We start from the raw sequence: 69,992 nt of genomic DNA, 5'->3' as shown, positions 1-69,992 counted from the left end.
AGGGAGAGAGGGTTATTGTCTGTAAGTTTGTGTGAGATCACCAACGGCGAGGCCTCGTGATGGGAATCTGGTTTTTGGATGTTGAACCAGCACGGAGAACCCCAAGACCCCTGCAGGGCCGCCCAGGCCGCCAGAGGCAAGGACCCACTCCCCAAAGCCATACCCCGTCAGGCAGCCCCTCTTGTACAGCCACAGCCGGCCCCTCCTCCTTCAGGCCTCGGGGGGCTAAAAGCTTCCCGCTGCCACCAGCTTGGAGGGCGCACCGTCCCTGTCAGCTCTCTCTGCTCTGGCCATGCCTTTGTGCCATACCTGAGTTATGTACCCCAAATTGATTTACGTACCCCAGAAAAGAACATGTTCTTATTCTATTCCTGTGGGTGTGAACCCCTTGTAGACAGGAGCTCTTGAAGACGGTGTTTTTGGTTAAGGTGTGGCCAAATCAAGATGGGTCTTAATCCTGTCACTGGAGGCCTTGTAGAGAGAAGCAGGAGGCTGGAGTCAGCCGCACCTGGAAGAGAAAGGAGAGGACGTCGCGTGACAGCAAAGCGAGGGAACCCAAGGAGGCTGGTCAGAACGTTGCCGACCCTGGGAGGAAGTAAGCTTCCAGGCTCCAAAATCCTAAGCCAATACCCTCCTGTTGATGAAGGCAACCAGCCCACTGTGTGACGTTTGTCATCGCCGCTGACAAGTTCTTCTGTCAAACTCCCTCACTTGCCCCTTAGAAATGTGCTGCCTTTCATTCCCTGCCAGAACCCTGCCAGAAACAGCCAGGTAGGAGCCTTTGGCCCGATCACATTTATTCCAAGCAGCAGTCCGGTGCTAGCTCTGGAATGCTCTTTGACATGTGTTGAGCTGTGGGTGACATCTGCAAAGTGATGGAAAGGGACTCCTTGTCCATCGCCACCATGACCCGGTGTGGGAAACAGTGCAGAGCTGTGGTCCAGCCTTTCCAGTGGCGCCTCGAGTTGTTCAGATTCTTCTCTGAGCACTTCGACTGGGCTCCTGACTAGATTGTCAGAGGAGGAGGGGGTCTTTGGTATTTGAACTCTTTAACTTCTTAAATATATTCCTGTATGACTCATATGAAAGAATGCAACCCCAAACCAGCAATGAAACACAAGTAGTAATCAGTGCAAAAGACACATTTAAGGGATGAGAAGGGTGGAAGGGATGACCCCTGGAGCCTGGCTTGTGCTTGGAGCCCAAGAGTGACATGAACGGTGGCCACGTGCCCAGACCCACGGCAGAGCAGCACGTGCCTCCTTTGGTCCTTGTAGACCCTGTGAAGTAGAAACTACTACAGTCTCCAGGCTACAGATGACTTCACTGAGACTCAGAAAGAGGCTGGGACCTGCCCAAGGTCACACAGCTAGTGGGTGTTAAGGGCAAGACTCAGCCCTGGTGTGTCTGACTTCAGAGCCTCAATCATAACTGCTGAGTCCCCACTGTCTCCTTCAGGGACACTGAGTCACAACCAGTTGGCACAGCTCTGCTCCCATCAGTCCAGGCTCTTTCCAAGACCTTGGTGGAGAGAGCACTAGTGGTCCCTGGCTCCACCCCAGGGACCCACCCTTGCTGGCCTCCCCCTTTCCAGGGACGCTGGAGTGCATGCATGGGAGTGGCGAGTGAGCACGGAGCTCCGTCTTCTCCCATCCCCTTCCTCCTCTCTTCCCTTCTGCCCCAAGCCCCTAGCTCCCAACCCGGGCTGCCTTCCTCCATCCTGGACCGTGACCTCCTCTGGCGCAGACGTACTGCCAGATCTCGCCTGCCTGCTGGTGCGAAGCCCGTTGAGGTGAGTGGCCGTTGGGGGCTCTTCCACTGGAGGGGGTTGAAGTGCGTGCCCGTTGGGATATATTCTTGTGGTCTGCATTCTGGCGAGTGAGAACGCATGGCAAACAAGACCTCTTGAGGCGGTTGCTCTAGTTGAGCTGTGGCCCCGCTGGATCACGTTGGACTTTAATCCAGATTACTAGAGTCCTTTCCAGGCAGAGGCGCGGTCACCCCTCGGGCTGAAGTGTGGTTTGCTGGCCCGGCGGGGGAGCAGCCGCGGCAGGCCAAGCCGCTGCCCCATAATAGGGTGGCTGGTCGGACTCACCGCCACCCCTGAAGGAAGCTCGGCATGGGCGCAGAGTGCCCTCGGGTCTCCCCTTCTCAGCAGCCATGCTTCCGCGGCCGCCCCTCCTCCCGGATGGCGCCACACGATGCCTGTGGGGTGGCACCCTTCTTCTTCTTTCTCCCTGCGCAGGCGCAGGGCGGAAAAATCCAGTCTGCCCCTTTTCCCCTCCCCCAACAGCAGCAACAGCCAGGCGTGGGCGGGAAACTCCAGTCTGCCCTCCACCCCAGCAACAGCAGCCACCAATCCCTAAACCCTGCCCCTTCCCCCAGCAACAGCGACAGCCAATCCCTAACCACCACCCCTCCCCTGTCCAGTACCGCCCACTGACCTTTCGCCGGCAACCAATCAGAACAGGGCGTGGCTTCGACCAATCAGCCTTCCCCAGCCCCTATAAAACTGTTGCCTCTCCCTCAATAAAGTGGACTTGCGTGTTTACCTCGTCTCCGCGGTAGTTCTTCTGCCGTGCGCCCTCCAGTCCTGAGAGCCCCCGACAAGGGCCTGGCCTCCCTTGTCCCCAGTTCGTCGCCTGCTTCTCCGGGCGACCCCTTCGTCGCCGGCTTCGCCGGGCGACCCCGTCAGCCGAACCGCGCAACCCCTTGTGAGACCGATCCCTCGTCTGCTGCCGGACCGACCCCTCGTCCCAAGCGGGACCGACCCCTCGTCCAGAGCTGGACCGACCCCTCGTCCGCAGCCAGACCCCACCTCTACCGACCGAGCAAGCCGCCGCACAGAGGGAAAGTCAGACTCAGAGAGAAGCCAGCAGAGGTGGCCAAGGGACAGAAAAGCCAAGGACCGAGGGGGGCAGCAGCCAGCCCCCGAATGCCACCACTCCTGGGAGAAGGCATTGCCTTGCTAACACCTGGATTTCAGATTTCTCCTAGCCGCATGACTGCAAGCCCGTAAACTCCTGCTGTTTAAGCCAGCCCATCACATGGTATTTATTTTAGCGGCTGGGAAACGAAAACGCCCACTTTCTTGTTGCCCCCAGCTGCCTCCCTCTGTGGGAGGCGCGAGGTGGCTTTGCCTCACGTGTGAAATCCGAGTCCAAACTCTCGCACGCTTCAACCCTCTCCCCACACCCACTGGCCAGCCAGGGGCTCTTCCAGCTCCCCTCTGTCTCAAAGTGTCCCTTCGCTGTGCTTCCTCCTCTTCCGCGGCAGGGGTGCTACCACCGCGGCCCTCGGGGCAGTCGCAAGGTGGGGCTGGGTGCAGATGGCGGGTGAGTGAGACGTGAGAGGCCAGGTGCTCACAGTGGGTATCCAAAGGTGGCTGGTCCAGGCTGGTCCCAGAGCCCCAGGAGAGAGCTGGGCACAGGCCTGTCCAGTCCTGGGGAGGGGACAGACAGGAAGGGGCACTGGACTGCCCAGGTCGGGGCATACAGAGTCCCCCAGCTGACTTGCCAGCAGGATCCAGAGCCAAGGGGAAAGCTGTGGGCAAGTCATGGAAATGTGGGAGCAATGGATGGTGGGGATGGCAGCATGAGACTGTGAGTGTATCAACAGCCCCGAATGAAGGCCCCAGCTGCTGAGGAGTTGTGACCCGGCAGGGCACGTGGCTGCCAGACCTGGGCCGAGGCGCGTGTGGGCGGGCCCCTTCCTAGCACCCCTCCACTTCCTCTCTCCATTACGCAAAGAGAGTGGGACTCCCGCTTCTGGCAAAGGTCAGCACCTCGCCCTGGCCTCTGACCCTCAGTCCACCAGCCTCTTGGGAACCTTAGACCAAGCTACCAGGAATAGGCCACTTGTTACTTTAGAACAACTTCCGGCCAGTTCCATCTGAAGCCATCTCTTCCTTTTAGGAATAGTCCTCATTGCGTTTGACTGGACGTATAACCGCCCCGATAGAGATCATGTGTCCAGTTCCCCTCACACCTGGGTGTGGCCAGGGGATTAGGGTTTGGGTGATGGGATACAAGGAAAGTGATGTTGCAACTGCTTCAAGTCCTTAAAAAATGAAGTTGCCTGCCTGCCACATCATCTCCTCTCCCTGGCCCACAGGCTGGAATGCAGATGAAGAGGGACCAGCTCCAACCAGGCACCTTACGGAAAGGCAGAACAAGGTGGAAGAAGCTGCGTCTTTGAACTACCTTCCAGGGCAGGGCAGTCCTGTCTGCTTGTGGGGTGGTCACACTTGGACCACTCATCTTTACACAGCTCGAGGAGGAAGTTGCCAGGTTCTGTTTTATTAAGGCCACTGTGTTTTGGGGGACTTCTTTGTTACAGCAGCTAAGTGCTGATTAATACATCATCACAGTTTATCAGTTTGAAGTGTGTCAGTCCAATCCCGGGCTGTTTGAAGAGATACTTGCTTCCTGGTCCAGCAGTTAGCATTTCTTTCTGCTAAATTGTGAGTACTCCTGGGCAACCTGGGGGGCTTTGTTTCTCTGGCAACTTCCTGACAAGTTAATATGGGGGCACAATGGCAGTCCCTCCACCTCCATGACCACTTTGCTACAGACTTTCTCCCTTTAAAGTTGGTGGTTTCTTGGACCACCGCCTACACATCGAGGACAAGCCAGCCACGTGTGAAGATGGCCCAGCTCTCAGCTGCTGGAGTGCAGAGAAACGAGGTCAGCGTCTCCTCTTTTAAGGGTCACTTTCACTGGAATGTTTGGGGAATAAAGGTCGGATCATGTCTTCCTACACAGCTGGTGCTCCCGTTGCTGGACCCTTAGTTCTCATCGTCCACCCTCGAGCGGAGGCCTGGGACTCGGGGCCACCATCCTCCTCTGGATGCAGCTATCAGCAAGCCTCAGGGCTAATGCCCAGGCCCCATGGTCACGGTCAAACTCGAGAGAGGTCACAAGAGGACTTCACGTGCACAAGAAAACGTCAACGGTATCAAATGTCCCCCGCTCCCACAGTCACAAGCCAAACTCCAATTTGGGAGAGGCTCGCTCATCGGCCCTCAGCTGTTGTCTGTGTTACCCCTTCCAGGTCCCCCACCCCAGACACAGAAGTCTGCCTCCAAAGTTGCATCTGGGTCTCTGTCCTTAACACGATGCAGTTTGAGTTTTCTTTTTTTTTTTAAGATTTATTTTTTCTTTTTTATCTATTTCTCTCCCATTCCCTCCCCTTCTTCCCCAGTTGTCTGCTCTCTGGGTCCATTCTCTGTGTGTTCTTCTGTGACCACTTCTATCCTTATCAGCGGCACTGGGAATCTGTGTTTCTTTTTGTTGCATCATCTTGCTGTGTCAGCTCTCCGTATATGTGGCGCCATTCCTGGGCAGGCTGCACTTTCTTTTGCGCTGGGTGGCTCTTCTTACGGGGTGCACTGCTTGCGCATGGGGCTCCCCTACACAGGGACACCCCTGTGTGGCATAGCACTCCTTGTGTGCATCAGCACTGCGCATGGGCCAGCTCCACACGGGTCAAGGAGGCCCGGCGTTTGAACCGCGGACCTTCCATGTGGTAGACGGACGCCCTAACCACTGGGCCAAGGCCGACTCCCGGAGTTTTCTTTTTAATGATGTGCAGGTCCAAGATTAAACTTGAAGGCAGAATTCAAAGTCCCAGGGTCTGGGTTTCCACCCTCCTGCATCCTTGTCGTGGGTGGGAGAGGAGGGGTGGTTGCACCATCGCTTGCTCTTCCTGGAACAAATCCTAAGACTCAAGCAAAAAGTTTGGGTCACGATAGAATTGTCAGAAAAATAGAATTGAAAAGGAAAATTATTGAACAGGACAAAGACAGCTTCCCGCCACTCCCCCGCCCTTTGTCTTGTTTTGTGAAGGGTACAATCCACGCAGATTCAGGAACAGCATGCCTCTGTTTGCACGTGGGGTGAGTGTGAAATTCCAGAAAATCTGAGGGCAAATGTGTTTTCAGCTCTAATTGATCCAGTTCATTACTCCAGCCCCTACGTGCTTTACCAACAGAGAGCCCAGTATCTCTCTCCTTTGGCTGCCCGCCCCCTCTAATGTCCGAAATCTCAAGCCATAGCCACGGGCCCCAAGAGAGGTCAGTACATTTTCCCAAGGAGCTGGGATGTTAAGGCATCCGTCAGTCCACTGCTGCTCTTTCCGCTAGCTGCCACACGATGGCGCCATGGAGAACCGTTTCCATCCAGCCTGGTGGATTCCTGGGCCAAGGCTGCCCCCTACCTGGGCTGTGAAGCCGAGTGCCCCTGTCATCCTCTGTCCAGTCATCTGTTGAGGAGTTAGGCTAAATTTCTATTAAAATCAGGAGCCTCAAACTTGTATACTCTTGAGGTGGTAAATACGTTCCAGAGTACAGTAGACCCTGTGTCAGGATATCCAAAAGAGTGCCCCATCTCAAGCGACGTTCTCCACTCACCCACTGTTGCCTCCTGGCCATGTGGGTCCGTGGGTGTCAGATCTCCCAAAGACTTAAGAGAGGCCCGGGATTCATTTTCAAACACAGGTGGTTAACTTTTAGTCATCAGTGAAATTCAAATCAAAAGCATAATGAGATACCATCTCACACCCACTGTAATGGCTGCTATTAAAACAATAACAAAAACGACAACTACAAAAACAACAACAAAAACAGAATAACAAATGCTGGAGAGGGTGCAGAGAAATAAGAACCCTTGTTTATTATTGGTGGGAAGGTAAAGCAGTACCGCTGCTGTGTAAGAGAGTTTGGAGGTTCCTCAGAAAGTTGTCTAGAATTACACATGACCTGGTATGTATTTGTGGCTAAAAGGAGAAATTTTTGTTTATATGTTGCTAGAATAAAAATTTTAAAAACCACAATTGTACAACAGTGTAGTCTAGTGTAAACTATGGACTAAAATTAATAAAATAATTATATTATTTCATCAATTGTTAACAACTAACACTAATCAAAGTGTTAATAGGGAAAATTGCATGCATGTGTGTGTGTGTAGAAGGATTAGTTGGGAATTCTGTATTTTCTGTATGGCTTTTCTGTAAACCCACAACTTACCCATTTAAAAAAATTAATAGATTTTAAAATAGATAATTAATAGATCTGTGACCCACCAGAGCATATCTATGAACCAGATCTGCCCCACTGACAAGTTTGTACATAATTTCTTTATTAAAAAATATTTCAATCATAGAGAAAATTAAAGATAATAATTCATGAATCCTGTATTTTTAAAATTAATTTTACTTATAAAAACTCCATATCCACCCAATGTATATGCCCCCTTACTGCCTTCCTCCACCCCTTGGTAACTTCTAATCTAATTTCTATCTCTTTGGATTTGCTTTTTCTAGACATCTCTTATAAGTGACATCATGAAGTATTTGTCTTTCTGTTTGGCTTATCTCACTGAGCATAATGCTTTCAAGGTTCTTCTAAGTTGCATCATGTCTCAGAACTTCTTTCTTGTGGTTGAATCATATTCCATTGTGTGTTTGGGGCACGTTTTGTGTATCAATTCATCTGTGGAGGGACACTTGGGTTACTTCCACCTTTTGGCTGTTACAATGCTGCTGTGAACACTGGTGTACAAGTACCTGTTTGAGACCCTGTTTTCACTTTCCACCTACAAGTGGAATTGCTGGGTCATATAGTAATTCTGTAGTTAACTTTCTGAGCATCCACCAAACTGGTTTCTGCAGAGGCTCCACCATTTTACATTCCCACCAACAACATATTAGAGTTCCAGTTTCTCCACATCCTCTCCAAAACTTGTTCTTTTCTGTTTGTTTTCTTTTTTTTTTTTTAATAATAGCCGTTCTTGGGTTTGAAGTGGTATCTCATTGTGGTTTTGATTTGCATTTCCCAAACGGCTAATAACATTGAACATCCTCTAGTGGCCATTTCCTTCTTTGGAGAAATGTCTATTCAAGACTTGGCCCATTTTTAAATTGGGTTGTTTGTCTTTTTGTTGTTGCATTATACATATTTTTTTCCTTTAATTAATTAATTAATAATGTTACATTAAAAAATATGAGGTCCCCATATAGCCGCCACCCCCCTCACCCCACTCCTCCCTCATCAACAACCTCTTTCATCATCATGGCACATTCATTGCATTTGGTGAATACATTTTGGAGCACTGCTGCACCACATGGATAGTGGTTTACACTGTAGTTTACACTCTCCCCCAGTCCAGCCAGTGGGCCATGGCAGGACCTACAATGTCCAGCATCTGTCCTTGCAGTACCACCCAGGACAACTCCAAGTCCTGAACATGCCCCCACATCATACCTCTTCTTCCCTCTCCCTACCCTCAGCAGCTACCGTGGCCACTTTCTCCACATTAATGCTACAATTTCTTCCATTACTAATCACAGTAGTTCCATAGTAGAATATCAGTAAGTCCACTCTAATCCATACTCTATTCCTCCATCCTGTGGACCCTGGGATGGTTATGTCCACTCCACCTCTATATTGAGAGGGGGCTTAGATTCCACATGGATGATGGATGCAATTCTCCTGCTTGCAGTTGTAGGCACTCTTGGCTCCCTGGTGTGGTGGTTGACCTTCATGAGGTTTTTTTCTGTGGTAACATATACAACTAAAAATTTCCCTTTTTATCCCTTTTAGCTACTCTTAAAAAATAAAAGTCCACCTCAATCTGCATATTAAAGTGGTGGTAAAGAGAAGAAAATCTTGACTCCATTGAAAATCTTAAGTTTTCCTAAGATAATGGAGAAAGTAGTTTTTCCTGCAGTGCTAAAATAAGATACCTGTTAATTAATGTAATCATGGTAATTGTATGTTTGCAAGAAGTTTGCTTTGAAACAGTTTCTAAAGCCATTTTGGTATGTTAAATATGGAAAATATTTAAAATGTGTTTTTATTATTAAGAAAAACAAAGTAATTTTGTCCTAAGATGAAATAACTGGTTATTAAGAATGGAAAATGTGGGATAAAACCCGAATAATTACAGAGAGTGCAAAAAGTTCTTGGAAGAAATTTTTTGTGGTTAAAGGTGAGTAAAATTTATTGGGTCTATCTATAAAGCTTTAAAAGCTGTAGTATTAAATAGTATACTGATGCAAATTAAAATTTTGTTCTTTCCCTGTTAAAAAAATTAGTACAATTATTAAAATGTGCTATGACCGATTGCAACAAATGTTCCATACCAACACAAGGTGTTGGTGGCAGGGTGGTGTACGGGAAGGCTGTATTTTATGCATGATTATTTTGTAAATCCACAATTTCTCTAATAATAATACATTAGAGTGGTACTAATACATTCACGAAGTTGTGCCTCCATCACCATCATCTGCTGCCTAAAATTTTCCATCACCCCGAACAGAAACTCTGTATCAATTAGGCAAGAGCACACCTTTTGCCTCTCCAATTCAGCCCCAAGGTAACCCATGTTCTAGTTTCTGACTTTATCAATTAGCTTATTTTGCTTATTTCATATGAGATCATACAGCATTTAACCTTTTGTGTCTGGCTTATTTCACGCAACATGAAGTCTGTAGCATGGGTCAGAACTTCATTCCTTTTAGGGCTAAATACTATTCAGTTTGGTGTACGTACCATATTTTGTTTCTACATGCATCTGTGGATGGACACTTGTGGTGCCTCTGCCTTTTGGCTATTGTGTGTAATGGTGCTATGAACACTGGTGTACGAATATTGGCCCAGGTCCCTGCTTTCAATTCCCTTGAGTATATACTGAGAAGTGGTATTACTCAGTCATGTGTAATTCTAGACTTAACTTTTTGAGCAACTGCCACACTGTCTTCCACGGTCTCACCAATTTTCAGTCCCACCAACAAAGAATGAGGGTTCCTATTTTTCTGCATTCTCTCCAATACTTATTACTTCATTGTTACTGTTTTTAATTTTTATTGTAGCCTCCCTAATGGACATGAGATGGCATCTCATTATGGTTTTGCTTTGCATATCACTGATGGCTAATGATGTTGAGTATCTTTTCATGTATTTATTGGCCATTTGCATGCCTGCTGAGAAGTTTCTGTTCAGTCTTTTCTCCACTTTTCAATTGGGTTGTTTGCCTTTTTCTTGTTGAGTTGTAGGAGTTCTTTATACATTCTGGATATTAAACCCTTATCAGATATATTGTTTCCAAATATTTTCTCCTATTCTGTAGGTTGTCTTTTTATTTTTTTGATTAAGTCCTTTGGTATACAAAAGTTTGATCTTGATTAAGTCCTATTTATCTGTTTTTCTTTAGTTGCTCATGCTTTTGATGTATGTAACATCTAAGAACCACAACCTGGGAAACAGATGTGGCTCAACTGATAGAGCATCTGTCTACCATATGGAGGGTCCAGGGTTCGATCCCCAGGGCCTCCTGACCTGTGTGGTAAGCTGGCCCACACACAGTGCTGTCGTATACAAGGAGTGCCATGCCATGCAGGGGTGCCCCCGCGTAGGGGTGCCCCATGTGCAAAGAGTGTGCCCTGCAAGGAGAACTGCCATGTGTGAAAAAAGAGTGGCACCGCACACACGGAAGCTGACGCAGCAAGATGATGCAACAAAAAAAGAGACGCAGTTTCCTGGTGCTGCTGGATAAGAACACACAGTGAATGGACACAGACAGCAGACAATTGGGGCGGGGGGAGGGGGAAGGGAAGGGAAGAGAAACAAATAAAATAAATCTTTAAAAAAAGAAAAAAGAAAAACCACAAGCTAATTCAAGGATCCTAAAGATGTTTCCCTATGTTTTCTCCTAAGACTTTTTATAGTTTTAGTTCTTATATTTAGGTCATTGACCACTTTGGGTTAATTTTTTTTTTAAGATTTATTTATTTATTTATTTCTCCCCACACCCCAGTTGTCTGTTCTTTGTGTCTATTTGCTGCGTCTTCTTTGTCCGCTTCTGTTGTTGTCAGTGGCACAGGAATCTGTGTTTCTTTTTGTTGCGTCATCTTGTTGTGTCAGCTCTCCTTGTGTGCGGCACCATTCCTGGGCAGGCTGCACTTTCTTTCGCTCTGGGTGGCTCTCCTTACGGGGCGCACTCCTTGCGCGTGGGGCTCCCCTATGTGGGGGACACCCCTGCATGGCAGGGTACTCCTTGCGCGCATCAGCACTGCGCATGGGCCAGCTCCACACGGGTCAAGGAGGCCCGGGATTTGAACTGCGGACCTCCCATGTGGTAGACAGACGCCCTAACCACTGGGCCAAGTCCACTGCCTGGGTTAATTTTTTAATATGGTGTGAGGTAGGGGTCACCTTCATTCTTTTGCATATGGCTCTACATGTGGGGAGACCATGTGGGGAAACCATGTAGGGGGGCACCCAGGAAGCCTCAACTGGTCCTGCCCTGGCTGCTTGAGCTTCTCAGCCCAGACACCAGGCGTGTGTGAGGAAGCTTCCAGGAGCCTGAGGTCCACACACAGCTGACTGCAATTGCAGGAGAGACACTGAGTGACAACTACCTGTCCGAGCCCTCTCAAGGCCCAGAACCACAGAATAATTGGCTTTGTTCTAAGCCACTAAGTTTTGGTGCAATTTGTTTTGCAGTAATACCAGGTAAAACCCCAGCACTGAGTTGGCAGAGAGTGAGAGTGAGTGGCTTGGGAAGACGGTGTGAGTCAAGGACCAAACCATGACTGATGCGACTCCTTCACCCCCCTTCCGTTCCTCGCGCCCCTGCAGTCTATGTGTTCATCTACAGCCAAGTTATTTCTCAGTCTTCATCTGGCTTGGCCCATTAGCAGCACTCACACTGCTGACCACTCATGGTTCTTCCCCTGGCTTAGTGACACCACACACTTCATCTTCTCTGGCTATGATTCTGTCCCCCACAAGCTTATCCTCTTTTCACTGATGATGAAATATTGGAATATTCTCATGCTCAGCCCAAGGCCCACTTCAGACCTTCTACATTCTCTCCTTTGGAGAGCTCATTCAGATGATTAGCTTCGATTACCATTGCTATACCTAACTACTATCTGAAGCACACACCTCACCCATCTGAAGATGATTAGATATATAAGTGGAGGGACATATCCATTTAGATGTCTCAAAGGCATCTCAGTCAATGTGACCAAGACTGAACTCATTGACTTCTACGATTGATCCACCCCCATCCAGTGGCACTTAAAGAAACTCAGGAATCACCTTTGACCCTCCCAGGCACCAATCTGTGTTGCTGTCTCCTCACCAGCTCACTCTCCAATCCATGCCCTTTCTCCAATCTCCATCGCCACCTCATTCCAAGGCGCCACCCCTCTTGCCTCTACCTGAATTACTGCCTTTGCTGGTTGCCTGGGCTATCCTCAGCTACTCTTGGCCTCTTTCACTTTGTTCTGCTCATTGCCTCCAGAAAGATGTTTCCAAAATTCAGATCTAGTCCTGCCATTTCTGTCCTTGGGCCCTTTATGGACTTTCCGGAACAGCCTGGAAGTACTGACTTCCTCTGACCCAGGTCCTGCCTCCCTAGCCTCGCCTCTCTTCACTGTGATGTTTCCAGGTGGACTTCCTTGCTGTTCCTAGTGTTCAATGATCAGGTTGCAAATGAGGAGGCAGAAACATGAGAAGTAAAGATGGCTGAGCCCTCCGCCTGGCGCCATACGCCTGCATCTTCTTGGAGTCCAGCTCACACGCCTTCAGAATCGCTGGCACCTGCCAACACCATGTAAGGATCGTCAGAAAGATCTTTTTAAAAATATTTTTATTTTTCATTTATTTCTCCCCCCGCCCCCAGTTTTCTGCTCTCTGGGTCCTTTTGCTGTGTGTTCTTTTGTGACCGCTTCTATCCTTATCAGCAGCACTGGGAATCTGTTTCTTTTTGTTGCGTCATCTTGCTGTGTCAGCTCTCCGTGTGTGCGGCTCCATTCCTGGGCAGGCTGCACTTTCTTTCGCGCTGGGCGGCCTCTCCTTACGGGGCGCACTCCTTGTGCGTGGGGCTCCCCTACGCGGGGACACCCCTGTGTGGCACAGCACTCCTTGCGCGCATCAGCACTGCACATGGGCCAGCCCCACACGGGTGAAGGAGGTCCGGGGTTTGAACCGCGGACCTCCCATGTGGTAGACGGAAGCCCTGTCTCCTGGGCCAAGTCTGCTTCCCAAGAAAGTTCTTACTCCTATTCCCTGCTGCCCCTTCCTTTTCTAGATGAGGAAACTGAGGTTCAGGGAGGGGTTGTTGCTTGCCCGGGGCCACAGAGCGGTCAGGACAGAGCCCTCCCATGGCCCTGGGTCTCCTGCAGAAGCTCTCCGTCCCCTTTGCTCCAGTTCGGGCTGAAACGCCCTTTCCTGCTTTTCATTTTAAGCCATTGTCCACAAAGCTGGCAGGGTTCTGCAGCCCAGAGAAGAGTCAGTTTAAGGGGAAACCTAAATTTAGGCTGAAGCAATTGGCCAGTCTGCCCAGAATTCAAAGTCCTGCAAAGCCATAATTAGGACACTGGCTCATCAGTCTCTGGCCCGAGGCCACATCCCACTTCACTTCCCTTTTAAAATCTCCCCTGAGCCTGCCAGCACTGGCCGCTTTGTCCAGTGCCCTCTCTCCATTGCACATTCTCTCTCCTTCCCAGTTTTTACTTCAGGTCAGTAACACAGCTGGGGCCCCGTTCAGACCTGACGGACAACTCACAGCTGGGCCTGGGAAGTTACCCCTCCCCTTAGCCCCCTCCCCTTATAGCCTAAAAGAGACTGACCTGGGGCGTGAAGGTCATGGAGGGCCCTTGCCTCAAGGGCGGCGCATCTCTGGGATGCACCTCATGCTCCAGAGCTCTGCATGCGATTGGGCTCGAGGCAGTGTTCTGCTGAGACTACAACCTTGCTTGGCCTCTTCCCCTCACTTCCTGTCTTCCAAGAGCTGTCCCTCAAAAGTTACATCTTCCTGCATCCCTTAGGGACTTGTGATGGTTTGAAGCTGGATGGACTCCAGAAAATCACGTCTTTAGAACTTATCTGTGGGAGTGAACCTATCATAGGTGGGAACTTTGATTAGATCACTTTAGCAGGGCGTGACCCAGGGTAGGTCTTAATCCTCCTATTGGCATCCTTTATGCGCAGGATGAATATGGAAAGAGACAGAGAAACAAAGCCAGAAGCTGAAACAAGGAAACTGGACGAGAAGGGAGAGCCATTTGCTGCCATTTGCTGTGACATGTGGCAGAGGAGTCCAGAGTTGCTGGCGGCCAGTCTTCATGGAGAAAGCACTGCCTGAGGATACCTTGGTTTGGACATTTTCTCAGCCTCAGGACTGTAAGCTCATAGGTTAATAAATGCCCATTGTAAAAGCCAACCCATTTCTGGTATAGTGCATCCAGCCGCCTAGCAACCTAAAACAGGACCTACCCTAACAGAAGGTGTTCTCTATGTTTGCAATCCTGGATAAAGTCCAGGACATCAGAGCAGAGGAGCGCCCGACAGGGACAGGTCTAGCTTTTTGCATTGTGTCCTCCTCTCCCCTCCTCCTGACCGCCACCCCTCCCTTCTCAGAGAATGGCCTTTTCCTGGGGATGCTCTTGGTCCCTGGCCAGGCCAGCTTCTCCATGTCCAGCCTGTGAGCCAGCCAGTTCTCATCCTTGTAGGGCCTTTGTAGGGCACCACAACGGTCCTGAGCAGGTGTGGCTGTGCCTGGTGCCCCCAACAGCTGTCAGGTGACACTAATAGTGGTGCCTTTACAACTGGGCCATTGAGGCACAGAGAGGTTGAGTCACTTGCCTGAGGCCACACAGGAGGAAATGGTAGGGCCCACACTGGGAGGCAGGCAGCCTGCCTTGGGAGCCTGTGCTGTAGACCGCCACCCTCCCCTGGGCTCAAAATTCCTGCCTGGAGATCCTGGGGCTGCAGCAGGGGCTCAAGTCAACGTCAGCCAGAAAGAGCTTTTCTACAATCAAAATGAGCTGGAGACGGCTTCTGGGCTATGTCTTCAGTTTCCAGAATCCCAGCGAGGAACGAGATCTTTGCGGTCACGGGCGTCGATGTGGGTGTTCTGGTCTGGGGACGATGGCTGAAGATGCCAGACATCCCCGGCCAGGGCTCGGGGCTCGAGGCTTCAAGGCGTTTTCTGCGCCAGCAGTGGTGATGTCACTGATTATGACCTCAGGGGATTCTGACGTCGCCATGAGACAGGGGCCTGGCCTGGCCGGGTGGGGGTGGGTGCCTGCGGCCAGAGCTCCGGTGATGGCACGGCCGCCGGGGCCATGGCCAGTGCCAGCAGTTCTGGTGTCACGTAGGCCCACGCGTGAGTAGCCTGTACCTTGCATGGGTTGTCCACTCCCTCCTTTACAGCGGGGTCTCCCCACGGCACCCTAGACCTGTGCCTCCCCCGTTTGACTGAGCTCACCAGTGACCACCAGACTGGCTTGCCTTGGCCAATTCTTCCCTCCTGCTGGGACCAGCCTTGGGGGGCCGGGTCCTCGGCCCCGCAGGGAAGCGGGTTAGCTGGGCCTCCACGGCTGAGGAGGGCAGGATGGGGGGGACGGGATGGGTGTGTGGGACCCCTGTCCACCATGGGCCCCCCTCCCCCCCCTCCACTAGCTATGTGGAAGCAGGCAAAGGAGTTAGCCCTTTGGAGCCTCAGTTACCTTATCTGAAAAATGGGGGTGATGGTAACAGTTCCCCGCCGTTAAATGAGATGGTGCATAGAGCCTAACAGATGCCTAGCCGAGGCCCCGGGGCTCAGGACACAGCCCTGGTGCCCAGCGAGGGCTCTGCAACCACCGGCCACGACAGAGCTGCCAGGCCTGCACGGGGCCCCACCTGCCGCCGTGCGGGGAAGGCAGCGGGAAAGCCAAGGCCGGGCGTCCGCGGCCCGCCCGAGTTCTGCGAGCTGGGACTTGAGCCGAGGCCGTGGCTTCAGGGCTGTGGGATTGGGCCAGGGCCAGGGCCCTCAGCAGGAGCCCCCCCGAGGCTGGACGAGAGCTGGTGGAGGTGAGGAGCCCTCTCCCTTGGGCTCCAGGAAGACTTCCAGGTGGGGCCGAGAGGGCCCGGGCTGCAGACAGGGTTGGTGGCATTTCTGGGCCCAGGTAAAGGCCCCCTGGGTCCCGGCTTTCGGGACAGGTGGCTTCCAGAGTCAGAGCTGCGCGGCTGGGAGGCTGGGAGCAGGCTGTGCTCCCGCAGCCTTCCCCAGCAGCCTTGACCTTGCTCTGGGGTGGTCTGGGCCCAGTGAGACTTTCCAGACCCCTGTTTAGGGCCTGAGGGCACCCTCCCCAGCTGTGCCGAGGGCATTTGGGGTGAACTCCCATCCCGTCATAACACACGGGGCGGGCTGCCTCCTAGCCGGCCCTCCACCCCAGCCCCAGGCAGAGACACACGCTGCCTCCTATGGCTGGTTTCTGGGAGCCCCCCTCCCTTTTTATTATTATTTTTTATTTCTCTCCTCTTCCCCCCCCCCCCCATTGTCTGCTCTCTGTGTCCATTCACTGTGTGTTCCTCTGTGTCAGCTGCCCAGGAATCTCTGTCTCCTTCTGTTGCGTCACCTTGCTGTGTCAGCTCTCCGTGTGTGCAGCGCCATTCCTGGGCAGGCTGCACTTCCTTTCGCACTGGGCGGCTCTCCTTACGGGGTGCACTCCTTGCGCGTGGGGCTCCCCTACGCGGGGGACACCCCTGCGTGGCACGGCACTCCTTGTGCACATCAGCACTGCACGTGGGCCAGCTCCACACGGGTCAAGGAGGCCCGGGGTTTGGACCGCGGACCTCCCGTGTGGTAGGTGGAAGCTCTATCCATTAGGCCAAGTCCACTTCCCTCTGGGAGCCCCCTGTAGCCCCTCTGGAGATGGGGGGAGCTTGCCGGGCTGTGGGGCAGCATGTCCATTTCTTCCTCTCTTCCTGCAGGACAGGAAGCAGAGTGACCCCTGGGGTAGCCTTGCCTTGGATCCACTGGCCCTCTGGGGTCCCCGAAAGCCCACATTTGGGAGAGGTTCTTCTTTCCAGTTTGCCCCAGGCTCTATCAGGCTAAGCAGCTACGATGTAAGGGGACAGGGACAAGAGGTGCCTTCTGGGAATGGAAGGGCCTCAGCTTGAGCAAGGCGGTGAGCCTGAACCCCAGGTCAAAGAGGGAAGAACAAGGGGCATCTGCAAAACGGGGCGAAGGAGAGAGGCCACGGGAGGGCCCTGAGCCTGTGGAGCCGACGCTGGGGGACCTGATTAGCTTCTCGTCTTCTCATCCTGGGTGCCAGCGACTGCAAACATGGAATCCCACAATTGCCGGGGAGCAGGCACGCCTTGGTTTGAGCTCCCCTAGCAGCAGACCGGGAGCTAAGACGGCAAACGCAGGGACTTGGTTTGGGAGCCCAGCCCAGGAGTGAGGGCATGAGATGGGGAGGAGCAGGAGCATCCAGGGAGGGTGCTCCGCTCTGTGGGCGACTGGAGCCCGTCCCACCGGGACCCTCTGGGCGAAGATGTGGAGCACACCCGAGAGTCATCCAGCTGCAGGGCCAGGAAGCTTCTGTTGTCGGCTGAATGCTGCTGGGAAGAGTGTCAGTTTCTGGGACCTCTGGCTTGCTCTGTGCACAGGCGGGGCACTGACAGCATCTGCAACAAAGCTCAAGTCTGAAACCAGGACCTCTGCCAGCAGGGAACAGGCCCTGCTCCTGTGGAGATCCTGCCAGAGGTGATACCAGTCAGTTCAGGGGTTCTATGCCCAATGCACGCGGAAGAGCCAATTATGTGACGCCAGGGTTTCCAAGAGAGAGTTTATTGTTAAGTGCGAAGCAAGGAGATGGGAAGTCCTGAGCCATTAGTCTGTCTCCCCGAATTGGAGGCATTTTCAGTGTTTCATATCATTCAACCAAAGTCAGGCAGGCTCAGGACACTGACGAGGTTGGAGATAGTCTAATTACTGAACATGTACAGATTGATTACGGGCTTAGTTTACCCTAAGTTTAAGGTTTAGGCTGCTAGGCATGTCAGGCAGGCCAGTTCTGATTAGAACTGCTTGGGTCTAGCAAGATAACTTAGGAATTTGGGGTGATCCCGTTCTGGGCTGACTCATGTTAATCAAAAAGAGGCTACGTGGAAGGGCACCCCACTTCAGGGTTGCAGAACAAGATAAGGGGATACAAGAGGGGCAAGTAATGAGTTTCCTGTTACTCTCCAGTTACTGGGTAAAGATTCCAGAGCTTCAAAACATAGCTCCAGCATTACAGAAACAAGACTTGTGGTTACAGTTCAGTGAGTTAAGGCAATTTATAGACATCTGCTTCTGGCTACTTGAAAAGGCTAACATAGATCAAGGCTATAATTCCATGAGCTATCACAGTTATTGGTATTTTCTTTTGGACTAAAACACATGTGTTAATTTTTCAGTGACAGAGAGAACTCAAGGGCATCTGGCAGGAAGGATATAGAATGTTTACTTGGAAGTTTCCATAGAACCCCAGGGAAGACGGGGCAGGCTGTGGAAGACGCAGCCATGTGTGGCTGCAGGGGCAGGGGCAAGCTTGGAGGCCTCCTTAGTGCCACCCTGGCCTCCCCCAGCTGCCTGTGGTGATGGGACATCAACTCTGTGCCCACCAGAATGGGGCGGTGGCCACATCCCCAGGTCCTGAGCTCTGGCTGGTGTCCTAGTTCCAGCCCCTGCAAAGCAAGCTGTGCAGTGCCACTGTCCATAGAGGGTCAGGGGGCTGCAGGGTGCCCCCCTAGGTTGGAGCACTGCCGGGGTTGGGAGAAAGCCTGGAGCAACATAGCTGGGTGCTAGTCCAGAGGAGCAACTTGTGGAGTAAGAGGGGCAGAGGAGGTCGCTGGAGGGGAATGTTAGGCTGAGGAATTGGTAAGGCAGGGGTAGGAGATTGGGTGGGTCCAACAGCACCCAAGGCCTGCTGCCTTCCATGCTGGGGGTCAGGGAGAGAGGGGAGGGTACTGATCATGGAAAGGGGCTTGGCCACACCCAGCTCTCCTGATTCCCTTCCCTAGCCCCACCCAAGACAGACACCTAGAGCCCACCTTGTTTCCTCTCTGCACAGGCTTGGGCCACAAGGCAAACTAAGAATGCGCAGCAGCCAGAAGGACCCAAGCCTTGGGGTCATCTTGACCAAAAGGCGGACCTTCCTGAGAGAGAGGACAGAACCAAGAGGCTCAGGCCAAGGACGCCAGAGGCCCAGCCTCTGAGCTCTAGTCCGGAACTGCACCTGGGTGGGACGGCAGGTCCCCCTTGCCAGAGCTGTGCTGTCCACTGCTGTAGCCACATGTAGCTGTTTAACATGAAATAGGTGCACAGGAGACAGTTACCGGACATTGTGTGTCCTCCCATGGCCCACTGGGTGGACTATGGGAGAGTGTGGGCTATGGTGTGGACCATTGACCGTGAGGTGCAGTGGTGCTCAGAGACGTATTCACCAAATGCAATGAATGTCTCATGATGATGGAGGAGGTTATGGTTTTGGGGGGAGGAGTGGGGTGAGAGGGGTGGGGGGTATATGGGGACCTCATATTTTTTTAATGTAACATTAAAAAAATAAAGACAAAAAATATATAAACACACACACACTATATATATAATATATATGTAACACAAAATTTTCCTTTTTTTTTTAGATTTTAATTTTTTAAAAATTTATTTCTCCCCCCTTCCCCACCTCCCCGCCCCCCCAGTTGTCTGCTCTCTGTGTCCATTCAATGTGTGTTCTTCTGTGTCCACTTGTATTCTTGTCAGCGGCACCGGGAATCTGTGTCTTTTTTTGTTGTATCATCTTGCTGTGTCAGCAATCTGTGTGTGCAGCACCATTCCTAGGTAGGCTGCACTTTCTTTCATGCTGGGCGGCTCTCCTTATGGGGTGCACTCCTTGCGCGTGGGGCTCCCCTACGTGGGGGACACCCCTGCGTGGCAGGGCACTCCTTGCGCACATCAGCACTGCGCATGGGCCAGCTCCACACGGGTCAAGGAGGCCCGGGGTTTGAACTCTGGACCTCCCATGTGGTAGGCGGATGCTCTATCCATTGAGCCAAATCCGCTTTCCCAAAATTTGCCATTTCAACCATTTTTAAGGGTACCCATCAGTGGCATCAATTTCATTCATGTTGGGCTACCATCACCATCATCCACTTTCATCACCTCAACAGAAACTCTACACCCATGAAGCAACGACTCCCTGCTCCCCTCACTCCTAAAACACTGGTAGCCTTTGACTTACTTTCTGTCTCTATGAAGTTCTCTATTCTAGACATTTCATTTAAGTGGAATCATACAATATTTGTCCTTTTGTGTATGACTTCTTTCACTCAACACGATGTCTTCAAGTTTCACCCCTGTTGTCGCATGTACGTCACTCCTTTTTAGGGCTGAATAACGTCCCACTGTATGGTTATACTACATTTTGCTTACCCATTCATCTGTCGATGGACATTTGGGTTCTTCCACCTTTTTGCAGCCTGTGTCAGAACTTCATTCCTTTCTATAGCCGAATAAGATTCCATTCTGTGGATAGACCACATATTGTTTATTTAGTCATTGGCTGATGGACATTTGGGCGGCTTCTCCCTTTTGGATACTGTGAATAATGCTGCTATGAACATTGGCATACAAATATTTAAATTCATTAGAATTAAATGAAAAAAAAAGTAAAACAAAAAGTTCAGCTCCTCAGTCACACTCGTTCTGTCCATAGCCATGGGTGCCTTGTAGCTACCCTACTGCAGGCACGTAGGGAGGGACTTTTCCATCACTGCAGACAGTTTCATTGGAAAGTGCTGGTCTGGAGAAAAAGGGGAAACACCTGCTTCCCACCAGGGTTCAGTCTTGAGAGCCCAGCCCTGGTGGCCATGGAAGTCCCCAGACGAGGAGCTCAGTGCTGGGGTGTCACCGGCCAGCTCAGGGTGCTGGCACCAGTTGGCGTGGTCTCAGCAAGGTAAAGCATTGACACGTGACCGCTAAGACCACAGGTGTACCTCAGAGGTGTTGTGGGTTTGCCTCCAGACCACCGCAATAAAGCGAGAATTGCAATGAAGCATGTCACACCAAGGTTTTGGTTTCCTGGTGCACACAAAAGTTATTATAGTCCATTAAGGATGCAATAGCATTATGTCTAAGAGTGTACATGCCTTAACTAAAATATGACACAGAGACACGATGCAAACCCATGATGCTGGAACAGATGGCACCGATTGACTTGCTTGATGCAGGGTTGCCACAGACCTTCAATTTGTTAAAAAAAATGTATCTGTGAAGTGCAATGAAGGGCAGTGCAGTAAAACAAGGTCTGCCTTTGCACTGAAAGCACACGAGAACAAGCGGTTGGAGAGGAAGGGCCAGGGAGTTTGATGACCAACGGACCACCAGTGGCAAGAACTTAACCCAGCCCCAACCAGGATGCACTTCCTTTTGCCTGGGGCACTTAAAAATTGCAGACTCACACAGTGGGCTGGCGGGTATGTAAAACAGCACAGCCACGCTGGCAAGTGGTTTGGCGGTTCCTCTTAAAACTAAAAATGGACTTAGCATCCAACCCAGGCAACTGCACTCTCGGGCATTTATCTCTGAGAAATGAAACCTCATTTTCATGCAGGACGTTGTTTACAAATGTTCGCAGCAGTTTCATTCATAATCACCAAAAACTAGCAGCCACCCATATGCCCTTCACTAGGTGAACGGTTAAACCAACTATGGATATAGTTGGTTTGTTGCTCCACCACTCAGCAATAAAAACGAGGCGCCACCGAGGAAGGTTCCAACTTGTGCGGATCTCAGGAAAACTATGCTGAGTGAACGAAGTCCATCTCAAAAGGATACTAGTGCATGATGTTTATTTATAGCACATTTGTGAAACAATGTAATTACAGGGACAAAAAGGGATTAAGGGCTGCCAGGGTTTAGGGCGGGCACGGTGAGTGATGACAGCAGGAGGGAGCCTGGTGGTGCTGGTACTTGCGCCTTAGCGGGTGGTGGGTAGTGAAACTATGCTGATAGAATCGCATGCACCTGCACGCACGCGAGCGTGCATACCAGATGACATCTGAATAAGCTCTTCGAGTTGTACCAATGTCAGTTTTCTGGTTGTGATATAGGCCTAAGGTTACGTCAGACGTTCCACTGGGAGAGGCTGGGGAAGGGGGACGTTTCTTTCCACCTCTTTTTGAATTTATAATAATCTCGAACTAGAGTTTTTAGAAAATACAGATACCCAGGCACCACCTCGGAATCCCTGGAGTGGGTCTCTGGCATTTGTCTCTTGACACGATAACGTTGTGTTCACAAAGAGCTGCGCCAAGCCACCGCCACGGGCTCCTGTTCCCGTCTACGGGCCAGCTGGGTGCTTCTTGCCGGGCCGGCTGGGCCGACCCTGGCTGGCCATGCGTGGGCTGTGAGCGGCCGGGTCGCCTGGCCTGCCTGGCTTGCTCATGGGGCGGCTCGCCGGGCCTCCGAGAAAGAGTGGACGTGTGCAGGACCCCCGGAGGCTGGCGCTGGTGTTGGCACAGATGACGTCCACCCCATTCTATTGACCACGGCGAGGCCGAGAGCCCGCCCAGATCCCAGGGCTGGGGAAATCGACTCTGCCTGTGGGTGGGACAGAGAATTTGGGTCATCGTGGCTATTTTTCTGTTGCTCTAGATAGGAGCAGCTTTTCAGTTGTTATTTTGATTGTCCTGTAGATTGCTGTACCTTACACAAGGGGCAAACTTGGGTATGCGCAGAACTGGCACCCATGGGTCTTTGCAACAAAGAGGAAGTAAGGGGCAAAGCAACTGCCTGTGGCTTAGATGAAGCTCTCCGTGGAAATTACCAGGTGCTTGGATTTCCCAGGGTGACCGCAGCCAGGCTGGCGATGAGAATCAAGCCAAAGGCGTACCCTGTGCTGACGTAAAGCTTCCTGTGGCACAGCCAGGGCCGAGAACCTTGCCCAGTTAGCCGGGAAGGCCTCCTCTGCCAGCCTGGGGCGCTGGCCCTGCTGCCAGCCTGCTCTCCCCTTCAGTTTGCCCGGGCTCTTTGTGGGAGGGAGGGGGCTTCATGTTTTGGCCTCGTGGTGAGGGGCTGGTACCTGCCTCCCTGGGCGCCCGCTCAGCTGAGCTGGCCAGAGCCCTTAACAGCTGCAGGGTCTCCCAAGCCAAGCCAGGGGCTGTCTGCGTAGACACCCCACCTCCTGGAAGCCCCAGGCAGCAGCAGGACACGGGAGCTTGCTGGTGGGCAGTTCTCCCATCTGGGGGTGGTGGCCTCAGCTTGAGGTTGGGGAGAGACAGGCATGGGTAGCTGGCCCCACAAAGCAGTGCTCAAAGACAGGGGAGGGTCAGCTTGTGATGGGCAACAGTGGTTGCCACGCAGGGGATGTGGTCCAGGGCGGGCATGGCAAGGGGGCTGGCGGCGGATCGGAGTCCTGGAAACTACCGGGCCCCACTTTGGAGGGGAGGAGGCTACTTCAGATGGGTGGGTGGGGGTCATGCCCTCCTAATCTGGTATAAAAGGGAAGGGTACCTTTTAAAGAAGGATACTTTTAAAAAGATTTTATTTTTTATTTACGTATTCCCACCCCACCCCTCCACCGTAGTGTTGCTTGCTGTCTGCCCTCTGTTCGTCTTCTTTATAGGAGGCACGGGGAACTGAACCCAGGATCACCCATGTGGGAGGGAGGCACCCAATCATTTGAGCCACCTCTGCTCCCTGCTCATTGGGTCTCTCTTTGTATTTTCTCGCTGTGTCTCTTCATTGTAACATCTCACTGTGTCATCTTGTTGCATCAGTTCCCTGTCTTGCTCGTTTTCTTTAGGAGTCACTGGGAACCAAACCTGGGACCTTCCATGTGGTAGGCAGGTGCCCAACTGCTTGAGTCACATCCACTTCCCATGGATACATTTTTAATAAATTTGAGTGACTGACCACTGGGAAGTATAAAAAAAAATGTTCTGTATCATAGTGAAGAGAAACTTGTTTGTTACAAAAATGTTCTTTAACACTTAACTATATAACAGGGTAAAGCAGTGTTAAACAGAATTGTGTAAACTATATCTTTCAAAAAATTGTCATTGAACAACAGCATTTAAAGGGGTTAATTGACTTGGATGAGACTTACTTTAGGCCTGTTGCTAGATAATGATAATAAAATGATTCACTTTCAGAAAATACTGAATTTCTTCATAAAAATAAGTATTTTAAAAAGGTTTATCAAACAGTACAGAAAATGGAATAAACATTATAGTGCATAGAAAACTGAATTTGGCCTGTTGACGAATAAATGAACAAACAATTCCAAAACTCAGAAAAGGGAAGGGTGAATGGCTCTGTGTGATGAACACAACGTGATAAGCTCACACGGAAACACACACACGCACACACGTGCACAGCCGGGGAGGCCGGGGTGCCCAGGCACAGGCAGCGCTCCCCGCCCCTTGCGCAGCCCCGAGCGGGAGGCCAGGCTTGTTCTGCACATGAGCGCGGGCGTGGCTGAGGAAGGGACAGCGTCTGGGGGCCCCACGCCTGCCTCCCGCTCAGCGAGGAGGAACCCCTGCGCTGACGCCTCCCGTGTCTCCCAGCCACGGCTGAAGGGTGCCTCAGCGCGTAACGCGCGTGCTTCCCCCATGGACGCCGAGCGCCACCAGCGTAAGCAGGAGAAGATCCAAGCTCAGGAGAGGTTTGCCCGGAAGGTTCCATACAGGTAGGAGACGCCCAGCCCCTCCCTGGCAGCACCCGCAGGGAACAGGCCGGCGCGGGGAGGGGTCTTTCTGCTGGGGAGTCGGCGGACGGCGCCCACCTCCTCTGCCGCCCCCATCCCAGCCTACGTGGAGGGATCTCCAGCTGGACGCTGGGGCCCCGGGGCCTTTCCAGCCTCTCGGCCAAATGCTCCGAGTCGGGGTCCCTCAAGGCCTGCAGCCCCTGGGCCTGCCTGGGGCTTTCCCGTCAGAATCACCCGAAGAGTAAAGGTTCTGTAAAACTAAAATGATTTCAAACTTACAGGACAGTTGTAATAATAATACAAAACCCATGCAGAGAACTGCGCCCCCAGGTACGAAGACCTCTACTTCTCACATTTTGCCACATTTGCCACCACCTCCCTCCCTCCCTCCTTCCTTCCCTCCTTTATTCCCTCCTTCCTTCCTTCCCTCCTACCCTCCCTCCCTCCTACCCTCCCTCCCTCTTTCCTTCCTTCCCACCTTCCCTCCTTCCTTCCTTCCCTCCTTCCTTCCTTCCCTCCTTCTCTCCTTCCTTCCCTCCTTCCCTCCTTCCCTCCTTCCCTCCTTCCCTCCTTCCTTCCTTCCCACCTTCCCTCCTTCCCTCCTTCCCTCCTTCCTTCCTTCCCTCCTTCCCTCCTTCCTTCCTTCCCTCCTCTCCTTCCTTCCTTCCCTCCTCTCCTTCCTTCCTTCCCTCCTTCCTTCCTTCCCTCCTTCCCTCCTTCTCTCCTTCCTTCCTTCCCTCCTTCCTTCCCTCCTTCCTTCCCTCCTTTCCTTCCCTCCTTCCTTCCTCCTTCCCTCCCTCCCTCCTTCTATGTGTCTATCCATCTGTCCAGCCATCTAATTTTTAAACATTTGAGAATAGATTGCATCCATCATGCTCCTTGAATATTTAATACTTCCAAGCACATTTCCTAAGAATGAGGATATTCACTTATTTAAACACTTCCAGTACGTTTATCAAGTTTAAGAAATTTAACATTGATATAAAGCTTTCAGGCTATAGTCCAATTTTTTCATATGTCCCAATAATATCCTTTTTGTGCCTTTTCTCCTCCATTAGATCTTGTCTAGGATCATATGCTACATTTAATCATCATTGCCTCTTTAACTGCTCTTTTTTAAGTTATGAAAACACATACAACATAAACTTCCCCGTCTCAACCACTTGAAGAGTATTTTATAACACTGACCCACACACCCCCTCCCCAAGAGTCAGATGAAATTGGTCTGGGGTGGGTGATGAAAAGCTGCCCAGGAAAGGAGCCCGCTGCAGGCCGGGCAGCTGCCCAGCCATAAAACCCCTTGCCCTGACGGGGCTGGGGACCTGAAAGAAGGGGTACACCGAGCTTTCCAGAGTTCTCACCACAGCGGCAGCAGCTGGCACGCAGGGCAGCCACTCGATGTCCAGAGCAGGCCCACGGGCTCCCAGGAGCGGACGCCACACCTGCCAAGGCCAGGGCACAGGGCCAAGAGGGAGGCCCGTCACGGAGCCTGCCCTCTGGAGTGGAAGCTGTGGCCTGCACACAGTGCCGCTCCCTTGGAGGGGACTCGCTCCCTGAAAGTCAGCTCAGAGGGAGGGAAAGGCGAGGGGCAGGGAGGAGGGGAGTGGCACCAAGGACCAAAGAGAGCTATGGGGCAGGGGGACAGTCACAGGCAAGGGGGGGTCTGCTCAAGACCTGGAGCATCTGGCCAGACCCTGCTTGAGGCTAGAAGCCCTGCCTGGACAAGTAGAAGCCCCACGTGGACAAGACAGAAGCCCCACGTGGACAAGATAGAAGCCCCACGTGGACAAGTAGAAGCCCCATGTGGACAAGATAGAAGCCCCACGTGGACAAGTAGAAGCCCCACCTGCACAAGCAGAAGCCCCACCTGGCCAAGGTAGAAGCCCCATCTGGCCAAGGTAGAAGCCCCACGTGGACAAGCAGAAGCCCCACGTGGACAAGCAGAAGCCCCACATGGCCAACATAGGAACCCCATCTGGACGTGATAGAAGCCCTGCCTTGTCAAGAGAAGACTGATGACTGTGACTCTGTTAAAGCTAAGAATTCCTGTTTGTTAAAAGGTGCCAGCAAGAGGGAGAGAAGGCAAGACCCAGAGCGGAGAGATACTGATCACGGACCTGACCAAAGACTAGAACCCAGAGAACTACTATATGTAAATAAGGAAAGACAGACCACCACCCAGGAGGATGGCAGCACTTTGAGCAGGTAACTTACCTGCCAGGAAATGCACCTGGGAAGCTGCTCTGCCTTGTTCGTCTCTAGGGCAATGCCAGGCAAAACCTCTGTATACCCAGCCAGGGGGCAGGAAGGGAAAGGTGTGGCCTCCTATTCTGGAACGCTCGTTGGAGGTATTTAGGCGTGCGTGCCCTTTGACCTTGCAGCTGCCCTCTGATGTTCACCACCACCCCCCAATCCTGTATGTCCCAGGGTGGTGAGCACGGGATGCTGGGCAGTGCTGCTCCCAGGGGCCACGACACGGAAATGGCCACAGCATGGAAATGGCCACCGCGCGTGCAGCTTGATGAGCCGGATGCATCCACGTGGCTGGCTCCTAATCGGCTGGGCCCTGGCCTTGGGAGGCATGGCGTCCACCCTGGGAGCCTGTGGGACTGCTCTGGACCCCCAGCCGCTGCCGCTGCTGCTCTGGCGAGGCCTCTGGAAAGCTCGGTGCAGACCTTGGCACCCTTCTTTCAGCCCCCGCTGTGCCCCCGTGCCCCCTGGCCTTCCCACAGCTCTCTCCCCTGCCCAGGAGCTGCTCCTTCACTTTAACCGGAAGCTAAACCAGCAGAGGGAGGGTGCCAGCCGCCACGGGCTGAGCCTTGCAGAGCCAGCCTCCATGCGGCGCACCTGTGGCAGGCCAGGCTGCCCCCGTCCTCGTCCTCACCTTGGGGGAGCGAACGGAAGGCCTTGCTCCCTGTCCCGTCACCGTGCTGCAGCTGTTGTCACGGAGGCCAGAGGCAGTCGATTAGGTTAAAACTTGGGGTGCTGGGGGGCCCTCGGGGCGAGGGCATTGGGCTGCAGTGGCTTAGAATGTGCTTCTGCAGCCAGCTGCCCGGGCCCACGCCCAGCTCGGCCCCTTTCTGGCGTGTGACTTGGGCAAGGCGCTTGACCTCTCTGTGCCTCAGTTTTCCTCATCTGTAACATGCAGGTAATGACACTGTCTTGTGTGCCTCGGAGCTGCTGATGCAAAGTATCAGAAATGTGTTGGCATTGATAAAGAGAATTTATTTGGGCTAAAGGTTTACCATTCTGAGGCCATGAAATGTCCAAATCAAGGCACCCTCAGATGCTTTCTCATCAGCGTCAGCTACTGGTGGCCCTGGGGTCCTACCATGAGGTCATCAGGCATTGGGCAGGGCTCATGTCTGCCTTGAGCTGCTCTTTCAGTGCCCCTGTGCTCTGCTGATGCCAGATGTCAGGACCCCTTGGCCTCTTGGAGCGCCTCTGTTTTCCTGCAGTCCTCTCACACACAGCAGGATTAATATGGTAGTGTCTTTCTCTCTGTCTGTCTCTCTGTGTCTCCATTTATATCAGATCCAGCAAGAGAGAGGAGACCCAAGCTGGCTCCTGCCTCTCTGATGTAGCCCAATCAAAAGCTCTAAAGTGACGATACCAAATAATCTAATCAAAGGCCTTTATCTGAATTTAGTGCAATCAAAGGGCCCCACACCCACAGGATAGATTAGTTTAAGACCATAATTTTCTGGGATTCGAAAAAGAACTTTAAACAGTAAAACAGACGCCCACCTTGTAGCCTGGCTGTGAATTGCTATGAGGGCTAATGTTTGTAAAGTGCTCGGAACGGTGCTTGGCAAATAGAAAGTGCCAGATGAGTGAGAGCTACTTTTACCAGCTGGTGTCTGCAACCTGCTCACGGTGCCTGCCACGGGCCTGTTGTAGGCTCACCTGGCTGACGGACCCCAACCCAGACATGCTGCAGCCGTGGGAGGTCCTGAAGATTCACGGCTCGCTGAGGGAGCGGCTGCCCCTGCAGGCGATGCTGGTGCCAGTGCGGTCCATTCCAGTCCGAGGGTGAGTGCCCTGGGCGGAGCCGGGTCTGACTCCCGGGGCTCAGGGTCGGGACAGTCGCTGCCCCCCACCGACCAGGCCTCGGTCCAAACCCCAGAGCGTCCTCCCATCGTGCTCCACTTGAGGGCCCAGGAAGCTGAGGCCAGCAGCCGGGATAAGGTGTGTTCCCACAGCAGGCCAGCTTCTGGCGGAGGATGCATGGCCCCGCCGGGGTGCAGAGTGCCCCTGGGCTCCCAGGGCCAGACTTGCTGCCCAGGTGGGGAAACAGGCCCGAGAGGGGAGGAGCTTCGTGGGTTTCTGGGCGCTCAGTGCAGCCTTCTTGGTGGAAATGCTGGATGGAAAAGAGTATGGGGACCCCAAGGACTGGGCAGCCTCCAGTCCCCACTGCACACCCAAATGCTCCCCCTGAGGTGGGTGGACTCGGGGAGACTCCCTCAGGCACCCAGACCTGACACCCTCGCAAAGACCCACAGAGAGAAAACTGAAGACACGCGGACACACGTGCTCGGAGCAGGAGCAGGCCAAGCTGCCGGTGGGCTCCCGCCCACTGGGATGGTGCGACAGCTGCTCACACAGACGAGCGCTGACCTGAGCCGTAGGTGGCGCCCCAGCCTCCCGCAGGGCCCACCCGCCCGCCTTGCCCTCACCCACTGCACTTCGCAGTTACCCATTAAGCACAGAGTCCACGCTGGGCATGGTGGCGGGACTGGCAGCGTCTGTTCTGATTGGCTGATGCCCACCGTCGGATACTTTGTGTATCACCTCTGACCAGTCATGGAGATGCACGCCCAGAGAGGACACCCAGAGAAACAAGACAGACAGAAAGACAGACACACCCACAGGGGCAGGCACCCCAGACAGAAACACGGCCGCCTGGCTCTCAGGGCCCGGCGCCTCGCCTCCAGGGCTCGCTCTGCTCCCTCCCGGGCGGGAGGCTTGTGCTCCAAATCTCTGAACCGAAAGGGTGGTGCTGAGGCGGCGGGGTGGGGGGCAGAGGGCACCACTGGGTGGCAGTGCCTGGGGCTCGTTCCACGTCTGCAAATAGGATCAATTGAGCGGTTTGTTAGCAAATGCATCAGGAGGCTTAGGGGGCAGCAGGCGGCTCAAAGGGCTTCGACCTGAGAACTCAGATGTGCAGGTGAAGGTCCCGGGCCACGGGCGGCGCAGCGCCCAGTGCAGAGCCGCGGGCCACCCCAGGCGGGAAGGGCTGCTTCTCACCCACGGCCCGGCCCGGCCCGTGAGCACTGGAGCCGGGCGAGGGGCTGGGCGGTAGTGGGGTGTGACAGGCTTGCGCGGCCATGGCCAATCCGCAGCGGAGCCTTGGGGCGCCGGGGAGAGAGGCCTGCCCCTCCCTCTCCTCCCATCAGACGGCGGGGAGCCAGGGTGACGGGAACCACGGCGTGGCAGGGCAGAGACGGCTGGAGAGGGATGGAGTGAAGAGAGGCCGCCAGAGGAAACCAGCTCAGGGAGGGAGGCCTGGGGTCAGGCGGGAAGCAGGGACCTTGCTGAGGGCAGGCGGGCCGGGCAGCTAGATGGCACGTGCAAATGTCCTGGGGCGAGGGGCTGCCATTCCTCTTAGGGAACTGGAAGAGCCTTTCTCAGGATGACAGGGATGGAACAGGCAGGAGGGGAGACCACCAAGGGTGGTGAAGAGGAAAGTTTTCTGTTTTAAAAGGAGGTACCAGGGAGTGAACTCAGGGACTCAGATGTGCAAAGCAGGCACTCAACCACTAAGCTCCACCCGCTCCCTGAACATTTAGTTTTTATTTGGGGGGTCATGGGGCATCACTGGGAAGCAGGAGGGTGGCAAGACCAGAAGAGTGACCTGAACTTAGCGGCTGGAGAAGATGGATTAGAAGGAGAAGGCAGGAGCTGGGCAGGTGCAGGGCAGGGGCAGCAAGCTGTCTGATGCGGGCGGTGGCCGTGACTGAGAGACGAGCACCTACTGGCAGGTGCTCCCATCCCACGCAGCCAGCGGAAGGGCAAGGCTCGGGGACCGCGTGAATACGGGACATGGGCATCTCCTGCTTGGACATCTGGGTGGCTGATGGTGCCACTGGCCAAGACACCTGGGAGGGAGGAAGGTGAAAGTGAGGTGGCCCGTGGACACCAGGGCCAGCCGCGGGCAGCAGGACGGTCTGTGCGGTGGGGCCCGGGGGAGGTCCGGCTGGAGCAGAGCTCCTGGTTCTAGCCCTCCCAGATGAGCCCCTGGCAGAGACCCCTCTGGGCTCCTGCCAAGGTCCTGGCCTGGGGGGAGTGTGGCAGGACAGGGCGTCTGAGGGTCAGCGGGCGAGCGGCGTTTGACTCTCGTTTAGGCTCGGGGCTCCAGATTTCGCAGTGCTGCCCAGCCCGTGCCCGCCGCTGCCGAGCAACCTTTGGGAACTCAAGTTGCTGAGCCGCCGATTCCCCAGGCAAGGAGCCCACGTGCTGCCCCTCCAACGGGTCGCCCCCCACCAGCCCCCGAGGGGACAGCTGGCGGAATCCTCTAGAGACCGCTCCTAGAACCCTGGCCCTCCGTGGGCTCCCCCGCGGTGCCCTCCTCTGGGCTCCGGGCAACAGTGAGGGACCTCCCCGCTGGGCAGGGGCTGGTGTGGGGGTCAGCCTTTGTGGAGCTGATGGGGTTCCCAGGAGCCACCCCACACTAATAAACTCTGCTGGCCCAAGACCCAGGCTCAAGCCCACATCCAGGTGGACTTGTCGATTTGTCTTCTGGAACCTTCCCACGTTCTCCTCTCCAGAATGGGGCGATGATACCGAACCCTGCCGGGTCGGTGTGAAAGGTACAAGAGCGCCGGAGCATCACTGCTGGGAATCTATCCCAAAGACATACTCGCACACGTAAGGGAAGATATTTGGATGAAGATACGTGTCTTAGCTTCCTGGGGCTGCCATAACGAAGTCCACAGGAATTCATTGGCCCTTGCCCTGTGGGGAGAAGTCCCCAGCCAAGCCACGGCTGCGCTCCCTCGGAAACCTGTGGTGGAGAATCCTTCCCGCCTCTCCCAGCTGCCAGGGTTTCCTCGGCATTCCTCGGCTCGTGGCTGGAGGTTCCGTTGCCCCGTGGCCTTCTCCCGGGTATCTGTTTGTGTGTCCAAATTTCTCCTGGTTACAGCGGCTTCAGTCTTACTGGATCGGCTCCCCCCACTGCCCCCAATGCAGCGTGGCCTCAGCTCACGACAACTTCAAAGACCCTATTTCCAAATAAGGTCACAGACCTGGGACCCAGGGTTAGGACGTGAACATGTCTTTTTTTGGGGGGGGGAGACACAATTCAATCCAAAACATTCATTCCAGCTCTGTTGGGAAGAGCAAAAGATTGGAAACCACCTAAATAGCCATTAATAGGGCACAGTTTAAATTACAATGCATCCACACCTTGAAATACCAGGCAGCCATTAAAATGAAGGAGCAGTTATGTTCCGATATGGAACAACCTAGAAAGATATATTAAGATTTTTTAAAAAGCGCAGCAGAAGAGTGTGCCAAATATGCCATTATTTTTGTAACTGGAAAATGGCATGTACATATGTGTGTATGCGTGTGCGTGTGTATATGTGATCTGTGTACATATGTGTATGTAAATGGAAAGCAGAAGGGGTTTAGAGGGGTGAAAAGGGGGCTTCCTCCCAGCCCTGGGGGAAGGAAAGGGGCAGTGGCCAACACCAGGAGGGCACTGAAATCAGTCCTTAGACAGTTGTTGTCTTAGTTTCCTAGCTTCTATGATAAGTACCACACAATGGGTTGGATCAAACAGGAATTTACTGGCTCACAGTTTCTGAGGCAGCTTCCACTTTTTGCAACATTGTGGCTGGTGGGCTTTCCTATCAGATGGCTATGTCCTTTCTTATCTCTTCTGGGTTGTATTTTCTTTGGGCTTCCAGCTCTTCCCTGTAGCTTTCTCTCTATGTCTGAATTCCTTCTGCTTATGAGGGCCTCCAGTCAACCAGATGAAGACCCAAACTCATTCATTTGGATCTCACCAGAACTAAAGCAGCATCTTCAGGAGATCTGCTTACAGTGGTGTGATGGGTAGGCCAATGCATCGACTCAGCCAGGTAATGGTCCAGCTGTTTGGTCAAGCAAGCCCTGGGCTAATTGTAATACAGGGGCATTTCATGGACTTTAATCATAGTGAGTTGATTGCATAGATAGCTGGTTACATTTACTAACAACTGAGGAGATGGCCCCTAGCATGAGTGATGTCTCATCCAATCAGTTGAAGGACTTACGAGGGGAAGTTATTTCAGCATTCAGGGGCAAATCCCCATCTCTACTTCGGACAGCCAGCGTCTCCTGGGAACTCATCAGGGACCTTCGTCGGAGCCCCTGACTTGCAGCCTGCCCTGTGGAATCTGAACTCGTGCATCACTATGGTCATGAGACAGTTTTATAAAATCTCATACTATTTACAGATATCTCTTGTAGGTTCCGTTTCCCTAGAGAACCCTGACTAATACAGCTCAGTACCAGGAGTGGTTCTTGAGAAACAGTCTTAAAAATGCGATTTCTGAATTAGTTCTGGGGTTTTTTGCAGTGGGCTCTCTACTCTGATAGATACAAGGGCACTAATGACTCTCTTTCCAAAAATCAAGAGGCCACTGACAGTCCATGGTGTGAACTGGCAATAGATATACACAAAATATCACCACTGGATATGACTACTTCCATGCTTATAAGAGGCAAGGATCTGGGTGAGAGTGTTTTTAACACCTGAACAGAGTTTTGAGGAGATGAAAGTTACAATGATGTTGGCTGGCTGTTCCTAAGTACGCCATATACAGTTATAAGAGGGATGAGCTGAAGGCTTCACATTTGCACCTTAAGCACTGTATGATGATGTGGAAGTTTCTCTGTGTACTCTGAAAGAAAATCTTGTTTTGTGCAGTTGCAGACTTCAGGTCTCTGAAAACCAGACGAGTAGCAGAGTTACAACGAAAGCTAAAATCTCAGCCTTGCAGGGGGTCTCCTCTTAAAGTCGGGGTAGTGATTGGAAAGAAGGGGAACCCTGAGGGTTGGGATGGGGACATATGGGCTGATGATGATATCGGTGGGGACACTGAAACCCTGTATTATGCTGAGGCTTTGCCAGGTAAACCTGCCATGGTCTGCCCTGAGGAGACAACCCAATTTCAAGCCTGCACTGCCCAAAACTCTAGCTTGCCCCAAGGAGTCCCGACCTCCTCCCCATCCTGAGGCAGGTACTCCCCCAACTTCAAGCCTGCACTGCCCAGTTTCCAGACTGCCCCAAGGGGTCTCCACCTCCTCCCTGCCCTGAAGAGCTGTCACCCAACCTCCACCCTGCCCTTGGAAGTCCACCACCCAACCCCCACCTACAAAGATTAATCTTGTCTCACCAGATGAAACTGCAAGGGAATGCCCTGAGGTCAGTAGCGTGCAAGAGATTTCTAATTCTCCTTACCCCACCACCCTTCTTCTCTTCAGGCCTATAACTAGACTAAAATCACAACAGGTCCCCAAGGTGATGTATAAAGTGTGATCTATGAAGAAGTATGCTGTACTCTAAAAGATCTGCATGAGTTTTCCAATTTATATAGATAGAAATCAGGGGAATATGTGTGGGAATGGATATTTAGGGTATGGGATAATGTGGAAGGAATATAAAGTTGGGTCAGTCTGAATTTATGATTTGAGCCCACTAAGAGATTCTGGATTCAGTGCTATAGCTCGAGGGGTTAGAAAGAGCTCTAACAGTTTATGTGGTGGTTGGACCAAAAGATGACCTTGAAAGTCAGTGGTCAAGATGCCCAATTACCCTGGTGTACTGTAGATGAGGGAATCCAAAGACTTAGAGAGCCTGGAACACTAGAATGGATTCAAGATTTAAGACCTGTCCTCCGATCCCAGGAATGTCCAGAAGGCACACCTTTAACAAGGACTGGGAGGAATATATTTGTGAGACTGACCCCATCTTCCCTGTGGTTGCTCGTCTCTGTAATCCAGATATTACTGTTGGAATGGCTGTCACAGAACTAGAATCCTTAAACACTATGGAGGTGATTGGCTCCTGGGCTTACAGAAGCCAAATAGAGCACTTAATCACCAAAGAAAAGGTGGGCGTGGCTACCATAGTGAAGGGCAGATTCAAAGCAGCAATCAAGAGTCTGAATTGAGGGAAACGGACTTTGGCCCAGTGGTTAGGGCGTCCGTCTACCATATGGGAGGTCCGCGGTTCAAACCCCGGGCCTCCTTGACCCGTGTGGAGCTGGCCATGCGCAGTGCTGATGCGCGCAAGGAGTGCCGTGCCACACAAAAGGAGTGCGCCTGTGAGGAAAGCCGCCCAGCGTGAAAAGAAAGAGCAGCCTGCCCAGGAATGGCGCCGCCCACACTTCCCGTGCCGCTGACAACAGAAGCGGACAAAGAAACAAGACGCAGCAAATAGACACCAAGAACAAACAACCAGGGGAGGGGGGGGAATTAAATAAATAAATACATCTTTAAAAAAAAAAAAAAAGAGTCTGAATTGTATAGAGCTTTGACATTGGCTAATAGATCATGGGGCACCTAGAAGTAAAATAGACGGGGAGTCTACAAAATTCCTGCCTGATCTATGTAAGCAGAAGAGTTATAGGTCGAGTGAACAAAACCCTAACTTGAATTACAGACTTGAGACCTTTTACAGACCCAGAGCCCCTTGAAGGAAGGGAAGGCCAGGTCCCCTCCGGGAAGGATCTATATATATTTTTAAAAGATTTATTTATTTATTTATTTATTTCTCTCCCCTACCCCCACCCCCAACCCAGTTGTCTGTTCTCTGTGTCTATTTGCTTCGTCTTGTTTCTTTGTCTGCTTCTGTTGTTGTCAGCGGCACGGGAATCTGTGCCTCTTTTTGTTGCATCTTGTTGTGTCAGCTCTCCGTGTGGGCAGTGCCATTCTTAGGCAGGTTGCACTTTCTTTCACGCTGGGCGGCTCTCCTTACGGGGTGCACTCCTTGCGTGTGGGGCTCCCCTACGCGGGGACACCCCTGCGTGGCAGGGCACTCCTTGTGCACATCAGCACTGCGCATGGGCCAGCTCCACACGGGTCAAGGAGGCCCGGGGTTTGAACCGCGGACCTCCCATGTGGTAGACGGACGCCCTAACCACTGGGCCAAGTCCACTTCCCAGGAAGGATCTATTGAACTGCCAAAAATTTATACTGTTAATCTTCCTCCTACCTTTCCCCAAGGAGACCTATAGACTTTTACCAGAGTAACTGTGCATTGGGAAAAGGGAAATGATCAGATATTTTGGGGATTATTAGACATTGGCTCAGAAGTGACATTAATTCCAGGAGACCCAAAACATCACTGTGATGCACCAGTCAGGGTAGGGGCATGGAGGGCAGGTGATCGTAGAGCTGTAGCTCAGGTGCCTGCCATCTGGACCCCTTCTGTGGTTATTCACCCAGTTCCAGAATGCATAACTGGAGTAGACATACTCAGCAGCTGGCAGAATCCCCACATCGGGTCCCTGACTTGTGGAGTGAGGGCTGTTATGGTAGGAAAGGCCAGTGGAAGCTACTAGAACTGCCTCTGGCTAGCAAAATAGTAAAAAGCAACACCAGATTCCTGGAGGAATTGCAGAGATCAGTGCCACCATCAAAGATTTGAAGGATGCAGTGGTGGTGAATCTTACCACATCTCCCTATTCAACTCTCCAATTTGGCCTGTGCAGAAAACAGGTGGCTCTTTTAGGATGATGGTTATTGTAATCTTAACCAGGTGGTGACTCTAATCGCAGCACATGTGGTATCATTGTTTGAGCAAATCAACACACCTTCTGGTAATTGGTATGCCGCTATTGATCTGGCAAATGCTTTTTTCTCAATTGCTATTAGTAAGGACCACCAGAACAGTTTGCTTTCAGCTGGCAAGGCCAGCAATATACCTTCACTGTCCTGCCTTGGGTATATCAACTCTCCAGCCCTGTGTCATAATATTGTCCACAGGGATCTTGGTCGTCTCTCTCTCCCATAAGACATCACATTGGCCCATTACATTGATGATATCATGTTGATAGGACCTAGTGAGCAAGAAGTAGTAATTACTCTAGACTTATTGGTAAGGCATTTGTGTGAGAGCAGATGGGAAATAAATCCAACAAAATTACAGGGGCCTTCCACATCTGTGAAATTACTAGGTGTCCAGTGGTGTGGACATGTTGAGATGTCCCTTCTAAAGTGAAGGATAAGCTGTTGCATATGGCCTTCCTATGACCAAAAAAGAGGCACAATGCTTAGTTGGTCTCTTTGGATTTTGGAGACAACACATTCCTCATTTGGGTATGCTACTCCAGCACATTTACTGGGTGACCAGAAAAGCTGCTAGTTTTGATTGGGGACAGGAACAAGAAGAGGCTCTGCATCAGGTCCAGGCTGCTGTGCAGGCTGCACTGCCACTTGGGCCACATGATCCAGCAGATCCAATGGTGCTGGAAATTTCAGTGGCAAATAGAGATGCTGTCTGGAGCTTTTGGCAGGCCCCTATAGGAAAATCACAATGCAGACCTTTAGGATTTTGGAGCAAAGCCTTGCCATCCTCTGTAGATAACTGCTCTCCTTTTGAGAAACAGCTTTTGGCTAGCTGCTGAACCTTAGTAGAGACCAAACTCTTAACCATGGGTCATCAATTTACCATGAGGCCTGAGTTGCCTATCATGAGCTGGGTGTTATCTCACCCATCAAAACATAAAAGTTGGGTGTACGCAGCAGTACTCCATAATAAAATTGAAGTGATATATATGAGGTAGGACTCAAGTGGATCCTAAAGTTACAAGTAAGTGGCATGAGGAAGTAGCCCAAATGCCTATGGTCACCACTCCTGCCATGTCACCTTCTCTTTCCTAACCCGCAGCTGTAGCCTCTTGGGGAATTCCTTGCAATCAGTTGACTGAGGAAGAGAAAACTTGCACCTGATTTACGGATGGTTCTGCACGATATGCAGGTACCACCTGAAAGTGGACAGCTGCAGCACTGCAGCCCATTTCTGGGTTGTCCCTGAACAGCAGGGCTGAGGGCAAATCCTCCTGGTGGGTGGAACTTCGAGCAGTGTACCTGATTGTTCATTCACTTGGAAGGAGAAATGGCCAGAAGTGTGTTTGTACACTGATTCATGAGCTGTTGCCAATGGTTGGCTGGATGTCATGGACTTGGAAGGAACATGATTGGAAAATTGGTGACAAAGAGGCCTGGGGAAGAGGTATGTGGATAGACTTTTCTATCATGAAAAATTATGAAAATATTTGGGTCCCATGTGAATGCTCACCAAAGGGTGACTTCAGCAGAGGATGATTTTAATAATCAAGGGGATAAGATGACCCACTCTGTGGCTAGCACTCAGCCTCTTTCCCCAGCCACTCCTTTCATTGCCCAAGGGGCCCATGAACAAAGTGGCTATGGAGGTAGGATGGAGGTTATGCATGGGCTCAGCAACACGGACTTCCCGTCACCAAGGGAGACTTGGCTACAGCCACGGCTAAGTGCCCAGTCCACCAGCAGCAGAGACCCACACTCAGCCCCCTTATATAACACCATTCACTGAGGTGATCAGCCTCCTACTTGTGGTAGGTTGATTATGTTAGACCACTTCCATGATGGAAGGGGCAGTGATTTGTTCTAACTGGAATAGACACATACTCTGTGTATTAGTCAGCCAAAGGGGTGCTGATGCAAAATACCAGAAATTGGTTGGTTTTTATAAAGGGTACTTATTTGGGGTAGGAGCGTACAGATACCAGGCATAAAGCACAGGTTACTTCCCTCACCAAAGTTGATTTCCATGTGTTGGAGCAAGAAGGCTGCAGATGTCTGCCAGGGTTCAGGCTTCCTGGGTTCCTCTTTTCCCAGGTCTTTCTTCTCTCTGGGCTCAGCTTTCCTCTCTTCCCAGGGCTTGCTTCTCTTTCACCTGTATGCTTCCTTTCCAGGGTTCCAGCTTAAAACTTCAGCATCAAACGCCAACATTAAAATCCCCCTAATTCTGTCCTTTTCCATGTCTTTTATCTGTGAGTCCCTACCCACCAAGTGTGGCAACTCAATGCCCTACTGGCACAAAAGGCTTACTTGATTACTTAATCAAGTAAACCTCTGAATCCAATATAATCTAATATGTCCAGAGGAAAATACCAGTGTACAAACGTAATCAAATATTTCTTTTTGGAATTCATCAATAATATCAAACTGTTATACTCTGGATATGGGTTTGCATTTCCTGCAGGCAATGCTTCTTCCAAAACTACCATCTGTGGATTTATCAAATGTCTTATTTACTGCCATGGCATTCCACATAGTGTTGCTTCTGATCAAGGAATCCACTTCACAGCAAATGATGTGCAGATGCCTATGGAATTCACTGGTTTTACCATGTTTCCCATCATCCTGAAGCAGCTGGACTGACAATGATGGAATGGCCTTTGAAGACTCAATTATGGTGCCAACCAAATGCAATACCTTGCAGGGCTGGGACAATGTTCTCGAGGAGGCTGTGTATGCTCTAAATCAGCATCCACTCTATGGTGCTCTTTCTCCCATAACCAGGATTCGTGAGTCCAGGAATCAAGGGGGTGGAAATGGGAGTGGTACCATTCACTATTACCCCTGGTGGTCCACTAGGAAAGTTTTTGCTTCCTGCAACCTTAAGCTCTGCTGGTCTACAGGTCATAGTTCCAAAAGGAGGAGTGCGTCCACCAGGGAACACAACAGTGATTCCATTGAACTGGAAGTTAAGACAGCCACCTGGCCACTTTGGGCTCCTCTTACCTCTGAATCAACAGGCAAAGAAGGGAATTACTGTACCGGCTGGGGTGATTGATCCTGACTATAATGGGGAAATAGGGCTGCACCTACACAATGGAGGTAAAGAAAGGTTTACTGGGATATAAGAGATCTCCAGGGCATCTCTTAGTACTACCATATCCTGTGATTAAAATAATCCAGACGGGACTAACAATGGCCCAGAATCTTCAGGAGTGAAAGTTTGTGTCACCCCACCAGGCAAAGAACCCTGGCCAGGTGAGGTGCTTGCTGAGGGTAATGGGAACACGGAGTGGGTAGTAGAACATAGTGATAAATGAACTACAACCATGTGACCAGTTACAGGAATGAGGACTGCCATAGTCATGGATCTTTCTTCCTTGTTATGAGTATGCTTGTATATGTACACAAAACAAATATCTTTGTTTTCTTCCTTATCCTTTCCCCTTATCATATGATGTAAGTGGTATTAGTTTCATGCATAGTATTTAAGGATGTCAAGTTTAAGAGTGAATGTTACCCAAGGACTTGCACCCTATTCTGGAGGGATTTAGTGTTTCCAGTTGTACACAGGACAGTTGAGTACTGCTAGGTGGAAAAATATATATATATGTCTGTTGTTGTTTTTATTTAGACAGAATGGTTTAAGGTGACGTGTATGGCTGCCAAGTTGACAAGGGGTGGACTGTCACGGGTAGGCTAATGTGTCCACTCGGCCAGGTAATGGTGCCCAGTTGTTTGGTGAAGCAAGCACCGGGCTGACTGTCATACAAAAGCATTTCATGGACTTGAATCATCAGTGAGTTATTTGTCCAGATGGCTGGTTACATCGACAACCAACTGAGGAGATGGCCCTCAGCGTGAGTGACGTCTCATCCGATCAGCTGAAGGCCTCAAAAGGAGAAGCGATTTCGGCATTCAGAGAGAGAATTCTGATCTCTACTTCAGACAGCCAGCGTCTCCTGGGAACTCATCGAGGATCTTTGTCGGAGCCCCTCGCTTGCCGCCTGCCCTGTGGAAACTGGATTTGTGCGTCCCCACGGTCACGTGAGACAATTTTACACAATCTCAGGCTATTTGCAGATCTTCCCTGTCGGTTCTGCTTCCCTAGAGAATCCTCATTAATATAAATATGTCTACACCCACAGCAATGTGGGTTAAGACGAAGAGCGTGTCTCAGTCGGGACCCGTAATTCAACCCGCCACAGTGCCCCTGGGTGTCTGGTCCCTCGGGGAGGGTGGAGAGGAATGCCAGGACGTGGGGCCCTGGTGAGGGTCCTCCGGGCATCCTCCTCGCGGGTCTTCCTGTTTGAGGCTCACGGCGTCACACAGGCTCAGCCACAGTGTCTGATGGTGGAGGCTCTGCTGCCACCAGCAGCCCCTTAGGCCTCTCGGGAACTGAGAACCCCAGGACCCCCTCCCCTCGGGGGTCGGAGCCAGGTTTACCTCCATTTGGACTATCTAGACCCTAAGGAATTTTTCACCTGTGTTGAAAAGTATGTAATATTTGATCAATGCAAAATAATTCAGTGACATATAAGTAAATGATAAAGAACAGAGACGTGTGAGCACCCACCAGCTTGCAAGGGCCTTTACCCCTGCCTGTCCCCCTTTGTCCCCCAGAGGCTACCACATCCCTCTCTCCCATTTTTAATACGTTGTTTGCATTTTTAAGCGTATTGTACGACATACGACTTTCTTTTTCCAGGCCACAGCAAATTTCTGAGATTATGATGATAGTTTATTTTTCACAGCTGTGTAAAATTCCACAGCATATATATATATCATTTATTTATTGTCTTCCCAACGGACATTTGGGCAGTTTCCCCTTTTTGTTATTATGGCCAATGCTATTCTGAGTATTTCTGCCCCCCATTGTGCAGACACATTTTCCCAGGAGACAAATAGCTGGTCAATAATTCTGGAGTGTGGGCTAGGATCCGCTAGTCCCATTCTGCTTTCCAGAGTGGTGGCCCACTTTGCACTCCCACAAGCAGCTGAAAAATACTCCTTTGGATCCACGTTCTCAGTAAAACTTGCTATGTTCCCAGGATGGTTAGGAAAATGTAGGAGGTGGGCAGACTTTCCGCCATCCCAGCACATGGGGGCAGAGCCGGTGGCACCTTTGCTGCAAAGTTCACACTGGTTCCCTGGCACGAGCCAAAGGGGTGCTGATGCAAAATACCAGAAACTGGTTGGCTTTTATAAAGGGTATTTATCTGGGGTAGAAGCTTACAGACACCAGGCCATAAAGCATAAGTTACTTCCCTCCCCGAAGTCTATTTCCACAAGTTGGAGCAAGATGGCTGCCGACGGCTGCGAGGGTTCAGGCTTCCTGGGCTCCTCCCTTCTGGGGTCTTGCTTCTCTCTGGGTTCAGGGTTCCTCTCTTCCCGGGGCTCCAGCTTAAGGCTTCAGCATCACACTCCAACATCGAAACTCCAACATCAAAACCCCCAAACTCTGTCCTTTGCCATGCCTTTTATCTGTGAGTCCTCACCCTTTGGGGTGCCCTACTGGCACAAGAAGTTTATGTAATTACTTAATCAAGTAAACCTATGAATCCAATATAATTTAATATGCCCAGAGGAAAAGATTAGTTTACAAACAATCCAATATTTCTTTTTGGAATTCATCAATAATATCAAACTGCTATAGTCACAAAAAGGTGCAAGGTTTTTAATTAGCAACCCTTTTCTTGAGAGTTTATCTTAGAGACATACTATAAAGGGGAATAAAGAAATACCCATTGATCCTGGACTTGTGCTGAGAGCTTATATATACATAATATCCTCAGAGAAGGAACAAACCCTTTGGCATGCCATACATTGTAAGATTCTGAGAAATGGAAAACTGTAAGTATTTGACAGTGGAGGGAGGCTGAGCAATACTCCCTATGAAAGATTATTTGATAAACATTAAAAATGATCATGTGGAGACCCATAAAGCAACATGGGGCCTGCTTGCTGGTGTGTAAGTGAGGCTGTCTATACTGCATTTGCTCTCCTGCTGTGACCACAATTACAGTAAAGTACACATCAGCAGGTGGCAGAAGCCTTCCAGGGAGCAATGTGTTTGGGGGTGGGGGTGGGGTTGTGGGTTGTTTTATTTGTTAAAAGCAGAACTCTTCCTTGGGAGCAGGGAGCCCCATAAGATGGAAATAGGAGTATAGAGTTGTGCAATCTCTTTTTAGAACAACAGGAAATCTAACTGAACTATAAAAGCTTACAGCCTCTAACTCTTCAATCTCTGTGATGGTTTGAAGCTGTGTGGACCCCAGAAAAATCACGATCTTAGAGCTAGTCCATTCCCGCAGGTGTGAACCTATAATAAGTAGGGCCCTTGCTTAGGTTACTTCATTAAGGCGTGGCCCAGGGTGGGTCTTAATCCTCTTACTGGAATCCTTTATAATTGAATGAAATTCAGAGAAGGAGGGAGAGGGAGGGAGACAGAGGAGGGGGGAGGTGGGGGAGAAAAGGGGGAGGCAGGGGAGAGAGGAGGGAGAGGGAGAGGGAGAGGGAGAGGAAGAGAGAGAAAGATACACCCATGGAAGCCAGAAGCTGGAAGCCACAAAACAGAGAAGGGGGAGACCAGAAGATGCCTTCACATGTCTTGCCATCCATGAGTTCAGGATCACCACCAGCCAGTCTTCAGGGAGAAAGTGTTGCCTTGATGATGTCTTGGTTTGGACATTTTCACGGCCTCAGAACTGTAAGTTTGTCAGCTAATAAATCCCCATTGTAAAAGCCAACCCGTTCCTGGTATATTGCTGTGGGCAGCTTTCGCAAACTAAAGGAATCCCCTTGTAGGAATTTATCCTACAGTCAGTCCTGCTCACTGGCCATATGATGTGGGTACCAGAATATTCCCTGCAGCATTGTGACAGAAGAGGCTGAACGTGACCCTACTTGCCCCTCACTTAGGGACTAGCAAAAGAAAAGGAGCAGGTCTGGAAGGGGATTATGCCACTGCTCTCCTAGGCTGGGCTCCCCAGAAGCAGGAGATGAGGACACGAGGGCAAGTGTTTCATTTGGGAGGTGATCCCTGGAGGCAACAGTGGAAAAGTAGGGCGAGGAGGGTGGGGGGAGGGCGGGAAGACAAGCAGGAGGGTGCTGTGGGGCTGGCTCCCCTGGGGGGACCTGGGGCTCGATCACCGCCCTGCCCAGGAATGCTGAGACACTGTGTAGACCTGCCTGAGTCTTACCCTGCCTGAGGGGTGAAAGAGTTGGCTCTCTCTCCACCCACCTCCCCAGACAGTGGCGGGGGCGGCCTCTCTGGCAGGTGTTAACTCTCTGGCCTGCCCAGCTTCCCTGGCTCTGGTGGTCAGAGGGAACCCCGAGGGAACGAAAGAGCCACAGAGGCCTGCAGCTGGGACCCCATCAGGGTGTCCCACCTAGACAGGCCAAAGGGAAACGCCTTAAGGTTGGGTGTGCGGTTCCCAACCCCCCCTTGCAGCTAGGCACAACAATTTGGCCAGAGTGGAGTGGGGGGAAAGGAAATGCAGAAATCACGATGAGCATCTTATAGGGACGTATGTGCCCTTATTTTCCCTTTCCAACATTCTGATGCTCGGAAAGTGGAGGCGTGACTTGTTCTTACAGAGGGGAGGGGCAGCGAGAGAAAAGGAGCCTGGGCACTTAGTGGCCCAGCAGAGCAGCTGCTCCACCAGGGCTCTGGACAACTGCTTTCCTCTGGACAAGAGAAACCTTGTTTAAACCCCAGGTACTGAGCCTCTGTCACAGGGAGCCCTTTATCTTGCCACAGGAACCACAGCCTCACTGAAAGACTCAGCACACTGGAGCACCGGGACCTGCTGGGCTCTTGGATGGCTGTTGTGACCCAACAATGAGCACTGTGTAGTTGGCCCATGCCTTACCTTGAACCTGCTGGCCAGCTGCAGAAGCCTGAGGCTGAAATTCTCCAACTGCATAATGCACAAAATCGTGTTGTTTAGAGTGAACCTGGAACCTGGAATTTATTTTTGCCAAATCTTAAATCCTGATACATGCCTCCCAGGAAGCTGCCTCATGGATGACAAGGCCACCAAAAAAAACCTAGAGAAACAAAACCCCCCAAATCTACAAGAAACTAGGAACCATTTACCTGACAATGAAAAATTGAACGATAAAAGGACTTTTTATTTTAAACAAGTCTTTAACCAAATTCACGGATGGTCACCAGAACACTGTCTAGTTTTGAGGAAATGAAAAAACTGTGAGACAAAAAACAGGTGCGAGCCAGTGCAAATGCTCCGCTACCTTCAGCTCGAGCTAGAAATCCTGTTAGACACTGGATACAGTGGTAATAAGCAATCAGCTTCTCCCCTCTCCCACTGAAAAGTTGTCTACAAATATTTATTCTGATCTGACGCGGGTGCCAGATAACGAAGAGCCTGCCTGGGACGTGCACTTTGTCCAGCTCTGCAGATGTGACCCTGGGGTTCTCAGCTCACCCGATGACCCTCCCGGGACTCCGCTGTTAGAGGTGGGTGGTCAGTCTGTGATCTGTGGGGACGGAGAGGACATGGGTCCGAGGATAGCCAGCACAGGGGGAATTCCCCAGGGACAAGGCTGGAGAAGCAAGAAGGAAGAGGATGCAGCGGCCCGAGCTCCCCCAGCTCCCTCCTGCTCCCTGCATGGGCCTGGCGGGGTGCGGGCTGGCCCTGCTCACCCAGCAGAGGTGCCAGGCTGCGTGGGGGGCGCAGCGGAGGGCAGGGCCTCTGAGCGCCTGCAGGGCTGCATGCATAGGGGACGCTGAGGAGGTGGGGGCAGTGGAGTACCCGCCCCCTGCCCATGAGGACAACGGAGTGTGAAACCCAAGTGTGTGCCAGCACCGAGTGTCACAATGCAAGCGGCCGCTGAGTGGGTGATACCACAGGGATCACAGCAGAGGGGGTCGCCTCTCCCCGGGGTGCACCTGGGGGTGACATCTGGAGGTGTGTGTCCTATTTCAGCCAGTGGGTCACGTCAGAGCACGTGCGATAGCCGAGTGAGCTTGGAGCAGAGCTCTCTGGCTCAGTCCACCGAGTGTACAGCGACTAAGCTTGCAGCAGCACCGGACAGTGAGCGTGGCGCCTCCGAGGAGGGTGCAAGAGCCAGGGAGCGCAGGGCAAGGACGGTGGCTCCTGGGGGCACCAACAGGCCCCCAGTTCCCGCTTCCTCCAGCCTGTCCCCGGGGGCGCGAGGCCTCCTGGGGAGTCCTGGGCCTGATTCTCGCTGGGGACCTGGCGCTGGGGGAGCTCAGAAAGGGGCACCAGGAAAGTCAGGCGGGTTCCCGAGAGGGGGAGCCTTGGCGCGGGACGAGAGGGGAGAGCACGGCCAGGGGGTGGCCGGGGGCGCGTAGGAGGTCCCGCGGGGATGGGAGTGAGCTGCACCCCCGGGCTGCTCCCGGCACTCACGGGCTGCCACGTGCCCGGCTGGCTGGCGTCCCCACAAGGCTCCGCAGCCGGGCTCAGCTCACCCCGGCAAGCTCTTTCCTCGGTTTCCTTTCTGATTTGTGTTCCTCAAAACCTTAAGCACAGGGATTCAGCCGCACAAAGGACTGAAGTCCTGACACCCGCACGCTACAGCGCGGGTGAACCCTAAGACATCACGTAGCGGGAAAGAAGCCAGACCCCAACAGACAAAGCCCGCTATTATTCCCTGACACGAACTACCTAGAGCAGGCAAAGTCATAGAGACAGATGATCAGAGGGGCTCAGGGGGCGGCAATCCAGGGAGCCACGGCTCCAGGGCTGGCTTCTGGTTGGGGTGATGAGAGTTATGGGAGCGGGTGGTGGCGATGGTAGCACAACCCTGTGAGTGTAAATGTCACTGAATTGTTTACTTCAAATGGGAAATTTTATGTGATACAGATGTTACCACAATGAAAAAATAAGACAAAAACCCAAAACCCAAAAATAAACCCTCAAGCATGCCCTGCCTTGCTATTTCCAAAATTATGGCATTCTGATTTATTACCTGTGGGAGCTGAGAAAGGACCCCCTATATTGAACAAGTCCTAAGGGGACATCCAGGCCGACCCCTGACCAGACTTGGTGCTGTTGGCAGGAAGTGGGGATCCAGCGGTGTACAGTTCAAACTCCAAGCCCATCTTCTCTTATACACACAGACATACCCCTCCACACTCACGTGGGAGGCAGTACGAGGCACAGAGTGGAAGGTCAGATTTTCTCCAAATTGTTTCTGATGCCCCACAGGCCAGAACTTGCCACCCTTTGGTGTGTGCTTCCCTCCCCACGTCCCCAGGGAGTTTTCCACACCGGTGGGCAGAGTGACGGTGACTCAGGCTCTCCCATCACTCTCGTCACATCTTCATAACCACCCTAGCCTGTTATACCCACTTGGAAGCAGGGGAAACCAAGGCAGAGAGACTCAGCAAGATGCTCCGCGTGGCATCACCCCATGCCCAGAGCAACCGGCACAACCAAGGGGCGAAACTGAAGAGCCAAAGTACAAAACATGTATTTCAAAAATGGTGACTTCCCCAGCTCACCAAGTCCTAGAAAACTTGCCACCGTATTGCACTCTGGGCTCCGCTGGCACACACGACTGCCCGGCACCCGACCAGCCAGACCAGGCAGGGCCAGCTGCACCTGGAGAGGCAGCCTGGCTCTGGGAGGGGCAGAGGTGGAAGGCAGCTTTGCGGCTAGAGGCTGAGCCGTGCGCCGTCTCTCCGGAGTCCAGTCAAAGCCGGCCTTCTCGCCTTGGTCGGCTGTCCCTGCCAGGGTGGGTGAGGTGGGCCAGGGTCCTAGCATGGGCTGGCAGCCGCACTCAGCCAAGCCTTCGGTGTTCAGATCTGCTGCACCGAGGACAGGTTCAGAACAGCGCTGAGAAACAAATGGCCTCCCTCATTACCTAAAAAACCGGTTATCAACTCCCTGCCCTCCTCCAGGGTATGGGGAGGAGCCTGCCAGCGGGAGCAGGTAGCAGAAAGGGGCGTCACAGCAGGTGGGCGTGAGGGGAGGTGGGGCATAGGCACACAGGCGAAAGGCCACTTGAGGCTGGGGTGGCCTGGACCCAAACTCAGCCAGCTGTGAGGTAGGCCGAGGAGGGGTGGGCAGACCCGGTAGGCGTGAGGACAGTGGCCCTCCAGGTGGGGCCCCGGGACCGGCAGCTGCGGCCATCAGCATCGTTTCGGGGCACAGCACCGGGCCCCCCCACCCCGGCCCTGCTTCCGAGAGCCTCGGCGGCTAGTGCAGCCGCAGGTAGGCAGGGGCGGAGTAGTTGAAGAGCAGGTAGTCCATCTTGTAGAGATCGAAGAGGCGCCGCTGGTAAAAGGGGCTGATGTCCCGAAAGAGGCGCGCCGCCTGGTCGCGCGCGGCTGTCCCCCCGGGCGGCGGCGGCGCGGGGAAGCGCAGGCCCTGCGCGCCCACCAGGCCCAGCACGAAGGCCGCGTCCTCGGCCAGCGTCTCGAAGCGGCCCACCACGTCGTAGCGCAGGCGGCACGGGTGGCAGAGCGCGTGGGCGCGCTCCCAGTGCTCGTTGAAGGGCTCCTCGCGCCGCGTGCGCGGGTCCAGCAGGTAGGCCAGGAACTCGGCGAAGCGCACGTCGTGGCCGCGGGCCCGCGCCTCGGGGCGCGCGTGGGGCCGCAGGCGCCGCACGATGCGCGTGCCGTAGCGCCGGTGGAAGGCGGCGTTGTAGGGCCGCGTGAACTTGCTGCGGTAGGCGGACGCCAGGCGCTCGAAGGGCTCGCGCACGAAGAGGAAGGCCAGGTAGGCGCGCAGGCGCCGGTTGATCTCCGCGGGGCTGAAGTCGGCCAGCGAGGGCAGGCGGCCCGGGGCGTGCGCCTCGGGCGCGGGGATGGCGCGCGGGTCGCCGTGGGCGCGGCCGCTCAGCGCCAGCAGCACGCGCTTCCAGTTGGTGCAGGCCACCTTGGGCACGTAGCAGTAGAGCAGGCCGTGCGCGTCGTCCACCAGCACGTGCCGCAGGTCCTCGGGCCGCAGCAGGCGCTGCCGCCGCGTGTGGCGGCTGCAGGCGCGGCGCAGCAGGTCGCGCCGCTGCCGGTGCACCTCGGCCAGCGGGTTGCGCGGGCCCTGCGGGCGACAGTGGGAGGGGTCAGGGGCTCCCCGCTGCTGGCTCTGTCCCCGGGCGCCCCGAGGAGTCCAACGGCGGCGCCGCCACCGGTTCTCTCATTGGAGGCCCGGGGACAGAGGCGACACCTGGGTCTGCGGGAAAACGAGCTGAACCCGACCTCACCGCCGCCTGGCGAAGGCGGTCGCTGACCCCGTGTGCCTGACACCCTGTCGCGCCCACCGCTGGCGGGACTGATGGAGAATGAGGAGGAGCAGAGTAAGCACCATGAGAGGAGAACGAGAGACTGGACCGCAGAGTAGGTTCAGCCAATTGAACACAGGCTTGCTGAGCACCGAGAGTTAGACGGTGTGTTTGAACTCTCTTTAATTCCATTTAGAGCTGGGGGAAAAGTCCACCACAGCTGTGCAGCCACTTGCTGGCTACCTGCATAAAGTCGGCATATTTTTTGCTCGATAATAAAATCAGCTCATTTTTGAACTGGCATGTTCCCTTTGGAACTCATTTCTTCCATTCCACCCCCCCCCCCCCCCCATGGATTCCAGTCCTCTGTGAAACCCTGGCCCCTAGCACAGACCTAGCATTTACTGTGTGCCGGGCGTCTGGCTGACACTGGTGACAGCCCTTTGAATTAGATGCTCTTAGGAGGAAACCTCTGCCCCCTCCAGCCACGTGGAGACCCCTGCCTGGCCCCCTCTCCTTCTTCAAGTCCCTTCTGCCCAAAACAGGGTCCCCACTTCCAAAACTAACCCTTCCCCCCTAGGGGATTTTTTTGTCTAAGAGTTCTTAGGGGAAAGTGGTTTGATTTCTCAAAATCCCCTTAAAAGCCTCAGGATATAAGAAAACAATACAGACAATAATAAGTGTTAGCAAGATGCGGAGAAACTGGAACCCTTGTGCATGGCTAATGGGAAGGTAAAACGGCACAGCTGCTTTGGGAAACAGGCAATTCCTCACCTGGTTAAACAGAGTTACCACATGACCTGGCAATTGCACTCCTAGATCTCTACCCATGAGAAGGGAAAATATGTGTCCACGCAAAGACTTGCATACAGATGTTCTTCACAGCAGCATTATTCACAATAGCCAAAAGGTGGAAGCAACCCAGATGTCCATTGACTGAGGAATGGAGAAACAAAATGTGGTCTATCCATACATGGTAACACTATTCAGTCGTAAAAACGAATGGAGTTCTGATACACGCAACAACATGGATGAACCTGGAACACATGCTGAGTGAAGGAAGCTGGATGCACATGGACAAGCATTGAATGATACGATCCCATTAATAGGAAACGCCAAGATCAGGCAAATTCATAGAAATTAGATTAGTGGTTGCTAGAGGGTGGGGGTCAGGGGAGGGAGCATGGAGGATGACTGCTAATGGGTACAAGGTTTCTTTTGGGTGATAAAAATCTGGAGGTAGATAGTGGCAATGGTTGCACAACCTTGTGAATATGCCAAAAACACTTAATCGTACACCTTAAAAGTGAAATTTTTTAGTATGGGAATGATTCCTCAATTTATAAAAAGCCTTCGGAGTGTTTCCATTTCAGAGAAACCCAGAGAAGCGTCTCAAGTGCTGGACTAAGTGCTTGCGTGAGAGCATTTGACACCGGGGGGAAGATCTCTGTGTGTGTGAGCGTGCAGGCATGTGTCTGTGCGTATCTGCGTGCATTTGTGAGTGTGTAGTGTGACAGTGCCCGTGTGTGCGTGTGTACGTGCCTGAGTGTGTGCACGTGTGCTTCTGGCGCCTGTAGAAGCCTGCCACAGATGTCCCAGATACACTAAGTGGAAACACTGAAGTGCAGATGCAGCTCAGTGTGCTTCATGGGGTCTACCTTTGCGTTTGGAAAAGGTAGGGGGAGGGAATGCAAATATTTCAGAAAGGCGGGGAGGGAAGACCTTTTCTCCTACAGACAACATGAAATCATCAGAGTCCGCAGGGCTGGGATTCGCTTTGAAGTCATCCAGCCAGGGGCGTGGAGAGCCAGGTCAAAAAGGATCGTCCATGAGCTGTTTAGACTGGGTGATAGGAACGCCGGGGTTAGTTCTACTCTTCTCCCTACTTCTGTATTTGTTTGACTTCTCCAAAATAAAAAGGTAAAGCAGAGAGACAGCAGACACCTGTGCAGCCTGCGGGGCGTACCTGCCCTAGAGCAGGGGTTGGAGGACACTCAGGGACCTGGTGCTCTCTGGGGGCCTGGGGTGGGGGAGATGTCCTCACTGTATACGCTCTTGCTGTGTGGAAGGCTTATGTTACTTTTTCAAAATCTCACCGTGGGGCGGCCGCCCAGCTCAGCCCTGGATGTGGGGGTCTGAAGCAGGGCCAGTTAGGAGGTCCTGTTTGCAACCTCTTTGGCACTAGCTCAGCAGGAAAGCCTGGCTCCGTGTAGGTGCCAGGAGAAGGTAAGGACAGGGGAAAGGAACACCATCATTTATTGAGCACTGACTGCATGCTAGGGCCCCCAGTCAAGGTTTTGTTTTAGCTTCCTGACAACCCAGCACATTTCTTGTGGCAGGAAATATTGGCATCCACCCAACTGCCGGTCTTCTTCATTCTTTGCCAGCCGAACCCAGGCATGTTAGGGCACGAGGCCAGCCTCATGATGTACCATGGCTTTCCCTGCCCATGCCAGTGACAGCCATTTCTGTTACTGTGATGAGGCTGGGGTGGGCAGACAGCCTGGTCTGGCCCATGAAATATACGGGAAGTATGCTTGATGGCTGCCAGGAAAGAGTTTCCTTCAGGATACAAATGGAGGGCTCTTGAAGGAAATAAAACAAAACGCCAAAATCTCCCTTTCTGCCGAGGAGGTGCTCATGTGAGCAGGTGATGGCTGGATCCCAGGCAGTCATTTTGTAGTCATGAGGTAACAAGTCTGTGACAAAAGTCAATCCCCAGAGGATGATAAGGCAGGAAGAAGGTGGAAATTTGTGTTGTCCTAGTTGTGTGGCTATTCTACCATCCGCTGCTGATCTGGATCATCTTGACAAGTAAATGCTGAATGTCTAAATGGCCAAAGTGGGCTCAGTCGGCTTTTCTGTTACTTGCAGCCCTACGACTACCAAGATAGACACTCCACTCCCCATTTTACAGATGAGAAAACTGAGGCTCAGAGGAAGTGAATTGCCTGAAACCACACAGCTCTCAAGGTAGGGAAACGGGCTCAAACTTGGGTCCTTGGGCCCAGAAGCCCCACTGGTTTGGGCCTCATGCTAGCAGCTATCATGCTCGTTCCTCCCAGCGGGCTGGATTCAGCTGCCAGGAGTCTTAACCTGGCTCCAGTCCTGACGAGCCGTGCCCTTTGACAGGGTACCTGCCTGTGCCTCAGTTTCCCCATCTATAAAACAGATGTCAACAATCCCCATCACACAGAGTTGCTGTAAGGATTCAGTGAGTTCGCAGAATGAGAGTGCCTGGCATGCCAGAGGCATTCGTGAGCCAGATTGTTTTTTGGATTTTTGAAAAACTTTGTATGGTGCAAACATATGGCACATCCACCATTTTGAAGTGTACAATTCAGTGGTATTTGTTACATTCGCAATTTTGGGCGTCCATCACCACCATCCACCCCAATGAGAAATTCTGCAACCACTCAGCAATAACTCCCCATTTCCCCCTCCTTCCCCCAAGCCCCTGGTAACCTACTTTTTGTTTCTATGAATTTGTTTATTCTAGATATTTCATATAAGTGGAATCAGACAATATTTGTCCTTTTGTGTCTGAATTATTTCACTCAATATGATGTCTTCTAGAAAATTCATCTGTTTTAGAGCAAGAATCAGAACTTCATTCCTTTTTATGGCTGAATAATATTCCTTTGGATTGTTATACTGCATTTTGTCTATCCATTCATCTGCTGATGAACATTTGGGCTGCATCCCCTTTTCGGCTATTATGAATAACCAAATACAATATAGTCATTGGCTGCTATGAAAATTGGTGTACATATATCTCTGTTTGAGTCCCCATTTTCGATTCTTTTGGGTATAAACCTGGAGTGGGATTGCTGGGTCATACAGAACAAGAATTTTTTTTGTGTGCATAATTTTTCCAGCTGCAAAATGCTAAGCCTCCAGGGCCCTGCTGCCAAATCCCTCACTGGGTCTCAGGCCAGCCCCCCTGCCCTCCCAGAAGCTTCCAGAGGCAAGGCCCAGGTCTCACCCCAGCAGGGCCCTGGCTTGCTGTGTGGCTCAGGCCTAGCGAGTCGCCACCTCTGAACCACGGCCTCCCCTCCTGCAGCCAGGAGAGCTGTGTGCCCCTTTGACTCAGCCCTTGGGGCTTCGGGGAGCACCCACCCTGCCCAGGCCTGCCTCTCAGCGTGAGCCTGAGCCTCCTGCTCCCGGTTTAAAACCCTCAAGGAGTGCCTGCAACTGCAGGCAAGACGGCTCCATCCATCCGCCCCAGGGGATCTACGTGGAGGCAGGTGGGCTCCCCATCCCCAAGTCCTCAAGGCTGAGGACGGAAGAAATGTAAGGGGCGGATGCAACTGGGGACCCACGTAGCCTTAGGATTATTCCAGCAATGGGGGACCTTGTATTGCTGATGTAAAGGCAGAGGCCTCCAGAGGCTCTGAGGGGAGGGAGGGGGAAGAGCAGGTATACCATGGGACATTTTGGGGACACTGGAATTGTCCTGCATGACATTGCAGTGATGGGTACAGGCTGTTATACATTTTGTCGAAACCTATAAAATTGTGCAGGGCAAAGTGTAAACTCTAGACCGTGGTTAGGACAGTGCTTCCATACGTGTTCGTCAGTTGTGGCAAATGCCCCACACGAATGAGGGATGCTAGTTGATGCGGGAAAGTGGGGGAGGGGAGGGGTGGAACATCCGGGAATCCCCTATATTTTTGATCTAACATTTATGTAATCTAAAGCTTCTTTATAAATAGAAAAATATATATTAAAAAAGAAAAAACACCCTCCAGGCTTCCTGTTGCTCCTGCCTCACCTGCTGGGCCATTGCTCACCTGTTAGACCCACCTGGCCCACCTCCTTCTGAATCCTCCCTCACTGCCAGGTTGTTGCACTAGCCACTCCCTTGGCTGCAGCCCTCGGCTCTGGCTCTTTGCTTTTTTTTTTTTAATTAATTTTTTTCCTCTCCCCTTCCCCCCGCCCCCAGTTGTCTGTTCTGTGTCCCTTCGCTGTGTGTTCTTCGGTGACTGCTTCTACCCTTATCAGTGACACCAGGAATCTGTGTTTCTTTTTGTTGCATCATCTTGTGTCAGCTCTCCGTGTGTGCGGTGCCATTCCTGGGCAGGCTGCACTTTCTTTGGCGCTGGGCGGCTCTCCTTACAGGGTGCACTCCTTGCATGTGGGGCTCCCCTATGCAGGGGACACCCCTGCGTGGCAGGGCACTCCTTGCGCGCATCAGCACTGCGCATGGGCCAGCTCCACACGGGTCAAGGAGGCCCAGGGTTTGAACCGCGGACCTCCCATGTGGTAGGTGGACGCCCTAACCACTGGTCCAAGTCCACTTCCCGGCTCTTTGCTTTTTGAAGTCTTCCTCTTTCAGTCTCAGCTCCTGTGTCCCTTTCTTGGCGAGGGTCTCCTCTCCCCATCCAAACCAGGACCCTCAGAGTGGAGCTCTTGCTTCACCCTGACAATCTCCTTTAGAGCCCACCCAGGTACATCTGCCAGCACGATGCTTCCCTCCCTCTGGGCTGTCACGTGACAAGAGCAGGCCCCCGGCTGTCTTGTTCAGCACTGGTGATCCTCAGGGGCCTGCACAGACCCTGGCATATAGTAAGTGCTCAAGAAATGCTGTCTGCTGAATGTGTGCGTGTGCACGAGCCAGGCCATGTGACTCTCTGAGCTGTACAATTGTGCGTGTGAGTGTGTGAGCATTTGGGGCTGTGTGTGGTCCCGCCTGGTAGTGCTTTGCGCAATGGTGGGGATGTCCTGCGCATTCTTCTATTGGAGCTGGCGCTAAAATTTAGGAGTTAACTCGCTGACGGTCTGCATCTGTCTAGCAGCTGAACTCTCAGCTCCCTGAGGGCAGGCATAGAGTACGCTGTACCCACTTTTATATTTTCTATCTGCAAAACCCAGAACAGTGCCTGGCACAGAATGTGGCCTCAATTATCCTTGGATAGAGAGATGGGTGGGTAGAGAGGTGGGCTGGAGGGAGATCCTGAGTCTCTCCACTTGTCTCCACGATCGCCCTTGCCCCTGTCCCAGGCATTTCCTCTCTAGATAGAGCCTGGGTTTGCAACAGAAGCCTCTGTGTGCCCCAGGGTGGATGCCAGGCCCATGTTAGCAGGTCACACCGGGGCTCTGGCATCACTGGGGAAGGGGCCGCCACCTACCTGATCCAGGTCGTAGAGCGCCTGCAGGGGGCTCCGCCTTTTCCCGCTGAGCCAGCTGGAGCCTAGGTCCTTGTTTTCCAGTGCTGTGGGGCACAAGAAGAGATGCGTCCCCGTGTTAGATGGCCTGGGGGGACGTGTCCTTAGGGCACATTTGCCCCACCTCCAGGACTCAGATTCCCACCCCCAGGTCCTGCCTGCCTCTTGGGTAGAGTGGGGGGGGGGGCCCTGGCGGGAGCCACAACCCAAGGGGGCAGAATCCTTGGGGTCACTGCTGCCCTATGTCCTCCCCTCCAGAGTTGGAGGGTTCCAGCCAGGAGGGGACGAGAGGGAATGTGGGAAGGCCTGGCCACCCAATTTACCCACCTCTACCCACCCTCCTCTCATGCCCGCACCTGGCTGCCCCATGTCCTGGGAGCCCTGAGGTGCTCACCAGGCTGGCCATCTGTCCAGCCTCTCCAGACCCAGGGTGTGGGCAGCCGTGGAGCTGTCGCAGCCAGGCTCTCCGGGATGACCATGCACCAGGTGAAGGGATCCCTGGGGGCTCCTGCAGAGCCCGTACTCCCCCATCAGTGCTGAGGCCACCTCAGGGTAAATGCATGTTTAATTGTCTGTGAGACTAGAAGCCCAGAGGACGGTCCCTGTGTACCTGCCGCATTGCAGCATTCCCAATTTTCCTAAAAATACTTAAAAGACAGTTTGCTTTTTCTATTCTTTTACCCAAAACATGTCTTAAGGAATATAGTCCTAAATATATTCAATTAATATAAATATATTCCTAGTAATTTAAACAATGTAACGAATGCTAATTGCATGAGCATATTCTTCTTGAACATATTTTTCTTGAATACGATTATGAATAAATTATAATTAAATCTTGGAAAAGATCAACAAAATTGACAGAACTTTACATGGCCTAATAAAAAAAGAGAGAAGACTCTTTACTAAAACCAGAAATTAAAGAGGAGACATTACTACTGACCTTACAGAAATAAGGATTATGAAGAAATACTGTGAACGATTGTATGCCTACATATTAGATAACCTAGATGAAATGGACAAATACCTAGAAGGGAAAATTACCAAAACAGAATCAAGAAGAAACAGAAAATCTGAATAGATCCATACCAAGTAATGAGATTGAATTAGGAAATGATAATTAAAAAAAACAAAAACAAATTCACAAAGAGAAAAGACCAAGACCAGATGGCTTCACTTGAATTCTATCAAATGTTTAAAGAAGAATTAGCACCAATTCTTCATAAGTGCTTCCAAAAAGCAGAAAAGGGGAGAATACTTCTCAATGCATCCTATGGGGTTAGTATTACCCTAATACTGAAACCAGACAAAGATAGTGCAAGAAAAGAAAACTACAGGCCAATATCCCTTATGGATATAGATGCAAAAATCTTCAACAGAATACTAGCAAACCAAATCCAGGAATATATAAAAAGGATTATACACCATGTCCAAGAGGAATTTATCCCAAGAATGCAAGTTTGGCTCAACACATGAAAAGCAATTGATGTAATAGGTCACATTAATAGAATAAAGGGCAAAAACCACACGATCATCCAATAGACACCGGGAAAGCACTGGACAAAATCTAATACTTTCAAGATTTAAAAAAAAATCTCTACCAACTAGGAATAGAAGGGAACTTCCTCAACCTGATAAAGAGTCACCTACAAAACCCCACAGCTAATAGCATACTTAATAGTAGAAGACTTGAAAGCTTTCCTCGTAAGACTAGGAGCAAGACAAAGCAGTCTGCTCTTGCCACTTCTCTTCAACATTGGCCTACCCAGGGCAATTAGGAAAAAAAAAAAGGCATTCAGGTTGGAAAGGAAGAAGAAAAGCTATATTAGTGGATGACATGATCTTGTATATAGAAAACCTTAAGGAATCCACACACATACACACAAAACTACTTGAACTGATAAATGAGTTCAGCAAAGCTGCAAGATACAAGATCAATATACAAAAATCAGATGTGTTTGTGTACATTAGCAACAAACAATCCAACAATGAAATTAAGAAAGACTTAGAATAAAATTCTAAGTAATCAATTTAAAAGAAGTTTACACCGGAAGTTACAAAACACTGCTGAAAGCAATGAAAGAAGACTGAAATAAATGGAAAGACATCCTGTATTCTTGAACTGGAAGACTCAATATTGCTAAGATGGCAATACTTGCCAAATGGATTTACAGATTCAACACAGTCCCTATCAAAACCCCAGCTGCCTTCTTCTTTTGACAGAAATTGACAACTGGTCCTAAATTCTTAAGGACATCCAAGGGATCCAGAGTACCCAAAACAGCCTTGAAAAAGAATAAAGTTGGAGGACTCACACCTCCTGATTTCAAAACATTGTACAAACCTACAGTAATTTAGACAGCATGTCACTGGCATAAGGAGATATATGTCAACAGAATAGACTCGGGAATCCAGAAATAAGCCCTTACATTCACAATCAATTGACTTTTGACAAGGGTGCCGAGACAATTCCACAGAGGAAGAATAGTCTTTGCAGCATATGGTGCTGCGCAACTGGATATCCCCATACTAAAGAATGAAGTTGGACCCTTACCTCCTACCGTAGACAAAAGTAACTAAAATGTGGATCATTTAGCTCTCAATATAAGAGCTAAAACTACAAAATTCTCAAAAGTAAACAGAGGCATAAATCTTGTGGCCTGGATCAGGCAATGGTTTCTTAGATACGATACCAAAAAACACAAGCGACTAAAGAAAAAAAAGTAGACAAATTGGACTGTGCCCAAAGGAAGACCTTTTGTGTTTCCAAGGACAATGCGATGGGCTGACAATGGACCCCAGAGACATGTCCAGGTTCCAACGCCCAGGACTTGGAAAAATGGTCTTTGCAGACGTAACGAAGGTAAGAATCTTGAGATGAGATGATGACCCTGAGTTTTCCAGGTAGGTCCTAAATGCTGTCGTCAGTGTGCCTATACCAGGGGCGGTGCAGATTATGCAGGCACAGAAGAAAAGGCAGTGTGAAGATAGGCGGAGACCGGAGTGAGTCAAGGAGCACCCAGGAATACCAGCCGCCCCCAGAGGCAAGGAACGGATTCTCCTCCAGAGGGACCATGACCCCGTCGGTCCTTGACTTCAGACCTCGGCCTCCAGAACTGTGGGAGAATAAATTTCTGTTGTTTTAAGTCAGCGTGTTGTGGGGGGTTGTTATGGACAGCCCTAGGAAATTAATGCAGACACTGTCAACAAGGTGAAAAGATAACCCAAAGAGGGAAGCAGATTTGGCTCAACTGATAGAGTGTCCGCCTACCACACAGGAGCCAGGGTTCAAACCCAGGGCCTCCAGATCCCTGTGGCGAGCTGGCCCATGCGCAGTGCTGATGCGCACAAGGAGTGCCGTGCCATGCAGGGGTGTGCAGGGAACCCCATGCACAAGGAGCATACCCCCACAAGGAGAGCCGCCCTGTGTGAAAAAAGCTCAGCTTGCCCAGGAGTGGTGCCGCACTCATGGAGATCTGACGCAGCGAGATGACACAGCAAAAAGAGACACAGATTCCCGGTGCCTCTGAGAATGCAAGTGGCACAGAAGAACACACAGCGAATGGACACAGAGAACAGACAACGAGGGGAAGGGAGGGGGAGAAAAAAAATCTTAAAAAAAAAATAACCCAAAGAATGGGAGAAAATATTTGCAAATTACATATCTGATATGGGACTAGTACCTAGAAGGTATACCAAACTCTTACAACTTAATAAAAAGATAACCCAATTTAAAAATGGGCAAAGGATTCAAATAGAAGTTTCTCAAAAAAAAAAAAAAAAAAAAGATAAATGACCAAAAAGCCCACGAAAATATTCACTACATCATTCGTCATTAGAGAAACACAAATTAGAACTGCAGTGAGCTACCACTAGGTATAGCCTACCCACTAGGATGGCTATAATGCAAAAGACAGACAATGACAAGTGTTGGCAAAGATGTATAGACGTTGGCACCCTCAAGCATCGTGGGCATGTAAAATGGTGCAATCTGTGGAAAAGCCCTTGACAGTTCCTCAAAAAGCTAAACGTAGAGTTACTATATGACCCAGCAACTCTGCTTTTAGGTATATACCCAGAAAAATTGAAAGCAGGGACTCAAACTGATACTTGTACACCAACGTTCACAGCAGCATTATTCACAATAGCCAAAAGGCGGAGACAACCCAGATGTTCCATCAACTGAAGAATGAATAAACATTCATGTGTGCATCCATCCAATGGAATAGTATTCAGCTGTAAAAAGGAATGAAGTTCTGTTATGTGCTACAACATGGATGCACTTTGAAGACATTATGATGCGTGAAAGAAACCTGATTCCACTTTTATAAAATGTGCAGAATAGGCAAATCCGTAGAGACAAAAAGTTGATTAGTGGTTGAAGGGGCTGAGGACAGAGGGAATGGGGAGTTACTGTTTAATGGGTACTGGGCTGCTGTTTGGGGTGATGAAAATATTCTGGAATTATATAGTGGTGATAATTGCACAACTTTATGTACGAATATGCTAAAAACCACTGAACTGTACCTATTGAAAGAGTGAATTTTATGGCATGCGACTATCTCAATAAAAATAAATCATCAAAACAATACGTTCCAGAACCTTTCACATAAATCTAATTTACAACTTTAAATACATTCAGTGACTTATGATATCCTTGAATCCCTATGAATATTGAATAGTCACACGAAGAATATATTCAATCATTTAGGAAAATGTGAATAAAGAATATATTCCTGCGTGGGGGCCGGTGGAAACAGACTGTTTCCCCAGCGTGTCTGGTCCAGGAGAGCTGGCGGGGAGGCGGGTGCCCTGAGAGGCTGCCTTTCTGATGCTGATGCGTCGGTAAGGGCCTGCACTTTGAGAACAGCAGCCGCAGGTTGAATGAATGAATGAATGAATGAATGGCAGCCAGATTGGCCTGCCCTCCAGAACCCTCCTGCCTATGTAACCGAGGGCTGAGGTTTAACTAATAATTATGATTACTGAATCATTATATAGATGCCTTTTTACATGCAAGTATATTATCAAATAGCCAAAGGTAATATGTGAAGTTATGGCAACTGGCTAGACTGACCTCACCCTTCGTAGAGGGTCATTTCTAACTAAAACCTGCTAGTTTGGTGATTATTCCAGACAAATCTTACCCTTGTACATGAACATTTCTATTGAAATGGTAACTGCTACACCCTTGGCTGTTTGAAATCCATAAGAAAAACCTTGTAACTGACCAGCCACCCCATCCTCTTCAGCCCCTTGACGTTTATTAACGAAGAAGCCTGAGCCAGCCCCGCCCCAGTGACGCATCAGCCTAAACCCGCCTCTCTTCTGCTGCTATAGAAACGATCAGAATTATTGCAGTAGGGGAGGCAGATTTTTGGGCCCTTAGGTCAGCTGAGGCAGGCTAGATTAGGGAATAAAGAGGCAGATCTGGGACCTGGCAGGAAAACACGTGGCCGTGGGTACCCCACAAGACGGCTGCTGAAGGAACCCCGTGAGAAGCCGCATTTGCAACAGGCTTTCATCAGGATCAAGGAGGAGTCCCGGATAGTCCCAAGGGGCCTCTCATTGGGCCCTCCTGGGCAATTGACAGGTGGGGTAACCAACCCAAACAGCGAACAACTGAGGTTGTTCCCCTGGCATTAGCAAAGGGGCGGCATAATTAACGGTTTAAAAAGCAAGTGTGGAAACCAAACCAGCCCCCTTTATACCGTTTTGCCCTTTCTCTCCCTGTCCAGATTAGCATGCAAGTAGACCAGAGCATCTGTAATCTGTTATGGGGATTTGTAGTCTGTAAATCAGCCCTTTTTAGCCCTTTTCCTCTCTCTACCTGGCACCCGTAATCTGTTATTTTCTCCCATTTCTTTTCTCTCATTTTCTTAATAAACCACGGACCTAACTGAACGGGTGTGTACTTAAAATTCTTTTTGTAGCATCGCCAAGAACCTAGAGAGAATCCGGCAGCACCTCCGTTGCTATGTGCTAGCAAATAAACTCTTGTTTTGGAAACCCTGGTGTCGCAGGAATTGGTGAACGAAGTACCTTGGGCAGAAGCAGCACATTTTGCTTGTTATCACCTACACCTGCACCCCACTGGCCCAGGCCGTGTCCCCAAAACAAGGTCAGGGCTGGCCGAGCACAGGACGCACTGCGCCGCGAGGTGCAGAGACTGACCCCTCCCAAGGGATGGCCTGTGCCTCGGGTCTTTGCGGCCTGTGCCAGGCCTCCACCCTCAGTCTCCAGACTTGGGGTCCGGGACCTCTGCTGCCTTCCCAGCAGCCAAACACGCCCCAGCAGGGCCCACTGTCATCAGAAAATGAGCTGGCAGGCAAAGGGCAAGGGGGCCCCCGGCTGGCGGCCGCCGCTGGCTGAGCTGCTCTCCGCCAGCACGGCCGCCCTCCCACAGCCTGGAGAGGAGCCGAAACCCTGCCATTTTGCAGGTGAGAAGGTGGAGGGCCCGAGGGGTGCACCCGAGGGCCGCGGTCACCGAGGAATGGCCCAGACCTGCGGGCAAGGGCCAGAGAAGGCGCCACAGGGACAGGGCAAGCCTGGCATCTACCCCGGGGCCCTGCAAGGTGGAGGCCTCCTGGAAGCAGCCACGCTGGCAGCGGGTTTTCTCATTTCCTGTCCAGACCACAGCCTGCAGATGCCAACAGCTGACCCCAGGAGCCCGGTGGGTAGAGGGCGGGGACTAGGGACAGGCCCAAAATAGCTGCCTGTGGGGCCAGTGATTATAGGGCTGGGCTGCCTCCGGCCAGCTCCACCCGTGCCCTGCGCGGGCCCCACCTGGCAACCACACACCGGAGGGACAGGGGCTGAGGGGGGCAGGTGGGCAGGCTGGCCACCGGGGATGGTCGGTGGGTGCAGGAGGGTCAGCAGGGGATCCGGTTTGCTCCCCCGGCCCTGGTCAGCCTCCCCGCTGGGGCTCCGGGCTGGCCCCAGACGTGGAGCCACACGGGTGGGCATGTCCCCCAGCCGCCACCTCCTAGCTTCAAGCTCCCCTCGGCCCGCGCTCCTGCCCCCCAGCCCCTCTGCCGGCCTCCAGGTGCCCCCAGGCCACCAAGGACCAGACGGATCAGGAGGGGCCGTGCAAGGAGGCCCCCGCCTGCCCTGCCGGGGGTCCTCGTGAAGACGAGGCCGGCCCAGAGGGGCCGTGGAAGACACCAGGTGGGGCTTTCCGCTTTGGCGGGGACAGGAAAACAGCAGGAGGTTAGGGTGGGAGAGAGAAAAGGGGAGCGGGAGATGGGAGGGGAGGTGGGAAACAAGGGCGGAGTCAGGATCTGTGAGGGCCGCGGCCAAGGCCAAGCTCTTCCAAAACAGCCCTGGACAAGGCAACAAGAGGGGATGGAACCCCAGGCCTACGCCCGAGCATCGCCACGTGGTGGCCAGCCGGCCGCGGTCACCGGCCGGTGTCCAGCGTGCCCTGCCCCCTGCGGCGAGGGCCAGAAGTGCGTAAGCCGGGCGCAGCGGCCAGCAGAGGGGACACGGGGCTTTGGCTGGGTGGGGGCACTGCCTGGGGACCCAGCCAGGACATGGGTTTCTAGGGGTGGGCGGGCCCTTCCAGGAGCATCCTGGGGGCCTGGGGCTGTGCCAAGCGCTTTCAGGTCGGTGTCAGCAGCAGGACTGGAACCCAGGCCCCGGCGCCACCGTGCCCTCCTGCTCCCAGGCGCCCGGTCTGAGCACCACACCTGAGACTGAGAAGTACCATGGGTCCTTCTTGGCAGCCCCCAGCCCCAGCGAAGAAAGGGCCCTGAGGCCACCAGTAGGGGAGGGACAGCAGTCGTTCTGGGCGCAACCGGAAAGGTCGCCGTTGGTGGGGGGGAAATGTTTGGTGACCCCCGAGTCTAGGGACCGAAAGTTACGACACATGGTTTCTGGTTAATAAGTTCTGCTTGGTCCAGAACTTATTAACCAGCCCCGGGGACACTGACCCCGCGGGGAGCCTGCTCCTGGGCCCCTCCCACACCAGGGTGGGGCGGTGGGCGCCGCTCCCAGGTGGGCCCTGCCACACGTTGCCCTGAGGGGCTTTCCAGGGTGGCCAGGGACATCCTCTGACCACCAGACAGCCCAAGGGGAGAGCAACTTGAGCAAGACCTTCACCACTGAAGAGTAATGCCATTTTTTTTTTTTTTCGCATTAATGTCTGCAATTTAAACTCTACATTGAACTCTGCCAACCACTGGAATGACCGGCTCATTTTTGGTGTCAATCCCGTTGGCTCTGCCCACAGAATGGATGGAATCCCACCCGTTTCTGCCTCCTCCGCCCAAAGCACCCAGGGCAACCATCGCTCTCGGGGCCTCGCGGGAGCCTCCCCACGGGTCCTTCTATTTGGATTCCCTCCATTTCCCCCCTCCCACACCTTGGTGATCCCCAAATCCCACTGGCTTCACACTGGCCTGCCACAAATCCCGAGTCCTTCCCAGGGCCCCTCCAGCCTCATCTACCTCCCCGGCTCAGTCACTTGGTGACAGCCCCACTGGCCTTCCGGCTCATTCCCACCTTGGGACGCCTTGCAGGAACCTTTAAATCCCATCTCAACTCAAATGCGTCTTCAGCAAAAAGGGCTTCTCCAAACCACAGTCTAAAACTGCACCCCACGCCAAGATGGCTCATACTCGCTCCTTTCAATTTGCTTGCGGCAGTCATTTCTGCTGAAATCATCTAATTTGAGTGTTGGTTGCTTGCCCGGCTCCTCCACTGGGAAGGTCAGCTCTGGAGGGAAGGGAACCCCGTCTATGGTTTCCCTGTGAACCCCTGTGCCACGCCCAGTGCTGATGAATACTTATCTACTGATGGCCCCATGGCCATAGGGAGAGCACCCCAACTCCTAGCCTGCCATTCAACACCATGATTGGGCCCCAGCTTACCGTACTTTCTGGCTTCACCCCCACTACTCCCTTTCATGAACCCCGAGCTCTGCCCACACAACTTCCCTTAAGACACCAGGCCATTTCCCTCCTCCGTGCTTTTGTCTGTGCCATTCCCTTTTCACAGTTTCCCACCTGGTAAAACTCCCATGCAACCTTCAAAGCCCAGCCTAAATGGCCCTGCCTTGGAAAGTGGAAAGAATAAGGGGCTGGGGATTTAGACTGGTATTTAAATCCTGGCACCCACATTCCTAGCTGGGTGGCCTTGAGCAAGGTCACTTCCATACTCTTGATCTCAGTTTCTTCCTCTGCAAAATGGGATCAGCAATTCCTGCTCTGGTGGCCTGTCCATTCTGCCAGCTTTCTCACGGTATTCTCAGAAGACCTGGAGTTGCCACTGAGCTTTGGACACTCTGGCCTTACCTGAGAAAGGACAGCAGCATGGCGAATGCCTATTGATTTGCCCTGCAGCAGCTACTTCCCCTCCTTTGCTAACCCCACCACATTTCCCTTGACAGCAAACCTGACTTACGCTCAATCCACGTGGTTCTATCAGCCTGCCCTGCTCCCATATCAGCTGGCAGAGCCCTGTGACCCAGCACCGGCCCATCAGAGCATTCCACCCGTTCCTGCCAGCAGTTAGCTCAGAGGTGGGCAAATATGACCCAGTGCAGGCCACTGAGATGCGTCTTGGGGTGGAACTTTGAACTGGACTTTGGAAAGAAGCCCTCTCTTTTGAATGGGATTGCTGAGCAGGTAGGGAGGGGCGGCAGTTTGAGATTATTTATGAATCCCCAGAAGAGAGATTATGTTTGTAAAGTGCTCTGTTCCTTTGGGTGTGCTACCCTTTGAATGCGTTAGCTTCAGCTGAGGCGCCTTGATGGAATTACCTGCCAAGGTTAGGGCTTTGACTCAACCACAGCAGTAGGGAGTGACTCAGGGCTGAGTCCGCCGCCTTGGTGGGCTGATGTAAACAGACACTCAAAAGACCACATGGAAGAGGAGAGAACTTGGCCCTTTTGGTCCGGCCATATACAGAAAGAAGGCTCAAACACCTAAAGCTCCAGGGAGATTTGCCCTTTGCCCAATCGTTTTCAACTAAAGAGAAGAGAGCAGCTGAGAAGGCCTGAAAGGCCAGGCGAGCTCGCCCGCCGTCTTGCTTCAACACGTGGTGACTGCCTTTGGTGAGATAATAGCCTTGAGTTGGACTCTTTAGGGCCTTGTAACCATCAGCTTTGACCCCAGATAAACATTCTTTATAAAAGCCAGCGGAGTTCTGGTGCTTTGCATCAGCAGCCCTTTGCCTGCCTGGTAAAGGAGGGAAGTGACCACAGAAAAAAAGCCAAGCCTAGAGCTGGAGACCTGGCTTGAGCGCCTGGATCCATCCATGCCTGAAGGCAGTGTCACCTGGGCTTCTCAGGTGTACACACAGATACGTTCCCTTTCTGGCTTAAGCGAGTTTGAGCTGGGTTTGTCGTCCCTGAGACAGCCGTTGTCTGTGGCTGCTTCCCCCTGATTCCCTACTTGCCTGGGAGAGAGCAGGGGCTGGGATTGGGGAAGGCGCCAGCGTGCGCAGGCCGGGGCTCTGGCACTCCACCAAGCAAGGCCACGGGTAGGGGAGCAACCTGGGCTGGCTGCAGGGGGTTGAGCGGGAGGCGGTGGTCACAGGGCAGCCAGAGCGGGCTCAGCTCGACCTCTGCCACCTGCCCCAGCCATGGCCCCGCCTCGGCCCTGGAGCCGTCTGCCGCTGGGTCCCTGCTCAGCGCCTAAGTCAAGCCCATCTCAGGCCTCCCTGACCTGCCTCGGGCCTAGCAACCCGGCTCCCTGGTATCCTCTGGGCGTTTCCGCATTTATCCACGCAGGACCAAAATACGGGTATTTCATGAAAAACGACGGATGCCTGTGGACCCACGACATTGCATCCCTGCAGGGGCATCACGGACCCTGGACACCGCCTGGGCAGTGGTCGATGGTGGCCCGGGGCCCCCACTGTGCCGGGGATGGGGGTGGAGGAGAGTGAGCCAGGGTCTCCCTCTGAGGTTCCTGGCTCCTCACCCTGGAGACGCCTCAGCAAGGGAGATGCGGGAGGGGTCTCTGAAAACACATCGTCCTCTGCCAGGAGGAGCTGGGCTCCAAGACAGGGGTGTGTCCGGGGAAGGGGGGGAGGCCAGGCAGCCAGGAAGGACAGGACGATGGTGGGCTCCGGGGGTGGGAACAGGCCCTGCTCCCTTCCCTCTCCCCCCGCCCTGCCTTCCCTGTCTCCAATTCCAGGGTGCTCTGGAAGCTCACAGAGCTCAGACCCTTCGGAACCTGGAAAGACGCTGAGATGGCGTCAGGGTCCGAGGGGGCGTGGCGGGTGCTGTCCCACCGAGGCCCCCAGGCGCTTCAGAGGGGCTTATGCCCCATCTCCTGCCACCCTCCTTCAATGTGGCTCCAATTCAGAGATGCTGGATTTGAGCATAAAAACGGTGCACTCCACCAGGGCAGGGACATTTTCGAGTTTTGCTCCCGGCTGTGTCCCAGTGCCCAGGAAGCCACTGGCACAAGTCGGACTGAGGGAATGCATGGTCATTGCGTGATGCCTGCCGGACTGTGCCCACCGGGCAGGGACACCGAGGGCGCCAAGGGACCCAAGAGGGCCTGAGGGGTGACAGTGGGGCCGCTCCTGGGGTCCTGGGGCACTGCGGGCAGCCGTGTCCTGGGCGATGGACCCATGTGTCCCTGGCGTCCTCCCTATCTCCAGGACCCTGCGCGTTGGTCAGCATTGATGGGGAGCGCTGGGGTCTCAGGGGTGTGGGTGGGCTGCTCTGGAGGTCTCCCTCAGTCCAGGGTCTCCGAGCCCTCCCCCCAGGCCTGGAGGAGCCCTGGGCTGGAGCTTGCAGCGCTGCAGGTGTCCCCCATCCAACTGTGGCAAGGCCCCTGCTTTGGAGAAGGAGGGGATGGTCCTGACCCGCCCACCTGGGAGAAGGGACTGAGGCTCCCGCCAGTGCTGCAGCCCTCCTGAAAGGCCAGAGGTCCTCAGAGGCCACGATCCATCCTCCTTTGGCCCCCTTCAGACTCAGGCCCCTGGCCCTGTGGACACTCTCAGGGAAACCGAGGCAGTTTCCAGCAGCCCTGGCCAGGTCCCGGCTGCTGCAGTTTGGCAGCCCATAGGCACCCCACCTGGAGCCCCGTCATCAGCACACCCCTCATCAGGCTTCTAAGGGAGGGAGAAGTGGGCTGTGCCTGTGGGAGGGGCGGAGGGGGGGGCGCTTGGTGAGTTGGTTTGATGAAACCGTCCTCGTCCAAGGTCACCCACAATCCGCGGAGGCTGGAAACAGGGTGGGGGGCAGGTCTGCGGCTGTAACGGGAGCAGGCGGGGTTCTGGGAGGGGCGGGGTTCGGGGGGTGTGTGCTGCGATGGGGGAGCTCGGAAAGGGCCCCTCGCAGGCTCGGGGGCAGTGGGAGCAGGCGTCGAGGGGGGCCTCCCGGACCCCAGCCGACAGGCCAGCTGGCCGGGCGAGGGTGGTGGCCGCGGGGAGCCGGGAGCCCTGGGGTGGTGGAGGGGCACCTGCTGGGAACGTCGGCCCCGTGCCCCAAACCCTGCTCTGCCTTCACCCCACACGGGCCCTCTCCCCATGAGGAAGGGGGGTCAGAGGGCGTGAGGCCAGAGCCCTGAATTTGTTTCTCTTCTCTCATACCTGGGGAGGGGGCAGGAGAGGTACGTGGGCCAAGGAGGCCCCCCCGGAGTCCTACCCCCCCTCCTCCAGACAAACAGCTCACAGGGACAGGCCGCCGGGGGGAGGGAGCTGCCTCGCGCCCCCAGGAAGGCACGCTCTGCCTTCGCCAGCCCGTGTGAACAGGGCCCTTTGAGGATGGGACCCTCAGGCAAGGTGTGCTCATTTGTGAGGAGGGTCTTCAAAGCTCCTGCTGGCACCAGGTCACCTGGAGGCAGAGGGGCCTCCCCCATTTGACTGGAGGCCTGGTGAGGAGAGGAAATGGGACCCAGGAGCCGGAGAGTGGGGCGGGTCCCACGGGACAGCGAAGACACAAGCCAAGGAGCCCCGAACGCCCCGGCAAGGAGCCCCTTCCAGGAGCACGGCCCTGCCCACGCCGCAGTGTTGGACTCCTGCAGCTCTCCCCAGCCGTGGTGCTGGCTTTTAGCAGAGCAGCCCCGGCAGCACAGCGGGGGTGCACGCGCAGGGAGGCCCTCACACCCCCGAGCGGCCGCAGCCACCTGCCCTGGCCCCCAGCACCGGCTAAACGTTTGTCTAAGGACCGACTGGGTGGGCAGGGACCGTCCCGGCCACACACGCCAAGGCTCCTGTGGTCACCGACAGCCCAGCCCGGGCCATGGGGCCCTTGGCTCAGCTGAGGACGAGGTGCGCCCCGGGAGCCGGAAGGGCCACCCCTGGGACGGCCGGCTAGCTCACGGACGGGGCGGGGATGGAAAGAGTGGCCTCGGCTCCCTCCATGGGCGGCAGGGGGGGGTCACCCAGTTCTGGCCGCTGTGTCCACAAAGGGACGGTGTGTGGGGCAGGGCGAGTGGGCCGAGCGCCCGTGGGCTCTGACCAGGCTCCTCTTTTCTAAGCCCCCCCAGACGCAGCCCGCGGGGACCGGCTGGGGCGGGAGAAGGATTCTGCTCCCCAGCACCTCCCGACCCTGAGGGCCAGCCTGCGTGAGAAGGCTCTTTCCTTCCAGCCTGTGCTGTCATTTCATTTCCCCTGCCCGGGAAACGGTGTGAGGAAGGACGGTGCGCCCCCATTTCACAGCTGGCAGTGCCGAGGCCCAGGGAAGAGGGCATGGGACCCTGGCTCCCAGCGGGGGACAGGCCAAAGTGGAATTGAGCCCAAGGCCGTCTCCCCACCAAACCCTCAGCCCGCCAGCCCGCGCCCAGCCTGGCCCCTCAGTGGGCAAGGAGGGGGCTGGGGTCTCGGCTCTGCCGAGTCTCACCAAGTTGTTCACTGCCGCGGGGGTGGGTGGAGAACAGAGTCTGCCCCCACAGGGAACAGCAAGCCGAGCTCCAGAGGCCAGAGGGTGAAGTGCTGGGTGCCTCGAGCCCAGGCAGGTCCTTGGTGTGTGTGGCTGTGACGGTCCCTGGCCATAAGGGCTACACTGGTGGGAGGGACATCTCCACGCTCCTCCATCCCTGAGTTGTCACCTTGTGCGGTGGGTGCTGCGGCTGCCACCTTGGACGTGTGTCCCTGGAGCTCCCGCTCCACCCTGAGGTCTGCCACACTGGGAAGGACTTGGGAAGGTTGTGGGCTGGTTGGGGAAACTGAGGCAGCAGGCCAAGGCCCCTCGGTGCACAGCAGTGCGGCCACCAGGCCTAGGGCTGAGTCAGCACCACTTCCTCAAACCCTCCCACCAGCCCTGGGGGGTGGGGGCTGGGAGGGGAGGAGGCGCCGGTACTAGTCTCTACATTTCGCAGAAGAGAAAACTGAGGCTGGAGGGGTCGAGGCATGGCGTGGACGGGGCTGGTGGGAGGGGAGACCGACTCCAGAGTGGGGAGGGGGCGGGCGGGGACCAAGAATTCCGGGGCGCTGGGGTCTGGGCCGCACGGAGCGACCCCGCCCACCCAGCTCGGAGGAGCCCAAGACCCCCCCCAGCTCCCCTCCCCGCGCTCGTCTCGGGGGTCAGGGCGCTGGGCGTCCAGGAAACGCGTTAGGAGCGGGGTCGCCGCCGGAGCGCCGCGTCCGGGCAAGTCACCCCCGACCTGCGGGGCTGGGGGGCGCGCGGGCGGGACACTCACCCGAGCGCAGGGCGCGGCGCGCGCAGCACAGGAGCAGGAGCGCGGCGCCCAGGCCCGCGGCCGCCAGCGCGCGCCGAGGTCCCCACGGCCTCCCCATGCCGGCCCTCGCCCGCGGCGGCCGCCCGGGCAGTCGGGTGGGGGCGGCCTGTCCTGCCCCTGGGCCCGCCCCGCGGCGCGTACCAAGGCGCGCGGCGCGGGTGTGCGAGGGCCCTGCTTCCGGGGTGGGGGGCGGCGGCCGGGGAGGCCTGCCCCGCGAGCCCCTGCCACCCTCCGGCCGCTCGCCGGGGACACCGAGGATCTGGGCGACGGCGGGGCGGGCGGACCTCGTCCCTTCTCCGCGCCGCCCACCCCAGGGCGCCAAGGGCGGAGACTGGGTGGGTGGTGGGGAGCCCCGTCGCCGGAGAGAGGGTGAGCCTGACGGTCCTAGCGGGTCGCTGCCTTCAGTTTGCCCTGGGGTGTCCCTATCCCTATCTGCCTGCCTTACATGTCCGGAGCCCAAGAGTTGATCTGAGAGGAGCCCAGGTGGCTGAGTGGTCCCCTGTTGTGACTCCCCCAACACCCCTCCGCGAGTCTCAAGCTTAAATTGTCTCATCTTCTTCCCTAAAACTTGTTTCCGCCTGCCTCCCCTGTCCCTCCTGAACCCCCACCCTGCCTGCCATCTAAATGTTTGAATATATACATATCATGGGGGCCACCTATTTGTCGC

General features: G+C 53.2%; 2 protein-coding genes across 2 annotated transcripts; one reads left to right on the top strand and one right to left on the bottom strand.

The window, feature by feature from the left end:
* Positions 1 to 15,088: 15,088 nt before the first annotated feature.
* Positions 15,089 to 31,675, top strand: C26H3orf22 (chromosome 26 C3orf22 homolog). The gene is made up of 4 exons (XM_004449106.2): positions 15,089 to 15,176; positions 24,392 to 24,513; positions 28,432 to 28,563; positions 30,876 to 31,675. Exons 2-4 carry the CDS (start codon positions 24,437 to 24,439, stop codon positions 31,060 to 31,062), a joined length of 396 nt encoding a protein of 131 aa, XP_004449163.1. The 5' UTR covers positions 15,089 to 15,176; positions 24,392 to 24,436; the 3' UTR covers positions 31,063 to 31,675.
* Positions 31,676 to 44,421: 12,746 nt separating this feature from the next.
* Positions 44,422 to 69,565, bottom strand: CHST13 (carbohydrate sulfotransferase 13). Its single transcript, XM_004449105.4, has 3 exons — positions 69,287 to 69,565; positions 54,651 to 54,733; positions 44,422 to 48,338 (listed from the first exon to the last, which is right to left on the bottom strand). Exons 1-3 carry the CDS (start codon positions 69,381 to 69,383, stop codon positions 47,496 to 47,498), a joined length of 1,023 nt encoding a protein of 340 aa, XP_004449162.1. The 5' UTR covers positions 69,384 to 69,565; the 3' UTR covers positions 44,422 to 47,495.
* Between the last annotated feature and the right edge of the window lie 427 nt (positions 69,566 to 69,992).

Source organism: Dasypus novemcinctus, chromosome 26 (genome assembly GCF_030445035.2).
Source record: "Dasypus novemcinctus isolate mDasNov1 chromosome 26, mDasNov1.1.hap2, whole genome shotgun sequence".
In the NCBI taxonomy this organism is placed as follows: Eukaryota; Metazoa; Chordata; class Mammalia; order Cingulata; family Dasypodidae; genus Dasypus; species Dasypus novemcinctus.
This window is presented reverse-complemented; position numbering and strand designations above follow the sequence as displayed.

Excerpts from the sequence above, each read along its gene's own strand:
- C26H3orf22 (XM_004449106.2), top strand. The coding sequence starts at position 24,437 with ATGGACGCCGAGCGCCACCAGCGTAAGCAGGAGAAGATCCAAGCTCAG. Across the intron at positions 24,514-28,431 it reads GCCCGGAAGGTTCCATACAG|GCTCACCTGGCTGACGGACC; the intron begins GTAGGAGACGCC and ends GGCCTGTTGTAG. Across the intron at positions 28,564-30,875 it reads CGGTCCATTCCAGTCCGAGG|GCTCGGGGCTCCAGATTTCG; the intron begins GTGAGTGCCCTG and ends ACTCTCGTTTAG.
- CHST13 (XM_004449105.4), bottom strand. The coding sequence starts at position 69,383 with ATGGGGAGGCCGTGGGGACCTCGGCGCGCGCTGGCGGCCGCGGGCCTG. Across the intron at positions 54,734-69,286 it reads GCGCCGCGCCCTGCGCTCGG|CACTGGAAAACAAGGACCTA; the intron begins GTGAGTGTCCCG and ends TGTGCCCCACAG. Across the intron at positions 48,339-54,650 it reads CGCTCTACGACCTGGATCAG|GGCCCGCGCAACCCGCTGGC; the intron begins GTAGGTGGCGGC and ends TGTCGCCCGCAG.